A 60,920-nucleotide genomic window follows, 5' to 3' on the forward strand; every position below is an offset into this window, starting at 1 on the left:
TCCCTACAAATTAATGAGTGACAAATTCAGGCGACCATGTAACAGTTGGGGGGGAGGGGGGAGGGATGACACATGACATTTCTAATGTGTAATGTCTAGTGAGGTGGCTGAGATGTCCAAGGAGTTTCAATGTTTCTGGTTTATGCATTATATACATCCATAATTTAAGGCAAAAGAGAAAAGAATATCATACAAAGATCTAACAGTATAAAAGCTGGCCTCTTCTCTCCAAGTAATGAACTGAAACATAGTTATTTGAATTTTGCAAGAAATAGACAATATAAGAACAAAAAACAACCAACAGGACCAAGTGACCAACATTATAGGCTCAGATTATGCAGTCACTATATTCTTATGATATTTTCTTTACATTATGGATCATCTACTTAAAAAGAACCAATTGTCAGGAAAATCTTTTTCCTAATGAATAATACAATTTATGCCCTTATTTCTTCTGTACCAGGAACTCAGTTTAACACAGACAATACAGAAGTGCATATTTATCAAAAAAAACATATTGCTGAGAAACTTTCTCAGTACTTGTACCAGCAAATGCTGCTTGAAAGCAGGGCTGGCCCACTGTAGCACACCTGTAACCAAAGGTCTAGCATATGGCTTAATTGTTTGACACAGTTCTATTTCATTTATCTCCTGAGAGCTGTTTTAATAAAACACCAATGTCTGCAATACTCTCTGTCCCAGACATCCTGTCTTCAATGTTAAGTTGCTGTAAAGATTGTTTGTAACAGCAAATCTTCACTTGCCATACCAGCATAGCAGCAACAATAGCTCTTACGTAATACAGAACTTCAAGGGCTTCTGAAATTGTTCAGTTAGTCTCTGCCATACCTTATTCTGCCTTTTGGACTTGAAAAACTCCTTGTTCTAAGTATTGCTGAGAGATGGAAAAAGTAATTTCTTATAACAGTACCATGTCCTCCTATTTATGTGTCTTAAATTGATGTTTCTTTCCAGGAAAAAGTGCAGAATAAATGTTCTTTATCCTCACCAACTGAACATAGAAAACATATCAGTAACTCCTTTCCATTATAAGTCTAACTAGGGTGGACGTATAACATCACCCTTAATGTTTCTATGTCTGGCAATCATTGACTCCTACCACCTCTACCACCTGCACTTTTCTTCTGAAGCACAATATTATATAAGTTATTTTGAAGTCTTATCTGTCCATTTCTTATATTTTTTTAATTTCCAGTTCTTCTTGCGTATTATGCCAGTGGCTAATAGCATGTTAATCTGTGCTATTCCATAGCAACCATGCTAAGTATGGATCAGTGTCTGACTGCATTCTTTTTCAGTATGTATTTTATTACTTTCAATATTTCCTTTCTACCAACCTATGACACTGGCTTATAAGAACTAACAGTTACAAATCTAAATCCATATTTCATTGTAAACTGCCTAAATCATGTCCACATCTCTCAACAAATAGACCCCTGTGAATATAGCATGGCTGGAAAAACCCAGAAACTGAAAAACATTACCTACTGCTTATCTGATAGAAGGAAAATAATCTAAAATAAATGAATAATTTGTCTGGTTAATTCAAACCTGTTTACACATATTTGCTTTATTTACTCACAGTTAGGTGTATATATAAAGGGCAAAGCTCCCTTAACATTTCTGGTTTTAGGGATGAATACAGTAATGAAGGATGGGATAACAAAAGGAACAAAAAAAGGAACTTGGCATGCAGAGAGACTATACAAGTTTGCAACCTCTCTTCACCACCAACCAAGAATGCTTAGTGCTGTATATTAACTGGGGTGCAGGGAAGGCCAGATTTTCTAAAAATAACTAAGGACTTGTTATCTTGAAGCTGTCAAGCAAACCACTCCAGTGAACATTTGCCTTCTTCTGGCCTGCACAGGGGTCTGTTTGAAAGGCTCTTCTGGAAAACTGTCCTGTAGAGAAGAGGGTTCCAGAAGAGCTGGTGATTTTCAGGGATCACCTCCTACAAGACCAAGAAAGATCAATCCTGATGTGTAAAAAATCAGGCAAGGGTGGCAGGAGGCCTTCATATATACCCAAGTAACCTTTAAAAATCCAAACTTGAAAAGCAGACTCACAAGAAATGGAAGCAGGAACACATCACAGAAAAAGCACTGTCCAGTTGTGCGGGAATGGTGTTAGGAAGTGCCCAGCCAGAGCTGAATCTGGTAAGGGCCATGAAGGGTAACATGAAAGGCTTCTACAGATAGATGAGCAGTAAAGTAAGACAAGGGAAAACAGACCTACAGCTGACATAGGTGTGACACGTGGTGACAAAGAACACCAGGAGAAGGCTGAAGGCTGAGGTATGCAATGTTCTCTTTGGCTTGGTCTTTACTAGTTAGACCAACCTTCAGCAATCCCAATTTCCTGAGGCAAGCGAGAAAATCAGGAGCAAAGACCACTTACCCTTGGTGGAGTAACAACAGTTTTAGGGGGCACTTAAATAAACAGCACATACTGAAGTCCATGGAGCCTGATGGGATGCACACATGAATCCTGTGAGAACTGGCAGATGTCACTGCGAGGCTATTCTGCATTATCTTTGAAAGGTCATGGCAACTGGGAGAGATTCCTGAAGACTAGAAAAAACCAAATGTTTCTTCAGGAAGGGCAACAACGGGGACTCAGATCTGTAGGCTGGTCAGTCTCACCTCAATCCCTGTCTAGAAGCATGATGGAAGTAAATCCTCCTTGCTTTCCAGTTTGTCCTTAGAGATCATATTATAACCCATTCAACACTATAAATCCAATCACATTCAATAAGATCCCAGATGTACCCAGTGGTGTGGGTTATACTATATATAAGTCTGTTCCCATTCATTATCACAGATTCACATGTAGTGTGGTTTACCAATTCAACACTTTAAGTCTGATTGAGTTTAACAGAAACTTTCATGAACACAGATGCACAAATACTAGGTTTATTGGAGCAACAGATTATAGATTCTTTTAGATTGCTGGGGAGAAATTCACTAGACCTGCAAAATATAAATGTGCAGCACTGCGTACAAGTGTTCCTGAGTGTACTCTGGTGTGGTTGGAGGTGTAAATCTTACCAAAGACATGTCCTTGATTTAGAGAGGAGAGAGGAGAAAGCCCATCAGTTTGCCTGTGAGGGGGTCATATTCTCATCTTCTGCCACTGAGGGTTTCAAATGCCAATTTATACTTTTGGGAGAGTGAAGGTGAGACTGTAGTCAAATATTCTGTTACACCCATCATAAACGGTGGAAAGATTAGAAAAAGAACAATTACAAAGGCTGTGGGTCTTGTGCAAGGGAGGAACAGAACTGAGACATCTTAGTGTCACTGCCTCTCCCTGCTGGCTGATTGCATCACAAGGGCTGTCCATTCTCCCCCTGATAACCTCTCAGCCCCTCAGCATGCCACCATGTCCGTGGGAATCCTATCACCACAAAGCTCACTGCATATCACATGGCTGTAGGCACCATTCCCACAGGTTGTGGAGTGTCCACCTCCATTTTAAAACATGCTGCTGTGAAAATTACCTTTGTACTTGCTTAATTGCATTTTTTCAAGTTTTTTAGAGATTGTGCCTGCAACGCTCATTTATTTTCTCCCCAGTTTTAAATGAGAGAAGCATTGGTTTATAATCTGATTCATACAGATTTAGCTAAAGACATGAAACTTTCTCATATGCTTTGAGTTATCTGTTCAAACCAATTTTATATATATATATATATATATCTATATCTATATATATATCTATATGTATTTGGAGGTACTCAAAGTAGGAATAATATGACCAAATCCTAATAAACAAAAAATAAGGAAGATGAATCCAGCCTGTTCTTTTCCGTTTTCTCAAAGGCCATGTTGTTCAACACAGATAGAAACATTTTCAGTGGAGGTTTCAAAGCACAATAATAAATACCTTTGGATGAATTATACATTCATTTTTCATTAGAGCTAAATCCCTAAATCTCTAAATTTGCTCCTAATTCTTTAAAAGAGAACTATATCTTTCCATGGAAGTACCTATGGAGAACTAAATTTTGTACTTCTGTCTGACTGGGAATTGGAACCTTTGTAAGTTTTCATTTTCTCAGTCTTTATCTTCACTACATGTCTGTGGAGAAACATTGTCCAACAGTATTTGTAAGATACTGGGTTAAGTAACAAAACGGAATAAAAATTTTCGAGAATAATCTGTCTCATGGACACTCTCCTTACCAGTAAGGGCAGACACATTGGTGGTGATCTCAGCTGTGCTGTGATCTATGTATACATGTTCTGTGTTAATTACTTTCAGATCCCTTTTGTCTTTATTAAGGGTTTCTCTATTCTCTGGGAGACAGTTTTAAGCTACTTAATTGTCCTGGACCTCTGAACTCTCAGCGAGCATATCCTTCTGACAATAGCACAAACCTTGGTGCATGGCCAATCCAGTAACAGCAGCTCTTTTCCTTTGCACTTCAATATATCTCTTCAAATGTGTTATTCACCAATGTACATATTTCACATGCTCCTTTGGGAGGAATGTGCTTATTTCAGCTTCTATTGTTTTAATCTTTGAATATACCAATAACTCAAGCTGCTGTATTCATTCACTCATCATGATTTTCAGGGTTTGAAAACTTTTTTTTATTTTAGGGATTAATTCCAAGTCTTGTGGCAACAAGACTCTCTAAATTTGTCTACAGTGCCAGATGCCAAGAAAAACAAAACTAAGGAGAAACTAAGCCTCTCTGGGAGAGATTGTCTATATAAAGGTGGGTGAATACCTACTCCACAGTGGACCTCCATGGGCTGTGGGGGAACAACCTGCCTCACCATGGCCTTCACCATGGGCTGCAGGGGAATTTCTGCTCCAGTGCCTGGAGCACCTCCTCTTCCTCCATCCTCAGTGACCTTGCTGTCTGCAGGGCTGTTTCTTTCAAATATTTTCACTTCTTTCTTTCATCTGCTGTCATGCAGCGTGTTTTAACCCCCTCTTTGAATTGCTATCACAAAGATGTTCCCAACATGACTGACTGGATCAGCTTTGGACAGATGGCTGCATCTGGCTCTGTCCAATATGGGAGCAGCTTCTGATATCTTCTGACAGATGCCACCCTTTGCAGCTCCCCCACATTCAAAACCTTGTCACATAAACCCAATACATTTTGGCACAATCCAGAGCCTGAACGTCTAATCACTTCAGACTTCAGCTGGTGTACGCCCTGTTAATTCACAGAGGATCCTACCTAGAAAGTATTTGTACTTGGTCAGATCCAAGTCATAATTTTGTCTTCCATAAGCCTTGGCAAGTACTCCTTGGCTTTGCCAAATCTATCATACTCAAATCATTAGTGTCTTCGACTGAGTTAACTGAAACTTTGTGAACTCAGTCAGTGTTACATGACAGTCAAAAATAAACCTGCCTCTTACACTTGGCCAGCTATGATCTGTTGGACATCCCTTACAACTTCCAAAAAAATCAGTGTTGATGTTTAAGTCTTAGTATGCCATGATGCGTATAAATTACTCCCTTCTTCTTTCTTAAAAAAAGTTTCTGTATCTGTTTTCACAGTTCACACTTATATACACACATAAATATATACACATATATATTTTTATATGACCACATTATGCTTCACTAGGAGAAAAGCTTTTATTCAAGAGAGTTAGATATATATATGCTAAAGTTTTCTTTCCCGAATTAGTTGTTTCTTAGCCTTAAGCTCTTTAGAAATTGAACATATTTCAAAAGAATAGTTAAGTATTTGTTTAAAGTGTGAAATAAGTGTGAGTTAAGTTGAATATCCCAGACGAATTCTGACTCAGTCAATTACCTTGTATTGCACCTTCTGTTTCAGCTCCATCTTTTTATATCTGAGTGAATGATTATGAAAAATGTAAAGAAGTATTGCAAAGTTAGTCATAAGCACATCTTTGGATTAAAGGCTAAAAATATACTTAAAACTGAAAGGTACAAAAGAGTGCTGACATAATATTACAAAAGCAATTTTATATCTGGTGTTTCCTAAATTTTAAGAGCATCCCTTTGCAACCTAATAATGACATATGAGCAGAGCTGCTAATAGGTGGACAAAATATGAGGTAAAGATGATCCTTTGATGGAGTTAGACATGAAAGACCTACTTGTCCGAGAATTCAAACTGTTTCAATTCTCAGACTGGCTAAAATTGAAATTGGAAGTGACAATATGGACATGTTTTGTGTTTAAAGAACAAAGGCAATGTTAACTTTTAGAACAGAGAACAAGGTACTGACTACAATAATTGCATCTTTAAAACTGCCAGACACAATTCTAGGAAGTTTCTCAAAAGTACCTATTTTTAAAGAATGATTATATATAGTACATCAAAGAAAAAAATCTTGCCAAGTTTTTAATTAACTTCTGCAAATAATGAAGCCTGCATTTAATTTAGATATTTTTATTTTGCCTTTTGGTCTGATATTACACCTAACAAATATATTCACATATATACACTTGCCTGTGTAAGTTCTTCTGCATAAGTAATGTAGCCATGGCATATCTGCATGTGTTTTCAAAATGTAAGTCCTACCATCTCAATTACTTGGATTAATTTTCACATGAGAGCTATACTTGCATTTCAGTTGTCCCGTAAGCAGAAATTTGTTCTTTAAAGGGAAAACCATTAGAAATTATTCAATTTCTGCAATTACTCTATTCTCCATTCCCTAAAAATATGTCCTTTCATGTTGACAGTAATGGGGTCATGCTAACACAGCTTCTAGACAACTTTGTGAAAGAAAGTTAGTGTTATATTTGACATAATCAAAGAATGATAGAATCATAGAATGGTCTGTGTTGAAGGGACCTTGATTGCTTGACAGGTTACAAGCGTGGCAGCTATATTTGTAGATGTATGTTCTTAGCACAGAACGTTGAGGGGAAAAAATACTTTCCTTGAAATGGAGTTTAGACAACTGCTGGCTCTAAAACTCAGAGACGCTGGACAATAATGTTTAGCCACCAAATTTTGCCTCATTCAGATGAACTGCAGGCTTTGATCACTTCTCAAATGACACCTGTCTGATACACTTAGACTAGAAGATTTAATTGCTTTGACATACCTCACCTGCACATTGCTTCTCATGCTCAGAACATATCAGATCTACCATCCACTTGTCATACCAGCATGCCATTTAAAAAAATCCAGAACATCAGTAACATGCAGAGGTTCACAGAATCCTAGAATGGCTTGGGTTGAAAAAGACCTTAAATATCATCTACTTCCAACCCCTCTGCCATGGGTAAGGACATCTTCCACTAGACAAGGTTACTCAAAGCCCCATCCAATCGGACATGAACACTGCCAAGGATGGGGCATCCATGGCTTCTCCAGACTGAAGAACACCAACTCTCTCAGCCTGTCTTCATGGGAGAGGTGCTCCAGCCCTCTGATCATCTTCATGGCCCTCTGTACTTGCTCGAACAGGTCTTCCTTATGCTGGAGGCCAATGACCTGGACACAGTATTCCAGGTAGGGACTCATAATAGCAGAGAAGAGGGGGAAAATTACCTCCCTCGACCTACTGATCACTAGTACTAGTTCTACTACTTACTGCTAACACTATACTAAAAACATGGCTGCCACATTAAGTTTTGTTTTGTTTGTTGGGGTTCTTTTTCTGAGTGAACAGAGCCTTACTTTCATTTAAACTCTGACCCAGTAACCAAATTGTAAACCAGTACAACAAATAATTACAGGTTAATAGAAGTATGAAATTGTCATTTATTAAATATTAATTTAATTTAATTAAGGTTTTCTAAGAAGAGGCTCAAATTGTAATTCTTAGGCAAAGGTAATTTGAAAATCAAATATTTTGAAGGAGAAAAGATAAAGCTTTCATTAGCAGAGCTAATACACTGCCTTTGACTCAGTCATGGCTGTCTATGTTCATTCATCTAATCCTCTGTAAAATCTTTCACAGTAATATCTACATGAAAAACAGTGATGAATCTCTAAGTTTACAAATTCTTAATTTCGTACAATCATATTGCTTTTGGTCTTCAATTACCCTCAAGTCTTGGTTTTTTTTTTTTAAATTCCTAATTAATTTTTCTTTTCCTGGAAAACATACAAACAAACAAAAGAACTGTAATGTGTCTTCCTGCAGAAACATTTATTATTATAAAGTACAGTGCATGTTTTGTTAAAAAGCTTAATAAAGTCCTCTGAGTGCAAGAGATAAGAATCTAGCAGTGTCAATAACACTAATTATTGTCATCATTGTCCTTCCTTACAAAATTAACCAATAGTAAGCAAAGTGGGTATGGGTCTTTAAAGCATTTTTAAGTGATTTCCTTTTGGTAATAATTAGTGAAAATCCTGAAAAGATTTTTTTTTCTCATCTCTTCCATTTATTTTCATTTTTTCTGTTCTCCTAACATTCATTAAGCCAGCATTTGAATGTGAAAAGATAATTCAAAGTCTTGTGCTTCCTCTCATCTGCACAGCTATCTATGATTTTTTTTTGTGCCAATAAATAACTATGTCAGAGTGCAGCTTTCTCTGAAAAACATCATATATCTTCTCTGTGTTCAAGAGAATGGAGCTTATGTGATAAGCAGTCCTAGCATTTTAAATGAATTTAAAATAGAGCTCAGAAAAACATTCTGTTTTTAAAATGTATTACTAATTTACAGCGCAGGATTTTTTAATGAGATCATCAGATACAAATTCTGATTAAATCCATTATATTTCACATGATTACTTCTTTTTCCAACACATCCAATTCTCAATGTTTGCAGAGGAGCAGCAGGTAAGAATAAGGTAAAATACATACAAAATAAAAAGAAAAATAAAATCCTGGGACCCTAAAATAAGAAATTTTGTACCTGTATTTATTAAAGTACAGTGTTTAAGACCAGAAATAAAAATCCCATTTTTATTTCAAAGCATGGAAATACAAAATTTATCTTTCATTTTCTAAAAATAAGAAATGACCATCAACTGCATAATTAACATGTAATGCAAAACAGTCTCAGCTCTGTTGTCAATCTGCTCATCTCTGGAAGGTTGTTGTGTGCAAACCCACTACAGTCTGCTGTAAGAATTTAGTTTCAACATACTGGAAGTACTGAAATCCCCGCATTTTCGTAGTAAAAAAATTATAAATCCGAAGTATTGTTCGTTATGCAGTCACAGTGCCAGCCTTTGGCCCAGTTTACTCGTAGTTAATGAGGGTTTTTATACACCTTCTGAAATTGTGGCCTACAGGAAGTAGCTCTCATTAGACCTACATAGCAGATTTTTTTTTTTTTTTGCAGGCCTAATTAATCATTCATTAAAATAAGCACTCTTCAATGACCTTTCTAAGAATCAGATAAATTTCTGATTTCTTTAGAGTATAAAATTCAGAGAAATTGGTTAGTTTTGTAATACTGCTTTTCTTTAAAATTTCCTAGAAACTAACTTAACATTCTTAACACAATTTGGTAATAATGTGCTGCATTAATGGGCTCCTTATTGACAGCTGATAGTGAAATGTGATTTCTAATCCTGGTTCCACTAATTGTTTACTATGAAATTGAAGCAATCCTTAGAAACAAGCATTGGTCTAGTTCATGGTGAGAGAATGTCCTGACCCGTTGAATCACCATGATTCAACTAATACTTTCACACAGGACAAGCAATGCAAGAAAGAAAGACTTTTTTTCATATTCCTCCTGTTCCCTCAGTTTGAAGGCCCTAATGTTTTAAATATTCCCGGGCTGAAATTTAAGTTTGCTGGTGAAAGGGGAAGAGGCCATGACAGGTTAAAGTCTAGCTGGAGTGAGGACGTTCACATGTTGGCCATGGCACTGGAGCAGAGCAAGCCATCAAAAGAACGTGGCTCTGTACTGCCTCTGAGACTGGAGAAAATTAGATATTTGCTCCTCTTTATTCCTTGTACACAGACACAATCCTTGGAACATGACCTCAAAGGATCTTGAACTAGTATCTGCACAATATTTAATATTGTTTGGTACTTGAATGAGAATTTTTTATTGTATCCTTCATACTAGATGACTGGAACACTGAATTCGTCAACTTATTTCAACATTTTTTTTGTTTTGAACATTATGTCCTGATATCAGAAAATTACGCCTGCTGGACTCACATCATTAATTTAGATTTTACAGAGAAAGTATTTTGTTTCCCTAAAAATATAATCGTCTTTCAAAAAATACTTGTCATGGTTAAAAGCACAATGAAACACTGCCAGGACAAATCAGGCAATTTAGATTTCCAGCAAGGTTAGGTATATAGGACATGGCATTGAGAAAGTTGTCTAAACTCTATCTGAACTTTTTAGATCAGTAAGACAGATCTGACATATGTACAAACCACAAAAAAATAAGTGGTTGAAATACATAATTACTGCTTTTGGTATTAACTTAAGGGTTTTCAGTTAGAACTTCTGATCAATATTTCAGTCAGAGCACAGACTCCATTAACAGAATATTAGGAAACGCTTTGTAATAAATGTAAATACTGTATTCTGACTCTGTTTAGCATCAATATCAATTACATTGGTTGATTTAATGGCCTGTGCAGGAAGGTCACCTTATCTCAAAAATCTCTCAAACTCACTGTCTATTTGAAATAGAAATTATTAGCTTCAGTCAATAATAATCAAAAGGCCTTGGATATGATGCAAAATTTTTAAAACTGCACAGAATTAAAACCATACAGAATATAGAGAACAGAGTAGAAATCCAGATGGATGACTTCTAATGTTTGGTATACTCAGTTTGTTTGGTGCCGAACAACCAAATACATTAAAATAAATAAAAGTTCAAAGATACTGAAAAGTACTTCTGGAAATTAAAACAGACCAGAGCATTTAAGACAGAAGCAGAATTTTAGAATATTTAGAAAACGCAGAATTTTTAGAAAAAGCAAGGTTTGAAAACAAAATCATGTATTTGCTCAAGTAAGGCATAGGATTCACTCACAAAAAATGTATTAAATTATGGTTAATTTAAAAGAAAGGTTGCTCCATCCAGAAGCTGAGATAGGAGAAGAACAGCTGAAGAAATGGACATTTTTCAAATTCATGTAACAAAATCTTTTGAAGAATGAAACAGAAGTTCTATAATTTCTGAATTTCTACTGAAAGAGGATAGAAAAACATGGCCTAAAGTGACTCAAAAGATAAATATTTATCAGAAAAGAGAAGAGCCTCATCTGCAAAACTTGGAATTCCACATCTGTTGGGAGACGAATCAAAACAAATCCTGTCTTGCAGTGAGTGTTTCCTGTAAAAGCGCAGTATGAGCTGGGTTTTCTCTTACAAATATCATCTATATGTGCTTTGTATGACTACAGCTTCCTCTCAGGTCTGCTGTCACTTATCAGAAAGTGCTGTAGAAAGAGACATCTTGCTGATAAGCACCAGGTAATTTTGTCCCCCAAATCAATACTAATACACAGCCTAGAGAAAAAAAAAAAAAAAAAAAAAAGGCAGTGCCAGCTGGTCTACTAAAAGTATCTCCTGAAAATAGTTTGGGAAGTGGAACTACTGGGAGCAGATCAGGGAGTTTTCACTCCTCACCTACACAGCTTTAAGAGATGCAGCACAAAGACAAGTAAGCTACACATACCTCTTAAACATAGGTACCTTACTAATAAAAATAATTAAAAAATGAAACAATATAAATAAATGCAATAAAATTGGAACATAGGGAAAAAACCTCCCAAAATCTTAGTTATCACTTCTATGTTCCAATTCACAGAGGTCTTCCTACAGACATTAAAGTTTCAGGATGTTAGAACAAGAATTAATCTAATCTCCTACAAAAAAAGAGAAGACCAAAGTTTATTTCTCCAGAACTTACAGCAGGTCATGCCTAAGTGCAGCAATTAAAATGTTGGAGCAATAAAAGCCAGCCTCGGTCTTGTTTAACAATTATTGATAGAAAAATTAAAGTTAGTACCTCCTTAACAGCACTAATTTGAACTTTGTATCACTAGTAAGTAAGACCCACTAAATTTAGTATGTTCCAGATGCTCCATTAAACTAAACATTGGGTTTTGGTACGGTACCATGGCTTCTTTCTTCCATTCTGTTGTTTGCTACTGCTTATAGCTTGCTAGAAAAGACTGATCTCAGTGTGGACAGTGCATGAGCAAAAATTGTGCAGTACAGAAAACTGGAAATCAGGAAGCAAAACCAGATTTGTTATTCATCTTTCTCCAAGGTCTCACTAAAGATGGAAGAGGTTTCTCAACTTAGTTGTATAGCCTTCAATGTTTTTCAGTTTTCAAAACTGTAATCAGAATTAGCTTTAGTGTATTCTTGACTTCAGTTTTCTTAATAAAAAATCCTCTACTTTGGAAAACACTACTTTTTTTTTGGTTTCATTTTGTTTTGCAGTGGGATTTAATAAATTATCCTTAATGTAATGTTGTAGATATTTTTGTTTCATTGGTGTTCTTGTAATTCTTTTGGGAGGTAATACTAATTAAAACTTTGGACTAAAAAATAAATGTATTTTAAAGTAAAAATATTTAAAAGTCTTTCTTTATCTTTTTCTTAGTGGTAATTAATGAGAGTACCTTAGTATCTTCCTATATTTGCACATCAACCACTAATTTTTATGTAAAAAACGTATCAGTCTTCGATTACACAAAGTTTTACATTTAATATTTGTAAATGAACATAATAACACCATTTTGAAGAGAGGGATAATCAAATACTGGTAAATGCCATGATCTTTGTCTCTGACTCAGTACTTAGTATTGCAGGATACTATGGGTTTATTTGAGAAGAAACTGGGCCATGATTTCTTGTGACTACCAAAATCAAAATAACATGAACAGAACAAGAGAAGTGATGCATCAGTTTGTTACCTATATTCACAGACAGGAACTTGTTTATTCATTTAACCCTAGTTGCTGAAATGGAAATAGTTCCCAAATATTTCTTAACCCTTACGGCTACACAATTTATGCTTTTTTTCTTCTTCTTTTATTTGTTATTTTTTTTCCAGATTTGGGTCACAATGAATCACTGTATTTTTATGAAAATATATGTATTAATAGCATACTTAACATTGAATACTAGGTGAATCTTGCAAATGGCCCAATTCAGTGTAACTTCAAAACTCCAATTTACTGCTTTTGGGCTTTTTCAGACTAATTGGCTTTAGAATAAGGAGGGAGAATGTAACCCAAACTAATGAACCTATTACAAAGACAATAAGTATTTTCATCTGCAAGCAGAAGGTGGGCTGGACCTTACCAAGATATCATATAAAATACTTCAATCATAAATGTTTTACTGAACAGCACTGAGAACCTGTGTGCCTTCACTGAGAACCTGTGAGAACCTGTGTGCACTGAGAAGCACCTGTGCCTTCAAACTACACTTCAAGTCAAAGTACCTTTAGAATTCAGATTTATAACTAAAGGCTATCCTTCAGTGAAGGCAAAAAATATTCACACATGGTATTGCTAATAAACATACAACGCCCCTGAAAACTAGGATTCTGCTTTGACAGAATTTGTTTACTTTTTGAAAGTACTTTCCAGTAAACTGGAAGATTTTGGCCCTGGCTCTCCTCCTATGTTCTTGGCTACTTCACTGCTAAGAGAATTAGCAAATCTCCTAAGAAGATCTGATTTACAAGGTCATTTACAAGATTATTCACAAGGTCAATTACCAGGTCATCACAAGACTGGTGGCCACACTGCTTCCAGCAATGCAGCTTTTCTCAACCTGCTGCTCACCCACCAAACATCCTGGCAGATTTTCCCTACCCAAGAGACTGCTGTGTTGACATTGGCCAGAATTAATTGAACCTTCAAAAGTTCATTTGAACAACACACAATAAAGCTCTATAAATTGGCTTTTTAAACAATGCTTTACTTAAGAATATTTATTATCCATTCTACTGTGAAATCACACAAATATGACTCTTAGGAATACCATAAATGATTTTCCTATGATCCTTGATATAATTAACTCTCATTTTAATCATGAATTTCCTGAAGCACGGGAGTAATTTTTGAACAATCTATATACAAATACATCTTTTAAATGGGAATATTTGTTACAATTGAGATTATTTATTTTTATTCACTGATTTTCCTAAATGATTCTCTCCTAAGATTATCTGCCACTTCTTGTATGGTGGCAGTAGTCCAGTAACGGTGTTGGTGTCTTGGGTTCGAAACAGAGTATTTTACAACCTGCCGTTAGAATACACGCATAGTGCCTGTTCTCTGAGATAGAAACATGCAACACTACCACCAAGAAAGAAAGACCAGTGGTTATTGACACCAATAGAGACAAAGCAGAAATTCCTTTGGAATTTCATTCTTTGGTCCTTAGTTCCATTGTGAGTAGAAAAATTCTGCCTCTGAAAATTCATTGAAGAAAAGTCACAACAACATCATTTTTTGTATAAGTTTTAAAGTGTTCAATGCAAGTTACAGACACAATATGCACATGGAATTCAGTTCTGCTCAGAATATAAAGACAATTTGGACTTCATTCAGTTCACTAGCCAGCATTTCAAGGAGAGGTCTGCTGCAAAAATTCCCCCAAAGCTTTCATGGAAGGCAGTATTTCATAATAATTTTTTAACATATTTGACCTTGAAAGGTAAGAATTTTTAGTCATATAAAATGCAAAAAGAAAGAAAACCAAAGGTCATATCTTCAGTGTTTTCTTCTGATCATTACAAAAAATTCTAGAGCTTATTCTAACAACTTGAGTTCTTACAGACCTACAAGAAAAATGGTCTGTTACACAATCAGAAGTGCTGACCTCAACAAATGCAAAATAAAAGCTGAATCTCCAGTAAGGTCAAATAAACATGGGGATTATCAAGATACTCTAAGAAGTCTAACATTTTGCATACTGTTAAATACCTACTATTAGCAGCATTAATTATTAACAGTCTAACTGCAAAAAATTATGAACCAACAGATTTTCAGGATTCATCTTTCAGGTCGCTTTGGAAACTATTCCTCAGATTCTCAGTCTGTTATTTTTGATTTCTGATATGTACCTTCCAATACACAGAAAAGTATATATATTATTATTAAAGGCTTTACAAATATTCTCCTTTTAAAATATTGCTGTCATCAAGATCCCACACCCTGAAGTACAGGTCTATAGAATTTGTGATTAGCCTTATCAAAATTATATTCCCTCCATCACATTACCTATGTTTTTAAAATCTCATGACAAATTTAATCTTTAAGCATGATTTTAGATCAAAGTTAAATGAATTCATTGTTGACTCTAACTCTCAGGTACCTGCACAGTCAGAGTGTAATAAACCCACATTAATTTCTTTGGAGTTAATGTGTTTTTTCAAGTTTATAATTCCTTAGAGATTAAAAAATCCAAACACTATGATTTAAGAGCAGTTTATATGCATGTGAGAGGTATGAAAGAGATTCAACCCCAGGACCTCCTTTCCTTTCAAGTCTTCTTGCTCTAGATCCCACACAGTTTTCTTCCTCGTCTGATTTCACTTATCTCTCTGTGTGATATACTTACACATGTTACCTGAAAATGTAAGTAAAAATTTCTATTATTAAAGGAGTTCTTCTATTTGAATAGCATTATTTCTAACTGTAATTACTCAAGAGGAATAAAAGAGCAACCAAAGTGTAAGTAGAAGCACAATTTCCATTTTGAATGTTTTCGATGTGTTTACAAAGTAAAAAAAATCTGTGAGAATAGCTGTGATCACGACTTAAGAAATCTTTTTGGAAATATTATTTGAATGGGGAATACAGTGAAAAATCCACATTCATTATACAAAGTTCCACTTAATCAAAGCCATATCTTGCATAACACTTATCTACTAAAATATTCGGACAACATTTTTCGTAGTTTATTTACTTACTAATTTGAGTGACATGGCAGGCTGAGAATATTGTAACCAATACTGTTACATGGCTCTAATTCCCTTATTGTGAGAAAAAGGCAGGCTATGAATCTGTAATGAATTAGTTGATTGGAAACTGCCACATTCAGCTTAGTGTTACATTCCTTTCATTTAGTGTGGAATGAAAACATAGGCACAATCAATTAGGATGCAGTGAATAAACTGCAAAATTTCTTACCTTCTGTCACATTTGAGTTCCTACTTCAGTCATACAATAGCTTATCCATGTGGCCAATACAAAGCTTTCTGAAAATTTCAACCCCCCACAGGATCTGATCAAATGTGTTTTTTGCCTTAAAAGAAAAGAATACAGAAAAGGAAGCAAAGATAAACTAGTAGAGTTATGAAAAATAACATACAGATACAGAATCCCCTAAGAAACTCATTAAAATGTATAAATAACAATGTGGTAAAACAGCCAGAAAACTTTTATATACATGTACATTATATAATATATAATCTCTAGTAGACAATATTATATACTAATATGTAATAATGTAAGTAGGTGCATATGAAAATTGCATATACATATAAAATATATAGGTATATATGTATAACTTCCCCTCTTCCTTACTCCCTATGGGTTTTTTTCATCATATTCCTTTTGAATTACACTCCACTGATATTTTGAAAGTGAAAATGACTCAACAGATTAATGAGAGTTGCTTTTGCCTGACACTTATTTGCCCTATTATCATTACCCTGGTATTACCTCTAACATTTCACATCGTTGCTAACTTTAATAAAATGTGTTCAATGACTATGGCTGCCTATATGCAATCTATCTCTCTCTACCTCATATGTTTTTCTGTAATTATAGAAGAACACAAGATCTTCACAAATCTGATCATTTTTTTTCCTGGATTAATTGAGTGAGTATGTCTTCTACTTTATGAGATGACTTACGAGCATTTATTTAAACAGACATTTTTCCCAAAAAGAAAATTGAAGCAAAAGAGTTTTTATTCACCAGAATCATAGTACAGAACAAAGAAACCAAAAATATCCTATTCTGGAATACAAGTGACAAGAGGAGGAGAAGGAAACATTTTTTCCACATCTAGCATAATTTATTACCACATTTGGGAAAAATCTAATCAAGATTCTTTTCATGTATGAGACATATCTGGGGTCTGAGTTCAAAACAGAAAAATTAAGCACCTAGTTGCTTTAGACCAGAACTCAGAGATATTTGAAAAGCAAAATCCTCATAGTTTTCTGTTATATTGTTTAAAAATTACTTTTTTTTCCTTTACAAAATACATCATTCCAGACAGAAAAAAAAATCCACACAAACAAGCTCTTCTCTGTGAATACAGGAGAGAATTAAATAAGAAACCCCAGACTGTCATTTTCAATAAAGATGAGATAAAGCAGTATGAAAGATGATGCAAGTTCTCAGATGGAATGTGAATAGGTCAAGTGTCAGGGGAATTCCTGACTCCTAACAGCTTGTGTCCTAATGAAGAACTAAACTAAATCCCTATTGCTCCCAAAGGAATATTCTCAGGAAGAGAGCATAGGAAGCTTGCTGTAGAATGTAGCCCCTGTGCAGACTGAGGGCAGTCTCAAATCAAGAGGCTACCTTCATACCCCAAACATCTGCATACAAAGCCAACATGTACTAACAGTTGCTAGATACAAAAAAACCAACTGCCCACCCCAAAAAAATACAACGAAAAAAACCCAAAACCCAACCAAAGAAACAAACAAACCAAAAGCCCCTAAACCATAAAAAAATTAAATGTTTTTTCCTTAATTTATGTATTTAATATTATGAAGGTTCAAGGCTGAATTTTCCCAATGCATTTTAAGAAGGGCCAAGGGAGTAAGTGTCCATAGGAGCATAAGCTCGTGTCTTTCCACCTCCTGAAGGCTGAGAACCGAGCACTTGGGGGCCTTAATGGCTTGGGAACACACAAACGTAGTGACAGGAACTTCACCCCACGAGATCTTTGACAAGCAGGAGCTGAGGGTGCTGCTGAGGTGCGTGCACAAGGAAACCTCTGCACGGCAGCAGAGCAGGGTTACTGGGGACTGGCACTTGTACCAGCCTTGTATCCCTCATATCAGACATTTAAGCACCTCACAGGTCTAGAACATGAATGTCCAGAATTGTACAGAAACAGGTGAAACCATACATCTTCTAGGAAATAAAAGTTTTGAAGGCAGCTAAGACTTTCTGGAAAGATTGCAGGTAAGGGAAGAATATGATCCTTAAGGGAGGAAAAATGTGGGAAAAGCTATAACATCATAGTAAACAGAAAAAAAATCTCTTTGGATTGTTAAATTAACTGTGTAGTTAACTGGTTTTGTGTAATATAAATCTGAAATGAATCTATATTTACTTTTAAGAGTTTGCTGAATAGGGATGGATGACAAACTGCCTGTATCCTCTTTTTAGAATACAGACACACAAGGATTTGACTCCACCAGGACACCAGCACACCAGGTAGAGACACACAGTGTCTACCTATGCCCAGAGGGAAGTAAACTCCAGAAAAGAGGTTTTTATCCACCAAGAAGGCACTGAGGGATAAATACTGGGACACATTCCTAGGTTTTGGTTTAAACATCTGCTGCTCAGGAAGATGATCTTAAATTAGGCACAATATTTTATATTTAAGGATACATTCTCTATGTTCTTTGGTATTGTCATTCCTGACTTCTGAACTTAGACTTGTTTCCACTGCTCTTTTTCTTCCTCTGGTTTTTTTTTTTTTTGGCTTTGAAATTTAACAAATTACTTCAGCAACCATTTTTTCCCCATATTTCCTGAATAAAAGAATATAGTAAGGTCTACTATTGCATTGTAATTCTTTATTACCTTAACTAGTTAAAATGTTTTGGGGAAACAATTCTGTGCCTACAACTTACTTTTCATATATATACAAAGTCAGAATTATATATTATATAAAAAACCAAGAATATAGTCTGGTACTAATAGTATATTTTCAATTAATTTTTTAAATTTACAACCAGATTTTCATATTATTATTATTAATTAGAATAAATAATTTTAATTATATAAATTTTTGCAGCAAACTGTCCTACCAGGTAGCGGGCATGGAAGAAAAACAAAGGAAGGCAGAGAACTGCGTATTCTTCTCTACCTTCCCAGCACTGATTCACTCCAATATTTTTTAAGACTTTCACTACCATCTCCAATACATATAAAAAGGCAATTATTTGCATCTTCAGAAAAACTGAATTCTACTGCAAACTTTCAGTTAACTTCATGTACTACCCCATGAACTGCACCAGTAACTTGGCACACACAATGTAGGACTTGAACATCAAGGGATTTTTCTTAACATCATTGAGTTGGCTCTTTAAAAGCTCACTTATTTAACCTATAGTGGGAGCTTCTCAGTACAAAGGAGTAAGATGGCAAAATAATTCAGGAAGAAAATAAACATACAAGTTTGGACAACTTTTCACTGCTCCATTAAGATTTCAGTAAAATTATAAGCACTGAAAGCAGGACATTTAATGTGATCTATTTCTGTATTGTTCTGTGCAGAACGACTTCACATGTGAAATACATCAGTTTGCAACAGGCATTGTTGCTTTCACAAGAGTACCTCCAGTTCAAACATATGCTCTAAAATAAACAGGGGATGGGATGTAAATTCCTACAATTTCTTAGCTTAGAGTGCTTTAAGGAAGCACAAAATTAGAATAAACTTCCTGGATCACAAAATTTAGTTATTTATTATTACAGGTAGCATTTAATGCATTCACTTTCAAAACCGGTCATAGCCTTAGCTTAAAATAACTTTTTTCCTCCCCTCACCATTCTCCTTCAAAGACAGTTCCAAAATATATTGTTCCAGTAGACCGGGCCTTTTGCCTCATTTCCAGCTTGAGTGTATTTATAATTGTTTTCTCCCTTTTTGTTCTCGTACAAACATTGGCTTTCAGCCTAAATGGCAATATTTCTTCCAGTTTTAACCCTCCTCCTGAATATCGCAACAAAGACATGCCCTTTTGACTTGTTTAGCCTCAGATAACAAACTCTGGCCCTTTGCAGAAGACAACCCTCCTGCTTTACTTATCCATCCAGTGGAGATTTTGTGTAATTGTTTTAATTTATTGATCCTGCAAATAGGCAATCAAAATTAAGCGTGTATTCCAGATAAGCATCACCAGTGTCTTTATTTCTACTGGAGTTGCCTTTTCAACAGAGTCATATCATTTTCTGGCTAAATGATTTCACTAATTTGCAATCCTGCTGTTATGTAGGACAGCCAAGTACGTTTCCACCTTATTTCTTTGCTAAATTCTAGCTTTTAACCAGGATTGTGATGACCCACCATATAGGGGAAGGGTGCATCACTTTGTATTATCTACTATTGAATTTAATCAGATTTCTACTAATCCAGTTGAAATAAGCAATTTTTATACAATACCCTACCCTGCATTGACAATGCTTACATATTTGTATTGTCAATAAATACAATCAGTATTTTTACAGTATTTCTACCACAGTCATGACTGACATTATTAAAGAAGCTCAGTGCCAAGTTATTTTAGGAACATCGCTAGTAACTACTGTGCCACCAGATATTGCAGAACTCTCTGTTGCTCTTTTCCCATCGGAAAGCTTTTATCCATTCTCCAATAATTCCATTAATTCTTGTCATTTGTAGTTTAACTATTAGTTTCTCCTGCACTGAATTTCAGAAATACTGTATCAAGTGTTTTATTTGTGTGAGAAATCAACTAGAAAATAGCATCTCAACTTACATAGAGTAAGAACTTTATGGTATTTTACTTCCATCTTTTTCTGTAGTCCATTGAACTGTTTTAGTATATCTGTACATAAAATCTCCCTTTTGCAGAACCAGACATGGATTACAGCCTTTTAATTCCATTTAATATTAAATAATTTTTTTTTTTTCCCCATGAAAGCCTGGTTTTGGTATGCTGGGTTTTTTACAGCCATAACCTTGTAAATACTCCACTCTTTATCAAAACTCATTTTAAATAGTGCTACTTTCTGCAGGTTCTCAACCTATCTAACTAAACACTGGCTGGTCAGTATGCATACAAATACCCAGATCTTACCATATCCTTGACATTTTTCCCCAGTCTGTATCTGCAAAGCTGAAGTTCCCCACACATTCCTGCAAAGCTGAAGTTCCCCACACATTCCTCCGTCCAAAAACATTACCGACAAGATCTTCATTTATATTTATATAGTCAAAGCTGGGTTGCAATAGATAATTGTTTATTCTAAGTTACTCCAAGCAAAACCTTTCTACTTTTTTTCTCTAATGGTTTTAAAATTAAGAATAGTATTTTTTATGGCATGGGTCAGACCAAAAGTCCATTTAGCTTGCTATGGAGTCTCTGACTGTTTCTACTGCCAAATGGTTAGGGAAGAGTTTAGAAACAAGTTTTGGAACCGTGCATGGTAGATTCTTCTCTTGGTATGTCCTATGAGGTTTTGGGAGTTTGCACACAAATACCTTCCTAAATCAAAAGTTGCATGGCATTTCACAGATCTCCACTTTCATGAATGTAGCTATTTGCTTCTTGTGATCTTTTATACCTCAGCAACCCTAACACCTTGCAATGAACAACAAAATTTAATTATGTGTTCTGTGAAGATATTATTTTTAACAACAAAATTTTCATCCACTTAAGTCATTCAGCCTGGTGTTAAGAGAAATAAAGAAATGTCACTTCCTGTTCACCTTTACTGTAAGTTCTGTGATTCTTCCCTGGAAAATCCTTGCATAAGTAACTTTGTGATATCTCTGCATTAATTTAGTTGCTGTTATCCTTTTCTGAACATTTTTGAATTCTAACACATCTGCCTGGAGTTAGCCCCAGTGGCACCTATCATAAAAAATGTCTCACTCTGGCTCTGCTGAAGTGGTTGGCCAGTACAGTCCTGTCCTCACCAGGCCGTGACTTCTGAAGAGCTTGAAGCAGGCAATATGCCAAGTGGGTGATGAACCACTGAACAGCAGGATCACCTGCATATGGGAATGCTGAGGACAATTATTTTCTTGCATTTATTTAGAACTTCCCTTGCTGCAGGTTGTGTTCATTACCTTTTGCATTATTTGTTTCTGTGCAAATACCTTCCCAGAGTTGAAGATGGCAGTAAGAAGCCCCTCTAGTCCCGTCTCTTCAGGCAAAAATGAACCAGCTGCTTCAGCCTCTCTTCGCACATCATATGCTACAGCCCCTGGCCCCCTTGGGTACACTGCAGAATCCCTTCTCAGAGCAGCCACACCAAATGAAATCACAGTCTGTGCAATCAATCTTTCAGTATCTGAAAGTGAATGCTCAGAAAAAGCGTAAAGCAAGTTGGAAGCGATACTGATCTAGTGTATACTCAAGCATCCAGTAATCTGTGGAGTAAACATGTCTTGACTCACTCGTGGTACCTTTGTGGTAAAAAATCTTTTTTATCTTTTAGTATTCCCCTCAAGCCTTTCCAGTCATGTTGTACCTACAATATTCCAAACATGGTCTTCACAGCAGTTTCTCTATTGGTGCAAATCTATGTACATGTGCTTCAGGATCTATGTTGAATTAAAACTAAAAAATTTTGATATGGGATTTGACAGTAACATTTAAAAGCAAATTAGTATTTTTTCTTTAATTATGCGGCTGCAGAAAAGCAGTAAATTCTTAAGAAGAAAATCGCAGGCTTGGAGGAAGGTTACCAAACAGTATCATGACTGTCATATTTCAGTGGAATTAAGCAGCTTTGTAAAACTGTAGACACTATTTTGCTAGTCCCAAATATATAATAAAAATGCCATTTTTATTTATTTCCTAGTTTAGATCATCACGTTCTTCCATGATGATAAGCTTCTCAGGTCAGAGGCCACATCTTCCAGTGGTGTTATTTAGAGCACTGCAATGTATCCTGTCACATGGAGAACATGGGTTGGATTGTTGCTTAAGATTTGTAGTTACTGGCCTAAGGTACACCAGAATTGCTACCAGGACTAGGCAGAAAACATTCTGTAAATAGCTGCATGCAGGACAGAAATACAGAACAATTCTAGCTAATTTTGTCCTCATCTGTAGATTGATACAATCACGATCTTCCGGAAATCGTGTTCTAGTTTAGCCTCTTGAATGAACCCTCTGCTTCATGTTTTAACGAGATACTTACCAAGAGGTCAAGACAAAGATAGCAGCCTTCACCTCTGAAGTGATAATGAACAGCAGATAACAACAGTTTGAACAGCTGTAGTCCCTGGAAGCAGAAAACTCCCACCTTCTCAACACCCTGCCAGATCACGAGTAAAAGAAATCTAATCACGATACACAACAGCAAAAATCAGTCATACGGTGTTATGCTCTATGTATTATACAACTATACTGATTTATTTATGTAAGTCTCTACTCTTAGCTGATCATTTGTGTGACTTATGCAGCTGCCTCTCAATGAGTAATGACCTGCAGCAGTTACTTGGTCATCGGTCCCCGTAGGCATTTTTCTGCATTGCTGTTCCAAAGTTTTGAATAATAAAGCAAAATGAGCACTTTTCATAGTGAATGTTGAAATAACTGTGCTCCACTTTTTTAGCAAAGACTTACTTATGCAATTTATATACATATATACCGTATCCACATGTATTTAATCAAAAGCAAAGAGCGGAACACTGAAGATGCTTATCAGTTACATATAAAGACTTTAATCCTTCAGTTAGCTCCTCTTTCCAGCCCTCTGTCCTGGAACACTGGCAGTGTGAGAAAGTATCACTGCCACAAAAACAAAGACAAGAGAACAAAGGAAAGAGAACCTAAAGATATTAAAAATAATACAGAGACTGTGCTACTGAAATTCAGTCTCACCCCCAATCCCTTTATATAAGTTTATCTAGAGCTGAAGAAGGAACAGCATAGTAGTAAAAACAGCCATATGACATGGCTTTTAGACTCTGAAGTTGAGATTGTCAGTAATTGATGAGTTAAAAGTTTGCTTTATTTCCTCATAAGCCAGAAGGCTCTTAGGACACCCAGACACAAAACAACGTAAGATAACAGTGTTTGCTATTTTGTTATTAATTTTTAAAATAAACCTCCCTACTCGCTTTCTTGCTTTTCAGTTGCTTTCTGTTTTATGTGGTTTTCTCTTTTTCTACAGTCACAGTATGTTTTGTGTTTGTAAGATGAAAGATCATCAGTCAATTTTATACTCAAATTTTTTAAAAAAGCTGTTATTTAGGGGAAAAGGTCTTACAGTCAGTAAAAATAATCAAAATATAAAGGAAATGAATGGAAAGAAAGTACAGTTTAGTATAAGATAAACCACTGAAGATTACTGGAACATCTTTGAAAAATCTTCATGCATCTTTGTAATTTCAGTGGTGCTTTTATCCTTATGCAGTACATCTGGGTTTTGGTCAAATATATAATTTTTCATGTATATTGATCAGAGGGAAAAAAGTTCCAAAACTTAATTCTGTTTCTTATTTTTGCTTTTCCTGAACATGCAAATTAGGTCCTAATCTGAAGGATTATCCTTGGAAAGGTAAATTTAAACCTAAATATTTGTACTAAAACTTTGACTATATTCACCCAAGTAAGGGTAGAAATACAGTGTGACTTATACAAATAAGAGTCAGCATTACAGATCATACTGTAACTTCATGAAAACTAACTAAAGAAGTAGTACAGAATGCAGCTTCTTTTATGGTTTTGCCCAGTACTTGAGTTTCATGAGATTTAAGCTTTCACATACCTTTCCATTCTATTTATTTGTCTGCAGCTATTTATACTGGAAAATTGATAAATGTACATGCATGGAGTTGAAGGAAACCCAGCATTCCAGATCTGTTTAAAATCTGTCCAAGGGGTAGAAAGGGTGTTCAGAAACTCCCTTTAAGCTTCTTTTATCAACAGAGAAATCACTGTATCTTGCAAACTGAGATAATCATCCATAATTCCTGCAGATGAAACGAGCAGTGCACCCAAACAAACAAGTAAACCTTGATTATTCAGCTTGAGGCTGAGGAGTGATAACTAATCCCCCATTCTGTCAGCTCCCATTGTCATGATCTCCTTCCACCTCTCAGTACTGGGGAGCTGGCGCTACAGATCGTGCTCAAATGATGCTCACGCACAACTGAAGTGTAGGGCTGGGTTAACAACTGCAAATGAAATCAAGGTGAGTGCATGTTCTAGACGGTATTTTAAAAATCAAGATTTATGACTTCTGCTTTTGGTAAGACATCCTGTAATTGTTGTATTTTCCTCCTCCACCTACTCTCATTGTGTGTAGATGAATACTCATATAATTAAAAATACCTTTCCATGCCTATTTAAAAAGACAATACCCTGATAACTACATGTAAGGAACAAACATATATGCTAAACAGGCGTAGGGTATCTGAACGTGCTTTATTCCAATGCTCTCTTCTACTCTATGTGGAATCCTTCAAAGCTTCACATTCACTACAGTTACAGTGTAGAAGAGACACATTATTCATAGCCTCATATAAATCTTGTATGTTAGATCGCCCTCCAAAACTGTATCAAATACACCAACTTGCCTGCTACAGTGATATATCAGTAACTAAAATTTTGGTAAGTATATATACATTTTTCCACAATGCCAAGGTGTAGTCTTGCATGCAACGCCCCACCAAGCCAAGCTTTTCATTTCTTTGTTTCTGTCCGTAACCACAAAAGACTGAGCTCACCCATGCAAGCAAATAACCCCTAAATTTGCTGTAAATATAGTGTCTCTGTATGGATATTTAGCAAAAGACATTTACAGTTCTGTAAGCACTGGTGAAGACACAAGGTGAACAAGGATTTTTTTACTAGCTTTTTTTTTTTGGTAGCCTCTTTCTGACACCAGTAAAGATGTAGCAGCTAACAGTTGTTTGCATTATGCTGGAGTAATAACATACTAATATTTTATTCTAAACAGAATTCCTTAGCTCACAGTAGATGGTATTCATGAAGCCCAATTCTCTTTCCAGCAATCTTTTAAATTATGACTGTGGAGAGAAGGTTAAATGTGTTTTTCTGGGATGATTTCCTAGCCCAGGAAAATTACATAGTTTATTATTTTGTTCCCAAACCAGGATAATTATGCATAAAGTTCTCAGATTTGTTTGGTTGTTTTTTTCTTTTCCTGTTTTGGTTTGGTTTTGTCATTGTTGCCTTTTGTTCGTTGATATGCGTATGTGATTTCTTCTGGCTGTTTGCAAGGGCCACACATCCCACATGCAGAACCACTAGTTTGTAGACAGGCAATAGACCGTAGAAAGCAGTTTTTTAAGTTTTTCTAAGAATATTAACTACACTACCGTTCACTCAGTGCTATAAAAATAATGTCATATTCTAAGATAATGTCATAATCTAAGATTATTTAAAACAAAAAGTAGCAGTGTAATGTATGTAACATCCTAAGCTATGTTGATTTCAAGAAGGAATGTGTTATGTTCTCATAAGCTATGTTGGAGGTCTGGAGGACAGGTTCTTGCTGTAGTTGAAACACTGCACAGAGAAAGTGAGGCAAAGGATGGATGGAAGGTATCTTACAGCCTTTCCATTCTCAAGGTTTCTAAGCAAAGCAGGATTCTTAGGCTCAAAGTTGAAGCATAGTTTTGGTTACATGGCAGGACTTTCCTGGAGCAGCAGGTTCTGCTGCAGTTCCAGACATTGTGTCAGGCAGAAGTGATTTATAGAATTTGCAAGGAAAAGCTCAGACATGTACACTCAAAACTGGGACCCTTCCTGGAGCTTCTGTGCAATGCAAAGTTTGCAAGAGACTGGGATGGCTGAAAAACTTCCTGGAACTGCTTTGATCTTCATAGAGTTTCCATTAGAAACTTCAGGGACAGATGCCTGCATTTTCAGCCCAAAGGTCCATGACCCTGAAAAAGGTATGTGAACTACAAGGCACAGCTGGGTTGTGCAAAAGCCTCCTCTGACAACAAAGTGGTAGCTGCTTGAAGAGTCGCCCTCAATGCCCCCTGGGCTTGGATTGCCCAACAGCTGTGAGAAAGAGAAAGCTGCTGAGATGTGCTGGACAACCTAAATGCACAGTGCCATAATGTTTCAGGAGTTGTTGCTTATTGAGTGCTTACTCCTCTCCCAGAATATTGGTATTTCTCACAGGACAGTGCTTTGCTCTGAGGTGCCAGTAAACATGAGGTTGCCTATTCCCAGGCCCTCCCTTCACAGCAATCTTCCTGTATGTTCACTCTAGCTTGACTTTCAGTGTTGACTAATCAAGGTACAAACTGCACTGCACCCTGAAAGGGATTTCTGTCCCACTCAATCCTTTCCACTCCAATTTCCAACATTTTCTACATACATGCCTACTTGTAGGAAAATTTTCCTAACCTTCACAATACTAGATTACTTCACTGCCAGCTGGTAAGAAACAACAGACAAAAAAAGAAATGAGATATGACTGATCATGTTTTTAACTGGTTGTAATGCAAAGAATACTTTGAAAATAAAGAATACTTGCAATTAAATCCTAGGTTTCTGTGCAAAACAGACAAAAAGATTGTATATTCTAAGTTTAGTCTACAATTGCACATGTTGTCCCTCTGCAACTGCACTACCTCTAGGTATCCAAGTGTTCCAACTATATGCATGCATATCCAATTAATCTGTATGTTTATGAGTCTCTCTATGCATATACTCCCCTGCAAAAGATCTGAAGAACAATCTGACAAATGCATGAGACTGTACTGAAATCACATGCACAAATACATGTCATACTTAAAATGCTTACTCTGCAGCTGTATGTGTAAGCTGGAAAAAATTTTGTGTATGGATGCAAAGATGATATAACACATCTGTTCACATTTTTTCAGCAATCACAGCAATTGCACTGTATGATTAGAGGGCTAAAAATTATTTTAGTATGCCTGTCCCACTCACAGAAATTCCTAGTTCTTGCATGTTAGTGAAATTAGGGAATTCTGAAAGGGGATATTAATGTGTTTTGCACATGACGATGGCAGGAAGAAGAGAAAAGATAAGTTGAACTGGAAGTGGGAAAATACTTGTCAATTATTTTGTTCTACCTGCAAGCAGACAAAACCAAAATTATTCTCTTTTTGATAGTTTTCCTATACGCAAATGCTATTTTGATAATTTTTCACACGTTATGTCACTTCCATTTACTAAACCATTTTTCTTGTTAAAGGTTAATTTTAAAATGGCTGACACATCCTAACAGGATAAATAGAACTTGTTAGTCAAAATACTTGTTTTTTACTAAATTTTCTTTAAGAGAGACAAAAGGGGAATAGAACAGACTGAAAGACATCCAGCAACCTTCAGTTTACATTTGTCTGATGATTTTAGTTAAACCAGACGGCACTTCTTAGCATCAATAAATCTAACAGTTCTTGGTAGTCCGTGAAGAGCTGCTTGGATGGTCAAGATAAGACATTACAGAGGCTCAGATGCAGAGATCAAGACTGCACCTTTACTTGCCTCTTCAATTTACAGACCAAATAAAAATGGTGTGGAATGGCAATTAAAGAGCTCTTCATATAGAAGAGAGGAGAATCCTGACCTTCTCTATCAGAAAGTACCTTTTCATACTACTTAGTTCCTGCCACTTTCAAATGAATGTTCCTTCATCTTGCCCAGAACAATGGTTAATCCTTTTGTAAAGCAAAGGTTTGGAGGAAGACTTAATATGCAAGTTAAAGTTTCTATAAAAGACAACATACCAGCTATTTTAGGTACAAGTATCTGAGTTATTGACAGACAAGTGATTTTCAAGGTGTGGTCAACAGATTCCTGTGAGCACTTCTCTGCAAGTAGCACTTAAATATTTTTTCTATGAAGAATAGCTGCACACCACATACTTGTTCTGTCAGCTGCTTGTAAATCATGCTTTCTAAAACACACTTCCCCTCCCCACCAAGTTATTACCATGTAAGCAATTGTTGTGCTAACATTCAGAATGAAACATAATAAAGAAAAGGTCTGTGCAAGGAAGCCCATTACCTATTTAAGATCTCTCCCACAGAGATAATTATTACATCTTACAGCTGGATTACTGCCTAAGACAGCAAGTTGAGCAGGTACGGAAAGGACTAAGCTTGAATGGCAGAGCTGTTAAGGAATACTTCCACATAATGAAATAAGACAAAACATGAAGAGTAAGAGATTTAATGATCAGTGAAAATTATGACTGAACCCAGCTCTTACACTTCTTTTCTTTCTCAGAATTAAGGAAAAAATCAGGTTTAGGTAATTGGTAGCATATTTAAACAAAAATATATGCATTGCACAAGGATAAAAGCAATACTGAAATTGCAAAGATTTTCATTTCCTGTAAGAAATTAAAATGATGCATTAGTGAAAAAGTGTAAATGGGAATATTTTAGTAGTCAAAATAAATATTTAATAAAAACCACACACCCAAGACAAAGTATCAAAACAACAGAACTTAGTATTTGAAAGGATACTACCTACACTGCCTTGTGTTAAACACGACTAAATTCAGTGGCTTAATTATTATCGCACTGCCTTGAGCAAACATTGCTTATATTAGTGTTGTAAAAAGTAATGAGAATAGAAATACTGTTTCAATGACAGAAATAGTAAAACCAGATTGCTATAAACAAGGAAGAATTCACTACACCAAGGAGTCAATCCACAGCCGTTGACATAAAGTCAACAAAGACTACTGCATAGCATACTGGTTACTGTACCAAAGTGCATTTCTCAGCATTCAATGAACTGGGGAGGGAGTGACAAAACCACCCTTTTTAATACAATTTTTAAGAACAACCAGATGATTGACAGTTGAAGAAACCCCACACATTTCCTTAAAAATAAAAAGCAGAGTCTAAAGATCTTAAGAGCACCGGAAGATTTTCTTACCAGGTAAAAGAGTACAAACCATTAGCATTGTAAGTAAAGAACATCTAAAAGTTAGTATCATTCCATATTTAGAATGCAACTGAAAATTTTAGTGTGTAGTTGCATCCCCCTATACTACATCCAGTGGCATTTTGATGACTTTGTTAAGTTCTGGAAACAAATAATGCAAATGCAAACTGTTTTTCTTGTATAGCAGAGGTCTAGAAAAATTTCAGCTGATGTGTAAACTGAAATGTAGATAATGACAATACAGATTTGCTGGGGGAAAGAAACAGTGTCTGGCTTATCCCAGTAATTCACCATTCAGTTTTTCCACTGAGTCTTTGAAAGTAGCATTAATATCCCTGACTACCAACGATTTTTATGAGCGCTAGTTTCTCACTATTTAGGATTCTGCACAGAAGATTTTTCTCAACCTTTTATCCTTCAGTTCCCACCCATCCCTCCATCATATTTAAAAGTTGTGGTTTTCTCACATACAGCATTGTAATGCCTTTTGCTGCTTGATAAGTGATATGCAGTCAACATTATTTCTATTTTCAAAGCACTGAGAACACTTTCCAGTTGGCTCACAAATTAAACAATAACTAAAAATAGTATTCTCCCCTTATTCTTTTGTGACATGGTAAAGACTATTCACCATTTAATATACGTTCAATTTCTTCTAGTCTTTTCAATGCAGCAACTCTTTTTTTCTCAATGTCTTTGATTTCTTTTGTAGATTTTTTGGGAGTCTCTTTGTCCACACTGCTTTTCTCTGTTGGTTTCTTATTTTTTGAGTGCTCGCTCTTGTTATCAGCTGTTGATTGGGTGGTTGTCTTCTCACTTTTTGCTTCTTTCAAATTCTGAAATGAACTTTTTTTTGCTTCTGTAGCTGCATTCCCATCTGATGGAAGTGATGACTGTTCCATAGCACTGAGTGATGCAATTTTACTTCTAACTATGTTTAGATGACGCTGAATATACTCTTCATGAGGTGCCAGTGCTAGTGTTTCAACCAGACATTTTTCTGCCTTTATTAAATCTCTTTCTTCAAAATAAACCACACAAAGATTATGTTTTCCTTGTACATTGTTGGGATCCAGTTCCAAAATTTTTTCAAAACACATTTTTGCTCCAACAATATCCTTCTTTTGGTTCATAAGGATATCTCCTTTCAAAATTAGACCTTTGGTATGATCAGGGTAGTATCTCAGTAGGTCTTCCAAGACGGGCAAAGCCATCAATTCTTTTCCTGTCTGAGAATAAAGCAGGGCCAAATTGAACAAAGCACTTCGGAAGTTTGGCTGTAACCTTATGGCCTTCTTCATCCATGCCTCTGCTTCCATGTCTTTTTTGTCATCCATTGCTAGCATACCCAAATTGAAGTACCCATTTGAATCCTGTGGTTCTTCTTTCACATAATGTAGTAGTCTTTGTTTAGCTTCAGGTCTAAGTCGAGCATCACCTAAATGACAGAAAATGCATTTAATTCTCAAGGTATTTCCTGAAGTATTTATTCTGAAGGATTTTTAAAATGCTAATCTTTATACAAATTGAAATGCAACTGTAAAAGGGAAAGGGTTTAAAATGCTACTTTTTATCATAGCTGTGTAACAGCAAAAGTCAATGATATTTATTTTCTTTATAGAATGAAACTACATACAGTTGACTTGTTGCCAGAGTCAGCATCATTACTCTATTAGCTACTGAATGATATTTAGGTTTTGTATAACAGATACAAAAGATGTCTCTACAAGCTTAAAAGTAGTTATTATCATGCACAGTTGAGCAAATGGAATCCAGAGAAGACGTCAGTTCTGACAAACCAGTTCTTACAGAGGCAAACTTTGAGTGGAAGATCTCATTTTAGATATCATTTAGATAGACTGAAAAAGTTTCAACAGAGATAGGTAACTTCTACTGTAGCCAGACTAAGATACCGTCGAACACCAAAACAATAAAATCCCCATATTTTAATTTGCATCAAAGTTTAAAAAAGATTTAGCAAAACAATTTTATCTGCCAATACCAGGATTATCTAGATGAGCTTGTGATCTGTGCTATTTTACTGAATAATACAGTGAACATATTTTAGTAACAAATTCCGGACACAGACTTACTTAAGGATAGGGGAGCTGCTTTCATCTGCCCTCTTTCACCCCCTGAAACAGTGTTGCACTGTCCAGCATGAGGAACTGAATACTAAATAGTTAATGTTTCTGCTTGTTTGAAGCTGCTTGTACTTCTACAGACAAGGAACAGAGCATGTGTTGAACTACTAACTTACAATGTGAGAAGAGATGGAAAATTATCAAGTGTCTTCAGCTTCAATCAACTGTTTTACCTTTCTTAGGGGCAGTTTACCATCTCAACAAAAGAGAAACAAATCTTAGCAGTTCACTTGCCAAATACTCTTTCCAACAGCCTTAATTCACTAAGGGCTCACCCTTACCTACAGAGCTATACGTATGAAAAAAAACCCTCATGAAAATCCAACTGAATTCATCCTAATTAGCAGCATGACAGAGGAACCTATGAAAACATTCATATTTCTAGAGCTTGATATAAGACCAGAGACTTAAGCTGGATTTTTGAGTCAAAAATTAAATCAATCACTATAAATGCAAATCAGGTATTACACATATTTTACTAAATATTATCTTTAAAGATCATATAGGCATAGTTTTGAAGATGTTTGTGTAACACTATTCTTTATACGTGTAAGATACTATATTGTAAAATAGCACTTGTATTAAAGATGCTATCAGCTAAGGTTGTACATACACTTTGCACAAATTCCATACACTACAAATTACACAGCTATAATAAATAAACAGTTTATTTTTTGACGATGCTATGTCCTTTCCAAAAACAAAACAGTTAATAAAAAAATAATTAAGTAGTATGGATCCTATAAATGCAAATACACAATATGTATAAAAGGGACAATAAACATACCAGATTCCTGCATTAGCAGTGCTGAGTTGAATAACGCCAGTTTATGTGTTGGGTTGAGTTCTAGTGCTCGGTTGAAATTTTTCAGGGCTTCTGCTGGATCTTTCAGTTCAATGTAAACAATTGCCAAGTTGTACCACAGGTCTGCATTGGTTCTGTCTAGTTCTAGAGCTCTAAGGTAAGCTTCCTTAGCTTTCAGAGGTTTGTTCATTTTTAGAAGTAATTCTCCCCTGTTGAAGAACCAGATTTAACCTTCAACTTTTATTGTTACCCATATGAAAATAATTGACAGGTTTTTTGAAAGTTTGCCTTCCTACAGACAGTAGATGTCATCTAACAGTGTTTTTTTTTAAATTTTGTTAGTTTTAAGCACAAAACAATACAAGACCCTCTTTTACATAAAGCTTTCAGCTCTCAAAAATCTGTACACAACAAATACACAACAAATGCATAAGTAGGACAAGAACAAAAAAAGAAGTTATCAAGGGTTCCTGACTTGGCTCTGTAATTACACTGCAACAGCTATAGTTCAGGCATCTTTGAACCTCCCTAAGTCCCAGTGGGAATTACAACAAACAAAACACTGGACAGATGCCTCAATACCCACATCTACATTGCTCAACTAAAATGCAATTAATGTCAACTAAATTAAGACTTGCATTTTCTGGACCATCTTTAACAAAAAAGTTTAAAGAAAGCTCCATGACTCTCACTAACCAAAAGCTTTTCAGTTCAAGACTAAACTAAGAGATTAGAAATTTGAGTTAGAGATTCATAAAGAAATCTAATGGAAGTGTCTTTCTATACAATGTTTGAATACAGAACCTACATGGAGATATGCCATTTGAAGCAGGAATTTAAAAGAACAGGACTTGTAATGAATAATTGATTATTGTTCCAAATCTTCATCTTCTCACTTGGAAATGAAACCATTTCAGCAGCTAATTGAACTGTACGAACTAAATACTGTTCAGAGTACTGCAAGCACAAAAATGTTTACTCAAGAATATGTATCTCTAAAATTAGAAAACATACCTGCTGATGTAAGCCTGCTTGAAATCTGGCCTCATACTAATTGCTTGTCGATATAACTGATCCGCTTCTTCAAGGCGAGATTCGTTTGCTCGAATTAAGTTTGCGAGATTGATATAAACATTTAGATGGTTAGGAGCAACTCTTGCTGCATACTTTTTCCCTGGAATAATCTGTCAAAGACAATACATGTACCAAACACAGATGAGCAAAAATATGAGAGATGACCAGTACAGAACTCCTTTTCACTCTGGCCCCATTTGTTTAAGGTACTACTGGACATTAGTGTGCAGGCTCTTGATAATGACAAAGAACAGTAATTCTTTTCCAGAAAAATCATATCTGAAAATAAACAGGATATTTTTTATTCTTTATTTCTATGAAAACATAGGTAACTTGTACAATATTTAAGATACTACTTAATTAAGCTCTGCTACTACTTAATTTGGCTTATCTAGATAGCTACTGGAAACCAACCAGACCTTGAAAAACTTTCTCCATTTAGACAAAAGTATTTCCTAAAGCCTAAACTGACATTCTGTCATACATTTTCATTCCTTTTTTATTACCCTTCAGCCTAATGTAAGCCAATGATTTGCCAACTGATATAGCAAATGAAAAGTAGTCAGGAAAGATGAAAATGCTATGACATTGCAACTGCTGTAATGTTTATACTTTATCCATTTAGAATCTTCATACTGTTTCACAATGCAAACTTTTGAAGCCATGCTTCTACTCAAAGGGCTGCTCATTTATTTTTGTTACCAGTCTCATTTTAACCACAGCTTTTATTACCTTCATACATTCTCCAAAATACTACTCTCTTTTTCTCTAAAGAGCTTGAACAAGTAAAATTTCCTAGGTATAAATATAACTTAATGTATGGGAAAGGTAACAAAGCACATGTTAAAAGCATGTTCAGGCAAGGATTTTTTTGTTGCTGCTGTGGCTATCTTCTCCAACCTCCAATGTTGTATTTAAGCCTTCTCTGAAGGGCTCAGAAACTCAGTCACCATCAATGTATTAGCTGTAACTGAAAATAAACCAACTGTGACTAGAAACTGTAGGTTTTGGCTGCTGCTTTCTTTTATACCCTCAATTCCATAAAAAAACCCCAAAACACAACACAGCAGTATAAAAAGTAAATTAAAACAGTTGTAGCAGAGTTCTAAGTCAGCATTTTTTTAACAGCCATTATTGTATACAGCCTATTTTGTTCATAGACAGGTTTTAAAAGAACACTGACAAACTTTAAATTATACAGCCACACAGAGCTACAGGAAAAATACAAAAACTGTATCTTGAATATAGGTTCTGTCCTGTGGTGGTAGGTAAAATAAAGTTACTAATTACCTGTGGCATCAATGATTTAGCAATCATATATGATTCTTCAGCTTCTTTAGTTTTGTTTAGGTTCTTGTAAGTTCTTCCTACATTCATGTGGGCACCAATATCATCTTAATAAAGAAAAGAATGAAATTTAAATTATTTCCATGCACTGAGTATCATGAAATTAAACACCTCTGCATTCAGAGTAGCATGAAGTACAGGTACTCTGATAGAACATCCCCATCACCAAAAGAACAAAGTAATTCTATCATTTTTCATCTTAATTATGAAGCTAATAATTTAACCATGAACTAAAGAGGGACTATAAAATTACGTGGGAAACCGTAAAAAGTTTGAGGTCCTATCATATTTCCATGCATCTATCTTTAGTTTCTTGCTATAATAGAGGCACATAAATTGAAGGTTATTTATTAATCTTCTAAAAGGAAAGGCTGTCCAGTACTACCTAGAACTTCTTTTGCAACAATATGTAAAATGGATTAAATGCGCATTTTGATATTATCTAGATTTTTTTATTTTCTTACATGCTTCCTTAGTTTTAAACAAAAAAATGAAGTAATATTTATACTCCATAAGAAATCACAGTTTAAGTTAATTCATAAAGAATGTCATGCAAGGAATAGTTTTAAAACTATTTGCAGCTTTTTATAGATAGAAGCCTTTTCTGGAGGACTTTTTTAGTTTATTTCCAAAAACCCTGGATCAATTAACTTACTGTATGACACTGATGTTCAGTTGAAGCAAAACAGTCCATTGAGAAGCTGTTAAGTAAGCTAAGTATACTGAACTACCAGGAGTGCAGAGATGGCAACTAGTCAAAGCTTTACCTGGTTGCACTTGTGTGGCCTGTATGAAAAACTGCAGGGCTCTTTCAAAATTTTTTTCATTTTCTAATGCATGCCCCACATTGTTCCATAGTTTTGCATTGTTCTTATTTACCTAAAACCAGAAAAAGATACAAAAGCATAGGTTATTAAGCTGAAATTACTTAACAATTGACTTTCTCTTAACAATATCTTAAGACATAAAAATGTACAGCAAATGACAGATTTCATCAAGCTTCTATACGTAAAGAATAAAAAGTCACTACATACAGAATGATTACATTGACCTTGTTGTGCGACATCAATCTGTTTTAGTTATTTACCCATAGAAATAACAAACATCTTAAAATTCAATGTAACTGATATGGGATATTTTGCAAACTGTCTTATCATGCCATATGAACTTAGAAGAAATTATCCTATGCATCAAACTTTTTGTAGATTTTTGTACTGAAACATATCCTGCTTTCATCCAGACAAGAGAATAAATTCAACTGCTTTGACACAAGAAGAATTATCATCTATTCTGTGCACATGAATTTCTATGTGTGCATCACACTGCTTTTAAAGCATTCCCAGAAGTAACTAATTAGATGCCAATATTGTCAATATAGAAATTAATGTGCCAAAACAAGCATAATTTTTGTCCATTTTTATCATGTTCCCCTGCAGCTTTTTAAGAACAGCAACAGGAACTTCCCATTATCCTTTCCAAACAGAATACAGTACCTTTAAAGCAGACATAAACAAAGTGTACTCCGACTCCCAATCCCAGTTTCTGTGCAGTGTTTTTAAGGCATGAGTGAATAGCACCGCAGCCAAACAAACCCAAGAAATTTTTCTTAGCACGCTATTAAATAAAACAAACAAAGACTTGTTGTAAGCACACCAAGAATTCTAATTTTTATTAGAATAAGTATCTCATATGCTAAAAGGCAAACAAAGGACCACATTTGTGACTAGCACACTCCAGAGTTTGAAAGGAAATAATGTTCAAACTAGTTTTGTTTTTTACCTGATTTTGTTGTTATGACTATGCAACTCCCTTAATAAGAACAAGCCCATTCACATAATAGAATTTGTATACCATGTATACAAAAATTATACTTCTCTTAAGACTTATCTGTAATTTAAGACAATATATGATGCCAAAAGTGAGGTTCTCCAAAACACTACACAAAATGTTACAAAATGCAAAAGGCAACTTAAATATCACCTCGTACTTTTGTTTCATACCAGAAAACTCCACACATATTCTTTACTGCACACATCATCAATCTTTCCCACACTGTAGAACACACCCAAATGGAGAGGTCTGTGCAGACTACCCCATCTTCCACAGGCAGATGTAATTCTAGTGCTACTGTAATATCTAAATAGGAGAAAGGTTTAGTGTCTTTCCAGCAATTTTGTTTTTAGAGCAGCAAACTGTGGCAAATATCACACTCTGTGACAAGCTTGTCAGGAATAATCTTCATTTTGTGCAGTTTATTTTTCTGGAGTTTAAACAGGACAGATATAAAACATACACTTTAAAATGCTGATCATTTGGTTTCTGAATTCTAATTCAATTATAAAAAGATGTCAAACATTCTATAGCTTTCCTACAATTATGAATGTAATTTTGTTTCTAAAAAAAATCTCATTCTTGAGTGGACATACAGGTGTTCACCATTAACAGCTATTTCTTACACTTGACTTATGGAACAGTTGTTCACTCTGCTACCTACTTCACAGGGGTTTACTAAAAACTGAAAGGTTTTTACCCTCTCCACTTCTAAGATAAAAAATGCATCTTTTGACTACTATTCTTGGATTTTAAAATATTAAAGAAGTGGAACTGTAAAATTAAGAGAGTAATTCTAAAACACTATCAAAGTAATCAATGAGAACTGGCATATACAGTAATCTTTATGCCTATCAGGCTTATATGAAAGTTTTTTCTTTCCACATATTTCTAAAGCAAGGAGCCTTCTCTTTCTCATTTTAGAGAGCTGGTTTCCAATATTTTTGTAGTAAATGACACTATGTGCCTAATTTTTCTCCCCAGCCATCCTCTCCTGGTTCCTTGCTTTCTTCCACATCACTTCTATTTTTATTGCCTCGTAGTGGGATTTGTGAGAATTTTTTCTCCATACTCCCACAAGGTATCACTAATTTCTCATTATCCAGATGCTGTCAGCTTCAGCAGCACCAGTTAGCGTAAATTTTACTGCAGGGCCTCATCTCTAACAATAGCAGACAACATAGACTGCAAATTGCTGCCTTCCCATTTGTCTGAACTGGCATCAGGATGCCACTGGGCTAAGAAGGGTAAAGCATCCACATCAGTGGGAGGTATGTCCAGATCAATGTAGAAGATATCACAAAACAAAAGTGTGTTCTTTTAGAGCACAGTTTTTAAGGTGAAATTGTTAACCAAAGAATTTTTTAGTTTAACAAATACTGAACAGCTCTGATACCCATTCGTAGTATGTCATTTCTGAAAATTTAATCTGTTACTGATTAAATTTTCAGAAACTTTAATTTGCTGACACACATCCATTGTATGAATTTCAGTCAGTAATCAACTCTGAATAAAGTTAAACCAGTCTGACTTACTCTTATTTTCATAGAAGATAACCATATTTATGGTTATGCAAGCTTTCCTGTTAGGGGTTTTTATCAGTATGAATTTATTTACCTTTTAGTTGATAATTTCTTCCATCCATGTGCTACTAAAATGCAGAATCCCATGCTAGGAACATACAACACTCGTTCTGCTACTACGAATCCAACAGGAAAAAACAGGTTTGACGCAGGAATGAATGGTAACACTATTAAGCAGAGTGCCTAGAAAAGAAATACAAGTAACATTAGTAATCAAGATTAGGTAGTGATAAATTGTATCCAAGAAACAATTTACAAATTACAAAAAGAATCCCATAAAACCAGACATACATAGTAGATATTTGTTCTTGCCTTTTTTTTTTTTTAATACTCAGATCTGTTTTACATTGAGACCGCTCTGAATATGGCAAGTAGTAACCTGCAAATGACTCTATTCCTTACTTAAGGGCTTGCAAGTCTGTTTGCATTTCTGTACTACAGAAAGAGGACAAATCAATAGGATCAAAGGATTAATTAAATTCAAAACAGTGTTTTAGTAAGAGGTCCAGATAAAGAAACAAGACAGTGTAAGAACCTTGGACATTATCTAATAATTAAAAATTTATATCAGCTTATTTGAGGCACAAAACAGCTATTTTTACAGTACAATAGAATCTGGTTTGAGTTTCTGTAAAAAATGTGAATAACAAAAATCAGAATCAGTCACTGAATAAACATCAGTGTTTGGACAGAGCGCTAAGAGTACCGCAAAGTATCTGAAACGACAATGAACTTAAGAACCACACAATTGCAGTTCTTAGGTCAGGGACAGACTTCTTATCAAAAACTGTGTTTATTAAAAGGCAAAGAAATCCATCTGCTGCAAAGAAAGTGGACGTGACCATTTGCCTTAAGTCCTGGGTGATTGTTAAATAGTGGCTTTCCAATCTCTGGTTCCAGAAAAGACATGAATAATTATTTCAAAATATCTGGCCTCCAAGTTACAAAAAAAAAAAAAAAGCCCACAAAAGCAAACCTACAGAAATGGAATGTTTCTTTGAAGAAAGAGGAATTTTCTAGAAACTTTCAGTACAACTGGCTGTCTAGATTTAAGCATGACATTAACTGCCTCTTCCATGCTAAAACTGTAAAATAATCCAGTTTGAAAATCAACCTAGGATTACACACATAAAAATACAACACTGATTTAAAACTTCAACTAAGATTTTCTTGCATATTTCAAGGATATTTCAAGAATATGCACATGGATCATTAACACAGCTCAGCTGCTGATCCATAGCACTTCATTTAGCTCTACGAAGACAAAAACACAACTGAGCCTCACAATATACAGAATACATTGATTACTTGAGGATATTAATGGCTTACTGGATTGCAGCAATAGGCTTTGGCCTACCATATTGTTTCATTCTGTAGTACATAACAATTAATATTTAATATAAAATATTGCACTCCCATTTCCTAAGAAGTTAGCTTCCAGGCACTTCGATATTAAGTCTGAAGAAAATCAGCATCATATTGAAAGTTACGTATACAACATAGGTACAGATTGAAGGAAAACAACTTGCATTAAACCAGGATTATACTGTCAGGTGACATTGAGGCTTGCATGTTGGAGTGAATGATCTCAGAAAACCCTTCCTATAAAAGGCACTTGGAATATTAAAAACACATGTAAAAATACCACCGTCAAACAAAAACTAACTAACACCAACACATGCTGACAAACCTACTAACCCTTTCCTATGTAAGCTTCACCAGGTAGGGAATAAACATAAAGGCAGGGAAATAAACAGCCTTAAAATTCAAGAGCTGACCTATAAAAAAAGTGAACCACTCCCCACACACATTTCTACTGCTAACAGTGCACTGGAGAAAAACTTATGCCTCAGCTTATATAAGGAGGAAAATCAAACTACTCCTTTGCATATTCGAAGTGCTGTGAAACTTATTTTCCAAGCATGTCACCTTGCATATTTATCATATTAATAAGCTATCTAAAGTTCTTCTCTTCATACACAGTTTCCAAACTCAGGACAAGAGATTTCATCAGCAATACTAGATATCATTTTCACTGATTTTCTAGTGAAATATATTGCCTTGCTCCAGTGACAAGACAAGAAAACCCATATGAGTCAGAACTATAATGCTAGGTCTTTTAGAAGTGAATCAAAATTTGTCAGCTGCTTAGCAAAGAACTACTTACACCTTAGGTTATGCATAAATATTCCCACCCATCTGAAACTTTTGTTGGCTGATTAACATACGAAAAACCCCCATTATTTCTGAAGCAGACTAAGATAAATGCATGCAGGTTTGTTGTACACAGAATTGCACACTGAATTAATAAAAAGTATGGTATCAGGTTACCATTAACCTTGCAAAAATCTGCAATGGAATCAATAATTGATGACTGTTTTATTTTTCAAAAATGCTAGCTCCTTTGATCCTTTCCATTTCTTCCAAAATATTCTTTCCTGTTAATCCATCTCAGTTTTGAGATAATACATAATAGTGAATAGACAGACAGGAACTGATCTTACAGTTTGACAAAATTAGTTTTTCATTACAATATGAAAACAACTCACAGAAGAACAACAAAACAATAGAAAAAGTGGAAACCCTTTTCCTAAATGCAAAAATATGTCCTTTCTTTCATACCTATGAGAAAGAAAATCAAGTCTCTTGCTAAATACACATCATGACTACTGACATTTAAATAAGGTAGACAGCTTGCAGGATGAAAATGCATTCTGGTCCTTGAAACACATTTAAATTCTACTGAAAGCCCCCATTTGCCAGTTGAGCTCCGAATATCTGAGAAAGGCTGCAATACAGTTTGCAAATACCTAACAAGAGGCATATTTATCCTCATCTCTGACAGAATCACATACTGAAATGCAATTTAGCAGTTTTGTTGCTAGACAATTTTCCCCTTATGTGTTCATTTTAGCCCAAAAGGAGATGCACATAGGTCTAGATGCACATAGAGATGCTCTCTAGGTCACAATAGATTACACATGTGACCAACCTGGGCCACTTACTCTTAACAAAAGGACAAAACCAATGCATCATTCATACCATCAATACTGTCTTGGAGGAATCCCCAGGGTACCGGAGACTGAAGACCATCAAAGATCCCAGAAAGCAAAAGAAGGTAAGGGTGGCAACATTTCTAACATCTAACAAAGACTCCACAAGAGGAATAGTTCCCATTGTCCAGTCACAGCATAATTCTGAGGGATTGAGAAGAAGCCAAGCATTTACAGGAAGGAGGTAGTTGAAAGTCAGCTGTCTTGCTGGGGATGGACTAACAGCAGCTGGGTTATCAAACCTAAAGCAAAAGAAAGGAGAAAAAGGAGCTTTTAATGAAGAAAGATATGGCCTTGATTCCCTTTGTGGCAAACTTTAGAGTCATAGCTAGAACTACTACTTACAGACATGTAAAATAGCCTAATCTTCCTGCATTTGTCAGGTGTGAAACCATGCACAATGACACATTGTAGAGAGGCACAGAGCCTCCTCCATGTTTACGAAACTGTTTTGGGATATAATCAACATAAGTTTGAAGAAACAGAATGATTTACACCTAAAGCTGGGACCTAAAGTGGTCCTTGCTCATGTTTGTAATAGTTTCAATAGTTTGTCTCATTTTTTCAGGGACAGTTTTAGATTCTCGTATTTCTACATTGCTCAAACTTAAGATAAATTAGTTTGTCAGTTCTGATGTCATTCATATACACTTATCTTCAAGTAGTCTATCTGAAGACAACCATGTTTTCCACATAGTACATACCTAAAATACAAAATATATTCTGTTTGTAGAAGAGGAAAAAACTTAAGAGGTTGGGAGTGTTCAGCTAAGGTTCAAATACAGAGACAATAAAAAATACTTAAGCAATAAGACATTTAATTTCTGAATTACTAAGATGAACTATAAACTGCAAATTTTTTTTAAATGGCTGTCTGCTCAGATACCTCAATATTTTGGACATTTTAGTCAACACTTGCTGGAATAGTATCATATAGCAATTTCACAAAAAATGCAATATTGTACAGACACTGAATACCGATATTAAAATAAGTGAGTAACACTTAAATCCATATATTTTTGGCCATTTCATTTGACTTCATTAAGCCACATCTTATTTATAAACAATTGTAAATAAGAAACACTTTACTATTACCTTGTAAACACTGGAAGCTGAGACTGGATAATCTGGACTCTGACAACTACAAGCAGCAACGTACTGAACATTAGGACTATGAGCTTCAACAGTGTTTGGAGCATAGAGAAAGGAATACTGCCCTTCCCTCGAAGAATCTGTACAGCTGTGTCCAACAATGCTGGCAAGGTGTACTGCAAATTAAAAAATTGTTTATCATCAGAGTACTCATTACTCCCCTTAGATAAACAGCTACCTAGTTCTTTTTTCCTTGGCTTTCTCTAAACGTCTGCTCCCAACAGTTACTTAGTTCAGCTACTTAGTGCTTTCATGACAAGTCCCCAAAATAAGGTCTCCATCCTAATAAACTATTCAGGTATTCTTGCTAACACTATCACAGCTGAACCTGTATGCCTGTAGCTGTCTATTTTGCACTGACAGATCAAAAAACTCTACCATCTTCAGAGACTTGAACAAATGAATCATAGCCATGAAATAAACTTTCAAGAAGAAAAATCACTATTTTCAGAATTATCAGCCCCTCTGAAAACTTGCCCTATAAACAAAATTCCTTACGAATGATAGAAATACTATTTGCTTCCTGATTAGCCCTGGCTTTCTATTTTATGCCTCTACTGCAGTAAGTCATTAGTCCTTGCCTCATGAACATCATGATCGTGCAGTTTCCCATTACATAACCTAATTTCTTTTCTGTAACACACTGGTTAGCTAAACTACAGAAATGGAAAGGTTTTTGAGGACCGGTAAAACTCTAAGTTCATGTGACACCTGTGCTTTCAGAAGAAGCCTCAGTTTGCATTTTATCTTTTCTACTCAATTGACTCACACAATCTTGTTAAACTTTAATGAAATTGAAGATCAGATCAAAAAGTTACTAAAAGAAAGGAAGAGTGGGCTGAAAGCAAGTCACGTACTGGTGATTTCCTTAAAAATGCAGCTTGAAAATTCTATGTTTATTCACTAGACCTGCAAAGGCAATAGTTACAAAGACATCTATGTGATTTTGTTATTTTGGCCTTGGTTATGTATCCCCAGGATAGACAATCTTTTGGCTTTTATTGGTGCATTTTTTGCAAAATATTCCTGCAAGTAATTAAGGAATAATAACTTGAAAATTTTCTTAAAATATGCAATGATACATTTTTAATTGCATTTATTTTGATTATTAAAAACCTAAGAATTATTTAATTGCAGGAACATCTAGTTTCTTTAAGGAAAAGTCACTATTAATTTAAAGGCTTATCAATGCTTAAAATGAAATCTATCAGAGAATGGTATTCTTAGAACAACAAATTTCTTAAGCATATTACTTATTCAAATAGAACTACTCCAAAATGTCTGGTTACTCAATAGAAAATGATGAAATGCATTTGTATATGATATATTCTCTACTTTTACTACAGGGATTAAAACCAAATAATCCCTCACCTTTATACACCTCATACTTTAATCAAGACTGTTAACATGTTAGGATTTGCAAATCTCAGTGAACCAAAACTGTAGGCTTCCATTAAGACCTGTCAAGTCCTTACTGAGTATATTTGCTAACATCTCTGTATGGCATGTAAAGGACAGCCTGGATGTCATTTGAGTCCCTCAACATGAACCATTTATGTCAAACATGAACTGACTCAAAAAAATCTGAAAAATGTAACAGAACTATTGAGCTAACCTGAACTGAGAAAGATCACTGCTGAAATACGATGCTTTAAAGTACTTAATGTCTCATAACAGAAATTCACTTTATTTTTCAACAGCTTACCCCTTGAGCAATAAATACTTCATACACACAGCATATCCCCACCACTGTTATTCCTTGTTCTTTACATAGTGTTGCAACAGCTACTAGAAACACAGTCACTGCAATTGGAGTCCACACTGCAAATAAAGAAGACATTATTGAAAGTGTTCTGTCTTACAAAAAACACAAACATTTAATCAAGTAAATTAACCTAAAAAGTGAAGACTTTGGCTATTCATGTTTGAATATGCTACGTTCTGTAAACTTGTTTAGTATGTAATTTCTTATGAAAGATGACCAGTTTTCCTCTACAGAAAATAATACACAAGCATCAATGTTAGAACTGCCTCCCTTAAATCAAAAGAACTAAATGAAGGGTAGAAGACTAGTTTATAGTAAGTAAAACAAAATATCTCAGTATTTCCTAAATCACCAAAGCACTTTTTCAAATGGAATACTTTATAGGGAGTCATAACTTTTCACTATGTCAATCTGGCAAAGAGGCAAGCCTCCTTCATCTTCACTGAAACTTTGCAGCTTACTTGTGACTGAACAGCTGAGGCACCACAGCACACTTCCACTTAAATTGCAATAATAAAAGTCAGTGCAGGAATCCCCTGCAGTAGGTGTTATAAAGCTAATTAAGAAATGCTTAAGTCTTGGGGAAAAAAAATGCAATTTATATAATGGAATGTAGTATTACATGGGTATCTTGGGGCTCAAGGGGTTTTGGAACACACTTGCTGAATAACTAGTACACCTCTATTACAGTTTTAAGAGCATTTTTATCAGTGATAAAGGAATTTAATTATATCTCTCTTTGCCAATCATTTACCTATGGTATTATCTGGCCCTTTAGACTTTGTGTATGACAAAAAAGCAGCTAGGAAAAAAATAGATGATAAAAGCTCTGCTCTGCCCACAACTCCAGTCACCTGAAAAATAAAAGAAAAAAAAAACCTTAATTATTATGAAATATTTATTATTATTTGACATTTTAAGATAGCACTTGTTGAGATATTATTAGTAATCTAAGTACGCTATTTATACTAGATATTTATTATTATACAAAGCTAGCAGATCTTTAAGGAAGTATTCCAGGAGTTACCAATCCCCAGCAGCAATAAATTGGGCAAGGAAAGCAAGAGGTTGGCATTGCTGAGTAGAGAACTGCTGGTGAAACTAAAGTGAAAGCAGCAAACACCCAGGCAGTGGAAACAAGGGCAGGAAACCTGGGATGGGACAAAGTTCAGTTGTGCAGAGATGGGGTGAGGAAGGCCAAGGCAAAGCTGGAACTGAATGTGTCAAGGGACAAAGAATAACAAGAAAGGCTTCTACAGGTATGTTAACCAGGAAAGGAAGGTCAAAGGTGTAGCCCCCCACACCAACAAAGCTGAAAAACTAGTAAAAATGGACAAGGACAAGGCTGAGGTACTCAACAACATTTCTACCTTAGTGTTCAATGGTAACCTCTCTTTCCACATCTCTCCAGTGGATGGCAGTAGGATTGGGACTGGGAGAGCAAAATGCTTCCTGCTGTAAGTAAGGGTCAGGGTTCATGAACACCTGAGGAACCCGAACATGCATTAAGTCTATGGGACTGGATGACATGCATCCCAAAGTCCTGAAGGAAGTAAGGGATGTAGCTGCCTATCTCCATATTTGCAAAGTCACGGCAGTCAGGTGAAGCCCAGGTGACTGTAAAACGGGAAATACTATACCTATCTTTAAAAGGAGTAGACAGGAAGACCCTGAAACCTACAACCTGTCACCCTCAGCTCTGTGCCTGGGAATACCATGGAACAGATCCTCCTAGAAGCTATGCTAAGGCACATGGAGAACAGGGAAGGGATTCAAGACAGCCAGTATGGCTTCACCAAGGGCAACAAGGACACCCGCCTGTTCAACCTAGTGATCTTCTTTGATGGAGTGACTCCATCAGCGGACAAGGGAAGGGCTGAAGTTAAAATGTATTTTGTTTTCTCTAAAGTGTTGGACATGGTTCCCCACAATATGGAAAGAGATTGATTAGATGGGTGGACTGCTGAATGGATAAGGAACTGGTTGGATGGTTGCATCCAGATGATAGTGATCACTGGCTCCCTCAGGGGTCCATACTGGGACCAGTGTTACTTAATATCTTCATTAATATCATAGACGAAAGGATTGAGTGCACCCTCAGCAAGTTTATGATGACACCAAGCTGAGTGATATGGCTGAACCATCTGAAGGATGGGATGCCATCGAGAGGGACCTGGACGAGTTCAAGAAGTGGGTCCTTGGGAATCTCATGAGGTGTAACAAGACCAAGTGCTGGTGCCGCACCTGGGTTGGGGCAACCCCTGGTAGCAATCCAGACAGGGGAATGAAAGGATGGAGAGCAGCCCTGCCCAGGACTTGGGGGTGCTGGTGGGTGAGAGGCTGGACATGACTCAGCCATGTGCACTCACAGCCCAGAGAGCCAAACGTGTCCTGGGCTGCATCCAAAGCAGCGTGGGCAGCAGGGCCAGGGAGGGGATTCTGTCCCTCTCTTCCTGTGAGACCCCACCTGCAGTGCTGCATCCAGCTCTGGGGTACCTAGCACAGGAAGGACATGGACATGTTAGAGTGAGTCCAGAGGAGGCCACCAAGATGATCACAGGGATGGAGCAGCTCTCCTACAAGGAAAGGCTGAGAAAATTGGATTGCTCAGCCTGAAGAAGAAGGCAGCTTCAGGGTGATCTAATTTTGGCCTTCCACTACCTGAAAGGATCCTACAAGGAATGAGAGACACTATTTTCAATGTGACAGGACAAGGGGGAATGGCTTCAAACCGAAATAGAGTAGGTTTAGATTAGATATTAAGAAAAAATTTTTTACCGTGAGAGAGTGATGAGGCATTGGCACAGCTTGGCCAGAGAAGTTGTGGATGCCCCATTCCTGGATGTGTTTAAGGCCAGGTGGGAGGGGACTTTGAGTAACCTGGTCTAGTGGAAGGTGTCCCTGCTCATGGCAGGGGGGTTGGAACTAGATGATCTTTAAGGTCCCTTCCAACCCAAAGCATTGTATGTTTCTATTCTAGCAACTATTCTAGTACTAGAATAGTGCATGACTGATACACTACTAGGATATGCATAAGTAAGATTGATAAACAAAGCAAAAAGTGACTCAGGCAAGAAAGGCTGCTTTCAGTCCAATCATTCAAAACAAGAATCATACAGGTGGCTGGTGCCCAACTGTGGCTGATATTGCTCTAACCATTGAGACAACTGAAAAATGATGAACTTTCTCTTTTGCCACAAAATATTCCTTGGGACAGAATTTGGGCATGGTAACAACTGCTGTCTCCATAATACTTGGATGACATCAGTTTTCAGCAATAGGAGTTCTAACAGAAGACTCACGAGGGCTGTTCCACATACATATTCTGCAGACACCAGCACACAGAAGCTATGATTGTTGTTTTGTTCATACCTTTTCTGACTGGTTGAACAGATCTGAATCTGAAAGGAGCACTTCTTTGACTGGTGCTATGGCAGCTCTAAGGTGAGCAGTCAACAGTTACAAATAAATGGATGGGAAGCTCAGTGCAACAGAAAGAATGACTCAGGCTTTACTACAGGTCTGGCAATTTTCAGAATGACAATTTGGTTGGCAATATGAAAATTGCAGGTAATGCCCCCTTGATGAGACAGAGAGGAGCGGATTTTATGAAATTCAGAGAAGCACTAAAATGCATAGGGCAGAAGGTTGTTTCAGAATCCCCAATGAAATACAGATTCATTCCCATTTCAAGACCTGTTTTCAAAAAATGCTAAGATGAAACCAACAACCAGACGTGGAAGACCGGTCATTATGTTAATGGTTACTGCAGTAGCCACTGTGTTGACAACTGTACCTCCTAGGACTACCATTCTTCCTCACTTGTCCTCCTCTCTAATGCCTCTGACTGTTTCCCAATTTTGCAAGTAACATGGATGAAAAATGGCATGCTATCCTGAGGCAGATGGTCATATTTAGCTAAGGAAACCTCATAGCTCATGATTTAACTTTGATGATGCTGAAAACTGACTTTCTACCAACCAGACCCAGCTAGAAAGTTTTATTGCTATGTACATTCTTGGTCAAGCATGATTGATCCAGCACAGCATAAAATGAGAAAGTAACTCAGTACCCAAGGTCACAGCATAAAGAAAAGCATTCTAATCTGAATCTGAAATCATACTCTAGTATTTCTCTTGGGACTACTGTATGTCTACCAAAGGAGACAGTGAATCACACACAGATAAAGCATGTTTCATGACTGGTAAGACACCATAGTTTGTGTTAGTATTTTGAAGAGTATATAAGAATTTGTTTCCAAAATATCTTAAGATGTTTCAAAGATTCCTGGTCTGGACTGCAAAATTGTCTGGCATTAAGACATTAAAGAGAACTTTATCTGTAGATCAGTTGAAAGAGAACATTAATAAAGCATGTTGGTGTGCCTCCACAGTTGACTGCCAACAAAAGAGAGGTTCTATTTCTGGATACAAACGTGACTTCTGAGATAAAATTCCAGCACTCAGAAGGTTAGTTGACATCCTGTAGTTATAAAGGTGGTTTACATACTTCTGGCCAAAACAGTAGCAAAGTAGCTAGGAAGCTGAACTGGAATTGTACAAAGACAAACAAAACTATGATGCTTTTATTCAACCCATTTCCTAAAAACTTCTTCCTCAGAATAACAGGTATTACCACTGCAAGAGCCTACCTTCTCTCTGAACTCAAGCAGAAAATTATCTTAAGTTTATCCTGCTCTGATAATTTTTAGAGGAAAAATCTGTTTATCCTAAGATAGGTAAAAGGTTGAAATACTTATGTATTGCACCGGCTGTTTCAAACTCTTTTGCAGGTGACTAATAAGTAGGAGGTTAATTTCTGCACCGGCTGTTTCAAACTCTTTTTTGCAGGTGACTAATAAGTAGGAGGTTAATTTGAAGGAAATGAATGTAAACGAATGAAAGCCAGATACCTTTCAATTATAAAAAGACAAAAATCCCCATTCCTAACATACATCGCCTCTTTTCTGTGTAAGGAAACTACCAGTTGTTCTGCTTTTCATACACTGAAAAAGACGGGGATAGGAAGGAAAAAAGCCCTTATCTGACTCCTCATTGAGTACCTAAGTACAGCAGCGAAGGGATTAAACTAGAATTGCAGTTTCTCAGTGTTTCCAGGCCAGCACCAAGTTGTACCATCCTTGTGTTACAGTGCCCTCATGTGGCCGATGCCAGGCCTTACACACCCTTTGCCAAATCGCTTCAGAACTACGCAACATTGCCTTACATAATTGGCTTTTGTTACACAATGCGCGGCAGGATTTGTACAGCACTTCTTACTAACTCTGATGCACAGTAATAAAAGCATCTGTGTTACTTGATATTTCAGGCAGAATCTTAAAGTTCAGGCACAATAAAGACTCATTGAAATTTGGAATGAAAGTGACAAATTACACTGGTTGGTCTAACCTGTGAGCAACTAACGTTAAGTCACCAGCAACTTGCTAATACTCCTCCAAAGATGCTATGGCATTTACTACAAAGAAGCAAAGCCAAATTTTGCAATTTAAAGCGTATTTTTTCAAAGAACCAGAAAACCAAATGAATTTTTTTTTTTAACCTGTATTTTATCCAAGTTTTTATGGGGGTTTGTGCTTTGGAGTAAGCAGAACTTCTTAGGTGCTTAACTTCTGCACTTTTAAACATTCCATTAACTTCTAGCAAGGACATATTAGTAGCTCAAGTAGCAGCCAACTTTATCTACTCAATTCCTATAAAATTTGCTCAAAATACATGGATGCAGGCTTCTGAAATACTGCCTAAAGGGATTTGTACTATTAGTGAATAAGAGAGATGCAAACTCTTTATCCAACAAATCAGAACCAAAAAAATTACAACAAAGTAAGAGCAAACCCCTCTCATTTTATTAAAATCAAAAGATTCTACTCCCTCCCTTCCCCACCCAAAAAAACCCCTTCACACAAGAAAGTGGTACCACCTCCAAAGCAGCAAAAGATTCAAGCATTTTCAGTTTTCTGAAAATAAACTAATACTATAAGAAAAAGGAGATGGAGAAAGGGCTTTGCAACACCTGTGTACTGAAATCCAGGAAAGCAGATTGAAGGGGTGCACAATGAACAGCAGAAAATGCCACAAATCTGCTTTATCATATTTTCTGGCAGAAACAAATCTAATGAATGGTGATCACAAGATTTCATTTCCTCCACAACATTGCAAGCCTGGTTGGCCACTAAAAAGTATATAATCAGAAAACTTGTACAAATAAAGCTTTTTTAAAATTTTTTTAATAGAAGTGAAGAATTCCTTCAGAATCAAAGAAAAGGTAAATGTGAGAGGAGAGGAATGTATTTCTTCTTCCTTATATACTATATGTTTAAAAAGTGGACCGTTCAAACAGAATAGGCCTAAGCTGGCTATAGCATAGCAACAAAAATCCTAGCAGAATGTCCCACTGAGACACACATACTGAAAAGACAGAAAAGAAAGTAGACAGAATAGACAAGGTGATTAGCCACAAGGGATTCTGGAAATTAATTAATAGGCATCCATAGTATTTGCAAAATAGGCTACTGGATGAATCATCACACAACACAATGTCTACGTAAGCTGAAGTAATAAAAACCAATGTGCATAGCAGAGGCTTAAGTTACTTAGTAACTAATGTGTCTTTAATTACTTTCCAGTGGCTGCATGTAGTATGAAACAACTCTGAGCATGAAAATTTGTCACTTCCACCACTCACTGCAAAGGGAAGAGTCAGTATGAGTAAAATCACACTTTCTGTAGTTATATACATATAAGCAGATAAAACCACCATGAAATTTAAGTTTCATTAACACAGCTCAAACAGGTTAAGCACATCACAGCCGTACCTACCGCTTCAGTATGTATTGGGTGCACTGCAAAGAGCAAGGATGCAACTATGCTGCTCCTGTTGTCCAGGAAGAGCTTACAGACCTTGAGGAAGACTATGCAAACCACCACATGAAAGACCAGATTTAGAAAGTGGTAAGAAACTGCATTTAACTCGCTGAACAAGTAGTTTAAGCGAAATGTTAGAACTGTGAGGGGACGATAAGATTTATGACTCCGCTCCTGAAAGAAAATAAATAAATCAATCAGTCCATGAACTTACAAAGTGACTTTCACTCCAAAACACCTTTCTAAACACCTAGACAAATGTGAATCCCCTTCTACTGTCAGGCACCTACCTTCAAAATAAAGATACGAAAATCAGTAGCACCCCCCCAAAAAAATGGCTTATTTCCACTAGACACGATTTTTGAGTAAAAACATGTTAAAAGGTACTACTTGAAATTTTACTGGGGGAGTTTAGGAACCTACTTAACCCTCAATGAATACAGAACTAAATGGCATCTGGAATCTTTGGTTACAGGGTTATATGAAAATTATGTATCAGTCTATTTGTAGAGCTAGAAAATAACATCTCACAAGGAACGAACCCGGTACATTATGACCATAAGAAAAGATTATAAAGTGGAATGCCTTGATTGGCAGAAAATGTATGAATAGGAGAGAATTTTTATTCATTCTCTCAGCAATAACACCATGTGTGACTTTAAAAACTGTATCAAAATCCTTTAGCCATTGCTATTTAAAAATGTTTATCAACAACTTCAATGCCAATGCAGCTTTTCAGATAAAACATAGCCACTCTACATGGGCAATAAATCAGAAACTCTGGATTTATATACATATACACTTAATTTAATTTAAAGGATTCAATATCCCAATTCCAAGCTTTGTTGTTTAAGTGTTACCTTTCCTTCCAGACTGCATTTAGAAATAAATACCCTTGTATGTCAATATCTGACTTTTGCAGGAGAAAATAAATTGGTCAGCATTGTTCAATTTCGATATTGGGATTACACAGCAAATAGCATCTTGCAGCTGTGTGCTTTCGGTACAACTTCATTTTCCTACCAGTTCTCTTATTGAACAAAGGCAAAGAATATAAGCTACATGTGTTCCTGATATTATAGTACAAAACACTAACACCACTAAATTCCATCAAATCCAAGCTATTCTGTTAAAACCACATTAGGGAAAAGAAGTGTAAAAACACTCGGCAAGGTTTTTTTTCGATTTCCTAAATGTTTCAAAGTGTTTCATAAACCATTTACCTCAGACATTGGAGTGCCCCAAAAGTCATTCTGAAACAGATTTTTTAACGGAGTAGAAGGATGCAAATCTTTATTGTCCAAAATTGCGGAAACGTCATCAAAAACAAACCCACAAAAGAGACTGTTCCAGTAGCAAGCTGCCACCACACCAACTATTAGTGCTGCTTCCTTCAGGCTTACATCAGCCATCTTCTCTAGGAGTTCTCATGGACAAAAGCTGAAATATACGTAAAGACACTTGAGTAGTTTTACTTACTAAACTTGATAAAGAAAGTCAAATTAAGACATCAAATACTTTAGAAGTTAATGAAACTCCATACCTAAAAATCAGTAATATAGAAAAGTTTCCTCACGTCTCACGCATGTAACATGGTTTAGTGTTTAAAATAAATACTCTCATTGAAGTATCTTACCCTTAAAAAGCCTTACATAAAGTGGGTACACTGCTAATTTTCATGTTTTACTTGGGGGGGGCAGGGGATAGAGGGGTGGAAAAAGCATTGATAATAAATTTTGATGTAGTTTTTTGCAGACAGCTATGCAGTTCAAGTGCTGCAAACTGATAAACTATGAAAAATAAGTTCTCTGGAATCCTGAGTAGTTTAACATACACAAAATTCTAAGTTATCAAAGAGGCAGACAGTGTATCAATTATTTATGGGGTTTAAGTTTAAAGGTGTTACTCAAAATATTTCAAAAGCAATCAAAACTAAAACAAAACTTCAAACATTCTGATGAACAAGCAGGACACTCGTAGAACTCCACAAATATGGGGGTTCAAGAACAGGTATAGGACATCAACAATAATAAAAAGTTAAACTTACCATTGAAGGTCACACTAGGCTCATTTGCATTCTTTGTAGAAGTTCATGAAAAGGTCATTTTTTTTCCGCAACTCTGCCAATTGCTCTGATGTCACTGACTGTTCATGAGAATACTGTCTAAAAAATAGCATGCAAAAAAAGACAAAATAAACTTTATCTTACATTGTTTTCTCTCATCTTGCATAAACTTCCTAAACCCTAGAAATTATTAATCAGTAGTTTTATGATAATTTACAACATATTATATGGGTGAACTGATCAAAACATGAAATTACTGTGTATTGGAGTTGTTTGAAAATACTGTTCTGCCTAGGAAGAATAAGAAGGTAACTACAGGTAAAAGGCATTTCTTTTGACCACTGGTTGACACAGCATAGACCACTGCCAACTGCTGGGACAAAAGATACTGAAAAGCTACAGAGAGTTGAACACTTGACTTTATTATAGAGAAAAAGGACATGACCGAACAAGAGTATTTTCCCCCAAACTGTAGAGGGGGAACATTTGTAAGGACACAGAGCAGCTAATATTAGCCAGATAATGCAGATCCATGAATATGTAGACTGCAGCCTTATGTTTATCACAGTTCACACATCAAAGCTAATGAGCTATTTGAAAGCTACAATCTGCTTTATCGTCCTAAACCCTGAAATCCTGGTGATTTTTTTTTTTCCTTTGGTCTCCTGGGCTTTTTAAAAATTGTTCATTTATCATAAAACATGCTGAGCTGGAAGAGACTCACAAGGATCGCTGAGTCCAACTTCTGGCCCTGCACAGGACAACCTCAAGAATCACACCATGTGCCTGAAAGCATTGTCCAAATGCTTCTTGAACTCTAAAACCAGGCCACAGAGATCTAGATAGGTGATCCTGGTTGTGGTTTGCAGCCTGGACCTGAGAGCATAGCAATCCCTCATCACCACAACTAGTGGTAAAGGAGCAGAGGGGTACAGGAAGGAATACATGTGCAACCAGATCAGGTGCAGCTGAACTAAAAACCAGGACACAGATCATTTCAAAGAAATCAAACCAAACCATTTGGTGTTCCTCACACAATGGCAAGGGCTTTTTTTACTTTTGTAGTACGTGGAGCACTGGCTATTGATGTTACTTCAACCAATAAGCCTTTTTTTCAAAGCTGCCACCACCTTTGTAATTAACAAAAATAAGTTTAAAAAACCCACAACAATGTTAAAGGATGTTGCCACATCTTTCTCACAGAATCATACAATGGTTTGGGTTGGAATGGACCTCAAAGATCATCTAGTTCCAAAGCATCCTGCCATGGGCTTGATCAGAGTACTTTAAAACATTAAGTCAAGTTTACAACTGAACATATCTATGGTCTTCTTGGCAGCCAGAGAAATCTTATTAAAAAAGGAAAACAAAGCATGCTGCAGAAACACATGAAAGACAGCCCACTTTTAAACTTCAACTCACCACTTTTTTAGCTCCCTCTTCAAAGAAGGTAGATATGAAATGGATGCTTCTACCCTGCCAGAATCTGAAATTCCTTTTTTGCAACAGCTTCTGAACACTGCACTTCCTACTTCTTGAAGTTCACTAACTCTACTGAAAAGCAGTGACATCTGAAAAGGACCTACAATGAACATGTCAGGATTTTCCAACATACAAGCCTTTATTACTTTAAATACTGTTACAAGGTAATATTGCCACACAGAACCAACTGTAAGATTTATTTAAATTCAACCTTTAAGAAAAGACATTGTAAGGTCAGTAGGGTTTTGGTGACTTGTAATCCTTTAACACTACTTCAGAAACAGCTACTGTTACCCAACTAGCAAAAAACCAAAACTGATTCTTAAGTATTGCGTCTTACCAAAATGAAAAGCTTAACCAACCTTAATTATTAGCTCTGTCAACTTTTAGTATGTTTTCACATTTCCACACATGAAAAAGTATGTCAAAACACGTACTTTACTTATCTGTTAATCCTAGGTGATTCTAATGCTTTTACAACCTTTTCTTTTTGCTCTGAATTTCTAGTATTCCTTCTACTCAGAACTTCACACTGTACACCACTATTGACTATGCTGTTCCCTGACAGAGCTCCACTTAAAAAAAGAGAAAAATATTGTTTTCATTTGAATGAAAGGGAACTCTTAAGCATAAATAAATTCAGATTTTAGATAAATCCAAAGTTCATGTTTCAGTGGCTAGCTCACCATCAGAGAAACCTTTCAGAGAATTCCAGAAAATACTCACATTTAACACTGAAATTTTTTAATTCCAATTCACCTCCTCCTTTACAGGCACATTTCAATTACAGATACAATGGCTGTACTTTGGTCTTTCAAGACAAATACTTGAGTCACAGACACTCCAGGCAACCCTGAACAGTTTTACTAAATTTACTGTAAGCAACAAATACACACTACAGAATGCAGTTCCGGTTTTAGCAGCAAGTCACACAACATACTGCTTGAACTGTGCCAAACTTGGTAACCTCTAAAGCATCATACCATACTCCTCTCAAATTTTTGTTGTGTGCCAAAACACTAGGTCTTGAAAACAGAGAGGCATAATGGAAATCTGGCAAGCCCCCATATTCAAGCAATCTGCTTCCAGGCTAAGTACAAAGAAAGGAATGGGGAATGTAAGGTCACGTACAACCTGTAGATTACACAAAAACTGTAGCACAAGTACTTTACTACTTCTGAATGGCATTCTAGCCTTCTAAGGTCTTATTTTCCTGAAATGTACTCTAAAGATACACAGAGTAAAGAAAATTACTCTTTTCCACCTGGCCTGATCACAAGGTACTTTTAATGTTCTTGCTGAATTAAAGCATAAATATGGAAAAAAAAAGTTTTTGCAGTCCTTTATGTTAGTGTAACAACACAGATTTCGAGGAAGGCTCACCATCAGAACTACTACTTCCTATCTGCTACTGTAGCTGGGTCCACCCTCACACTCCAAGTTCCAAACCTGCAACAATCATCAACATGTTGAGAATGCAAAACTAAAGCAGAGGTTTATAAAAGATCATCTGTACTTGGTAAGCCAGGCAAAAAGTATGCCTGCCATTAAACTCAGTGGAAAACAGCAACTGCTTCTTGGCAACCAAAACTACTTTCACGCCAACTAATCTGTTATCAGTTTGATGTTGGAAAGTAAGAAGCCATGTAAGGAGTATATAAGACTGAGAACCTCGTAAATCACAGATGTGCAAGAGGCTGCTGAAACCTTGGTATGACTGGGCCGCTCATGTGAGTGGATATATTTCCCTTCTTACCCAGCTGACATGTTGATCAACCCAAGTATGGTCTTGCAAGTGCCAGTACTTCACTCGCAGCAATGGATGTATTTGATAAACACCTGCAAAATGCTGCCTAACAACTTCTTTATTAACACAGAGTTGCTGCGAGGGAGAACCACATCACTGCCTAGTCCTACGCATACAAACAGACAGACCATCCTTCAAGTTACTTTTTCATCCCACCTACCTGCTACTTTCACAGCTTCTAAGACTGCCCCTCAGATACCTTAACTACCCCTTGGGCTGTATGACTGCCAGCTCATGGTCTAGTGCACGGCCACAGACAGAGCTACCATTTGACTGGATGAAAACAGGACAGACACGTACTTCACATACTTTATTACAAAGACTTCTGTTGGATGCTTTAATTTACAACAGTATCTGACCATATCATGAAGAATACACAGCTGAAAACAATAAACAACAAGATAAGCCTTGATAGTCAGAAACTGCACAGTAGTCATGAGAGCCCACTGTAAAAAAAAGAATACCCAAGCTGTGCAAAACACCCTATCATTGGACTAAACTTCTCAAGCTGTTTGGCACAGAAATCTGCACTTTGCACTGCACCATTTTAACATTTGTACAGAGACATTAAGTGGAAAGGACAGAAGAGAACCAGAACTCTCAAGCCCGTTTGGCTCATAAGGCACATAGTTTTCTTCTTCCAACATCTTGAGATCCCTCTAATAGCTCATCCAGTCTTCAAGAATTACAGACAGGAGCAAAGCATAAGAAAGTCCCACAAAACTGAAAAAATACACTGACAAAAAAAACAAGTAACAACCACCAAAAGCCAAAGCACTTTTAGAAAGTAAGAAAACAAAATCTTTCTCAACAATTGCTACTAAATCCATGACACTACAGACGGTTTAGCACACCACATGCTGCAAGATGCGGTAGACTGCATAAAAAACCTCTGTTGCAAATAAAAAATGCATAATTATGTTCTAAGAGTATCCTCAGTTGGGAAATTGGAGAGTCCAGAAGCCATTTTCCGTCCATTAGAATTTAGAAAAAATTGGCAAGTGCGTATCTTGGCAAGAATACAGCTGCAATCCCAAAACATGCAAAAGCTATTTAGCACCCCATAATTAGCTATCTGCCACCTAACATTAAAAGACCCTTGGAGGAACAAATATGTTTTTGTCCATTAGACACATATGACTATCAAACTTTAGAAACTTAAACATACACTTAAATTTTTTTCTTCTACTGAGTAATGGTATTTTTACAGATTGAAAGGTGTTAATAACAACATGAGTTACGCCTATTTGCTAAAAAATAATCAGGCATTTCTGGAGATTTATTTACTCTAGAGACATAAACTTTACTAACCACTGAAGGTCCTGAACTTTTTAGAACATATTTACAGTTCACACAGAAAACCTCCAAAGGTGGAAGAAAACAAAGAGCTGTTAAAACCACTCCTAGGGTTATTTTTATTTTTAAACAGGTGAGCAACTAGTTCATCTAAGAGCTTGTAGCTGAACAGATGAATATCAGCAGAGATACATACAAACCAGTAGTACAGTCACTTAAAAGTAAGACATTAATTTATCTTCTGAGGCTCTGTTAATGTCCTAATCTATACCACCTACTTGCTAACCTTTATTTTTATTTTGAGTTAAAATGAACATTCTTTCCACTGATTTACTACAAGTGTTTACTGACAGAGAGATCTCAATTTTGTTTACGTTGTGCCTTTCCAACAAAGCCATTAACTTTATCTTCTCTTAAAAATGCCACTCCAAGATAGATCTCCAATATGAAATAACTTAAATGAACAGCTGATTTAAATGATCGGGCTTGAATCTGATCTAGAAGGCAAGAAGTGTTTGGGAAGATGAAAGGAGAAATAATACAGAACATGCCTGGATTTCCCTTTCATCTTGCTGAGATCCTAAAACAGGATAAATATAAGAAGAAAAGTTTTATTGTCAAAACCACCTTCTGCAAATACTACCAGATCAAGAGGCATGGGACTACTAGGAAATACTCTTTACTACCCAGGAAGGCAACGGCCTCCAGCCTTCTCTTCATATGGTTCTGAAGGATTAACTAGAAGAGGACTGGCAGTTCTGATACAAAGTCAGAACACATGTTGCAGACCAGATGAAAGACCTCCCAAACAGAAAGAGCTTGCTGGCAACCAAGCAGCTGAACTAATGCTCCAGACATTTTAGGTTACTCTGGTATAAACAAGGATCAAAATGGAACACAATTTAAAATGGGTGAGATGAAGATACTGGTTTAGCTTCAATTGGTTCAATGCAACTGGTACAAGTCAGTTGAAACACAAACCACACAGGTCTAACTTGTACTTTATAACTTAAACCGTTAACAGAATCTCACATTTCAATGTCAAACCTTTAGGGGTTTTAGGTTTGGTCGTTTTTTTGGGGGGTTTTTTTGCGCTACATTCAAACAGTAACAAAATAATACCTGTTCTATTTAGAAACGTAAAAGATCTTTTGCTGCCTCACAGGACACTTACGCAAAAATAATGTCTCTATAATAACACTTAACACTGCTCTCAGTGTTCCAGAAATGCAACAGCAGGAACTGCATGCTTGTTTACACCAAAGAATAAACGAACAAAAGCTACATGTGAGGTATAAGCTGAAAACACAGCCTTTAGACTCTGCTACTCTGTCCTTACTTAGTATGCTGGGTCTGTATACGATTTCTTGTGGTATTTTAAATAACATTCCATTAGGTTTTTCATAGTGCAGTTTTTCTCCTAGGTTTTTGCAATGGCACACTGCTATCAAAGCAGTGATTTAACATGTATGCCTAACTCTTCTATCAGAGTAGGTGAAACCAGGCACTATGGAGCTAAAATGATTTCTTGGCTCTAGAACTGTAAGTATCTATTCCCACTAAAAAGAAGATCCATTCACACAAAGTTCATCATGTGAGGTGATGCAAAACAGAAGAAAAACTAATTTACTTGGTCCAAGCCATGCTGTGTTTTAAATGTTTTTTCATTTTGTGTGGGATTGATACTTCAATTCTTTTTATTCTTTTTTAACTTCTGGAGTTTTTATGCCCACCTCAAATGCAAATACCTTTTACTTCTGCACCAATGGTCTTTACTAGCTGCACTACGCAATTACAGTCTAGGTATGGTTTCACCACCAGTAAACATAATAGTGTGTTTTCTGTTGATTCTGCAACAGAACACTCGAAAATGCTGATGCATATTAAATAGAGCACATTAGATAGCTATACTGCCATGAACAGGTTGTAAAGATGATGAAGATGATAGAAAAAAAAGCTCCTATACAGAAGCATTCTAACATCAATGGATTATTTTCTCTACCACAGGAGGATTCATTTCCTGAAGGCTTATTTTGTGGCTATGGTGCCATTATTTTCTGTGTCACTTCCTACACCAGTAAAAGTCTCTGCTACTAAGAAATCATTGTTTTACATTTAACCATCATTATTTTTAGTAACACTATCCATTCATTAAATATAATCCAGTCTCCCTCCCTTCCCTAACTACACAGGTTGCTTTTTGCACCCAATATGGAACTATAATTAACCAACCCCTGGCTGAGATATAGAAGTCTTTGGATTTGTGTTGTGACTGGAACAAGCTGCATAACTATAAGGAGTGCAAGGCATCTTGCATCTTGTCAGTCTTCATTAAATATCAACACTGATGAAGAGATAGCAAAAAATTGAAAACAATTATTAACCCAAAAAAGGGCAAAAGTACAAAGATAAGATTATGATCACCTTTCTCTTACCATTAAAAAAACCCAAAACAAAACAAATCCACTTCAGCTCTCCATAGCTGTTGAATAAACAAATACAAAGAGATAAACGCTCCTGAAATGGTTACTAGTTTTCTGTTTTTATTTGAAAAGATGTCTTCACACCCATTTAACTAAAACACAGGATCCCAAACTTTCTAAGCTGTCAGACCTCCACCAAAACTCAGACTTGCTGGCCAACAATAGACCCAAGTACCCAGTGAATCCGAGTAGTTTACAGGTGTGACTTTTCCCGTGCCCTGCACCACTCCCCAAGCTGTCTCCTGGCTCCCCACTATTCCATGCCTACCCCCAAAGCACACGCGTACCCGGGTAGTCCCGCAGCCCTCCCGCCGGCCGGGCAGGAACCAGCATGCTGCCCGCAGCCCTGGGGCGAGGCAGGCAAGGTAAGGGCAGCCTGGGCGGCGGAGC

The 60,920-nt window shown here is 36.2% G+C and overlaps 1 protein-coding gene across 1 annotated transcript; it reads right to left on the minus strand.

Moving 5' to 3' along the window:
- Positions 1 to 23,841: 23,841 nt before the first annotated feature.
- TMTC3 (transmembrane and tetratricopeptide repeat containing 3) lies at positions 23,842 to 60,525 on the minus strand. The gene is made up of 15 exons (XM_008641110.2): positions 60,483 to 60,525; positions 53,445 to 53,561; positions 52,621 to 52,837; positions 51,353 to 51,571; positions 45,271 to 45,370; positions 44,457 to 44,572; positions 42,695 to 42,867; positions 41,589 to 41,841; positions 38,581 to 38,729; positions 36,627 to 36,747; positions 35,901 to 36,012; positions 35,077 to 35,180; positions 33,727 to 33,896; positions 32,695 to 32,921; positions 23,842 to 31,201 (listed from the first exon to the last, which is right to left on the minus strand). The coding sequence occupies exons 3-15, from the start codon at positions 52,807 to 52,809 to the stop codon at positions 30,387 to 30,389; spliced, it is 2,748 nt and encodes a 915-aa protein (XP_008639332.1). The 5' UTR covers positions 52,810 to 52,837; positions 53,445 to 53,561; positions 60,483 to 60,525; the 3' UTR covers positions 23,842 to 30,386.
- Positions 60,526 to 60,920: the final 395 nt, after the last annotated feature.

The sequence above is a fragment of the Corvus brachyrhynchos genome, unplaced genomic scaffold, assembly GCF_000691975.1.
Source record: "Corvus brachyrhynchos isolate BGI_N302 unplaced genomic scaffold, ASM69197v1 scaffold9, whole genome shotgun sequence".
NCBI classification, from domain to species: domain Eukaryota; kingdom Metazoa; phylum Chordata; class Aves; order Passeriformes; family Corvidae; genus Corvus; species Corvus brachyrhynchos.

Bases quoted from the DNA above. Each gene is read 5' to 3' on its own strand.
- TMTC3 (XM_008641110.2), bottom strand. From the start codon at position 52,809: ATGGCTGATGTAAGCCTGAAGGAAGCAGCACTAATAGTTGGTGTGGTG. The intron at 45,371-51,352 runs GTAGGTACGGCT...TTTATTTTTCAG, and splicing joins ACCCAATACATACTGAAGCG to GTGACTGGAGTTGTGGGCAG. The intron at 35,181-35,900 runs GTAAAGCTTTGA...TTCTTTATTAAG, and splicing joins GGCCACACAAGTGCAACCAG to ATGATATTGGTGCCCACATG.